Source organism: Sceloporus undulatus, chromosome 4 (assembly GCF_019175285.1).
Source record: "Sceloporus undulatus isolate JIND9_A2432 ecotype Alabama chromosome 4, SceUnd_v1.1, whole genome shotgun sequence".
Classification (NCBI taxonomy): Eukaryota; Metazoa; Chordata; class Lepidosauria; order Squamata; family Phrynosomatidae; genus Sceloporus; species Sceloporus undulatus.
The window spans coordinates 204,956,488-205,008,295 of NC_056525.1; the positions used below are offsets into that span (position 1 = coordinate 204,956,488).

Here is a 51,808-nt window from a genome sequence, read left to right on the forward strand (position 1 = left end):
CATGAACAGCTATAGGCTAGTCTCGTTGCTACCATTCTTGAGCAAAGTGATCAAGAGTGGTTGCTCTTCAACTCCAAGCTGTCCTGGAGGAAACCAATTATCTCTAAATCCATTTCAAACTGGCTTTAGGACAGGATATGGAGTTGAGACTACCATGGTTGCCTTGGCTGATGACCTTCATCTGGGCATTGACAGGGGTAGTGTGACCCTGTTGGTGTTACTGGACCTTTCAACAGCTTTTGACACAATAGATCATGACATCCTTTTGAATTGCCTGAGGCATGCATTGCTGTGGTTCCATTCCTTCCTCTCAGGCAGATTCCAGAGGGTGATGCTTGGGGACAGTCACTCTACAAGAAAAGAGTTTAATTGTGGCATCCCACAAGGCGCCATCCTGTCCCCGATGCTATTTCATATATACAGTGTGCCCGCGTTATATGCAGGCGCGCTTTACATGGCTTTCAGCATACGCTGAAAGCCACGTGATGAGGAGGGGGCAGCACGTACCATAGGGACAAATGGGGCATGCGCCTGTGGTGCATGTGCGCCATCACATGCATGACCCCATTCGTTTAAATGGGGCTCGAGCATAGGCGTTTTTTGTTTTACGTGGGGGAGTCCGGAACGGATCCCCCATGTAAAAAGGGCACACTGTACATGCAGCCACTGAGAGAGATCATCCAGAAACATGGGGCAGCATGTTAGCAGTACAGTGATGACACCCAGATATATTTCTCCATGTCTCGGTCTTCAGCTGTGACTTCAGATGGCATCTCTCCTTTCAATGATTCTCTTAAAGCAGTAATGGATTGCATGAGGAAAAACAGACTGAGACTGAATTCAGACAAAACGGAGGTACTCACAGTAGCTGTCCCGAACCCTGGTATCGGGATACATCAACCTTCAGTGCTAGATGGGGTCACACTCTCCCCTAAGAACTGTGTTCGAAGTCTGGGGGTGCTCCTAGATCCATCGCTCCAGATGACAAATCAGGTAAGCATGATTGTCAGGAGTGCCTGTTATCAGCTTCAGCTGATACGCCAGTTGCACCCTTTCCTGGAAATTCAGGACTTCGAAACTGTAGTGCATGTGCTGGTAACCTCCCGTCTCGATTTCTGCAATGCACTATACATGGGGCCACCCTCATACTTGGTCTGGAAAGTTCAACTAGTACAAAATATGGCAGCCAGGCTGGTCTCAGGAACAACAAAAAGAGATTACATAACACCAATCTTAAGATCACTTCACTGGCTGCCAATTAGTTTCCAGGCCCAGTACAAAGTGTTGGCTATTACCTTTAAAGCACTAAATGGCTTGGGTCCAACCTATCTTCAGAACTGCCTCCTTCCGTACAATCCATCCCACACACTCAGACCCTCTGGGAGGAATTTGCTGCAACCTATAAAAACTGGGTTGTCTGCAGCCGCCCAGAGGACCTTTTCAGCTACCGCTCCCAAATTATGGAATGGCCTGCTGGATGAGATCTGTCATATCACCACCCTAAACAGCTTTTAAAAAGTTGTTAAGACGGATCTCCTGCGTTAGGCCTTTTCCAAATAGATACCCAGCCACCAAAAGAAAGCCCAGCCTGTTTACCCTGATTCTGCTGCACTTACTGTTTGTTTGCTATTATTTAAGTGATGTTTTAAACTACCGTATAAACTGTTTAATTGTATTTTAGGGAGGGTTGTGGGATATGGAATGTATTTTTCCTGGAATGTATATTTTAAAGTTATAAGCCTCCCTGGTTGCATTGCGCAGAGGGGCAGGATAAAAATAAAAATTTATTATTATTATTATTATTATTATTATTATTATTATTATTATTACTTCTTTATATTTTTCGTCTCCATCCCATCCATACTGAGACAAATATTGTCATTCAAATATATATAATGCTTACAAGACTTCTCTAAAATGTTTTTATCAAAGTAAAACAAGCTAAATTACTTTGAGCTTGAAATTAATTGGGGCAAACAGGCAAAACCTAAGTAAAATTGACTTGAACCCATTGCCTTTAAATCCACAGCTTTCATCCAGTACTTCAGCTATGAAGCTCTATTACCAGCTGAATCATGCACATAAATATGTAATAGGTTACGAAATCATTCCGGAAATACTTAAAACATTTAATTTAAATTGGGAACAGAACACTCAATGTATGAAAATGAGATACTTTCATTTGAACAAATTGAAGACATGATGGTGGGCAAGTATCTACTTTTTCTTACACTGTATTCTGTTCAGCATAGCAATAAGGACTGATTATTTGTCATATTTTGAAAATACTTGGTATGTTAAATATATAAGAAAATGTTATGCTCTAGTTCAGTTCTCACTGTAAAAGAATACCATTTACTACTGGCATGGGAAACCAGTGATCTAGATGTTGATGGACTCATGTTCCCATCAGCCACAGCTGACATATCTTTGACACCTGGTCAAAGATAGTGAAAATAATTATCCAGCAACCTCTACAAGGCTATAGGTTTGTTACCCATAAAGGTGTGAGGCTTGGAGGGCCTCCACCACTTGTAGCGGTCTATCTTTAATATATTGGGAAATATTGGCTTGGTTTGTGAGGGAGGAGGGAAATCTTAGGACCAGAAGCACAAATTTATACCACTGCTAGTTGACAGAGACTCCTGGCATGGATTAACTAAAATAACTTTTATTTGGAAGAAATACATGAGAACACACATATGAAAGTAACACTCTAACATCTAGCATACAGAGCTGAACGAAATGGAAGGGTGGAAAGGGATAGCAGAATCTGAGGGCTGGATTGAAGTGTTATAGCTACTTGTCCTGAAGAAGTGTCCACAGAAAGCAAGAGCTACTCAAACTACGAGGTTTGACAGCACCAGTCTTGAGGAACAGGAATAGATGAAGTGCTGAGCATAAAGAGAGTGGAATAAAGACTCAAACTGAAGTCTGAGGGTGACAGCCACTGCACAAAGTGGGGGAAAGATGAGGGGGGCTATGGCAAAGAGGCAAAATTTTCCAGTCCTATATATACCTTGAAACTAGCCACAAGTCAGATTGATTCCATGACGAACAAAAGCTTAATAGCCCTTCAGAGGGACCTGACAGGGTTTCCCAAGTGGTGGATTTGTTTTAATATGCAGGAGACAAGAAGGGTTAATTTTGATTGATGGTATCTTCATTGACTTTACAATGTACTGACAAGATCTGGAGCAGCCCAGAATGAATGGACAGAAAGGGTATTTAGAAACACAGCAGGGGATGAAAGTACATCTTTAACTTTTGCTTTTAGTACAGGGACGTAGCTAGGATTTTAGGAAGGGGGGGGGGGCCCGACCAAAGGGCCCCCTTTTAAAGGGGGGTTTGGGGGGGGGGGCGCCGCCGCACACCCCTTTCATTTTTCTAATGGAAGGGGGGGTCCGGACCCCCAGATCCCCCCCCCCTTGGCTACATCCCTGATGCAGATGAGGGAGGGTGAGAAGACTGTATCCTTTTAGCAAGCCCTCTTTATCCATTATTTTATGCCATCTACATGTTTGGGGTCTACATGCCATATTCAATACATTACCTTTTGGGAGTTTCATATGTCATTGCAGCCTCTATAGCCCATGCTAGCATCTAGGAGTGAAATATTAGAATATATGTGGATTGAAATATATCATAGGGATATCAAGGTACTTACAGGTTACCTACCCTGTATCTACTATAATGAGTGAATTGTCACATTCAGGTCCTGATTGTTGAAGATCACAGAAATGCACCTCAGCACTCAAGATACATGTCTCTGCATAGAAAGACAACCTCAATTTTCCTACATGGTCCTTTGTCTGCTGAAAACCATTTTTTAACCTCTATGGTTCTTCAAACTGGCTTGTGAACTCACACAAATAGGTCCTGTGCTTGCACAGAACCACACACAGGAATCTCTTGAACTGAGTAGAGGTTTTGGCGGCATTTGCAAGTGATTTTATCTGCAAAATAGTTATTAAAAGTACCACAGTGAGTTAGTGAAGGTTCCTAGGTCTGGTTCAAGGGGGAGAGTGCCTGAGTTAGACCTCTCACCACACCACCCTGAACAGCTCAGATGGACATGAATTCACAGACACAATACATGCAGAAAAGATAGCTTTCTTTGCTGCCACTTTATAGGAGCAAAGATGTTCTCTTTAGCGTGTCTTCTCACACAGAAGTCGAGTTTTCTGCCATCTGTGCTCTAGTCGTCATCCTTCCCATTTTAGTTCCCTGGGGGTTTCTGTTTACAAAAATGATCTTGTTTACAAAAAGTTTGGGGAGGATGTTTGGGGATGACTGTGTCAATAGCCCTGATTAAGTATTGGTTCCATTTATCAACCAGAGCTACAACAGGGCTGTCAGTGATGCCAGACATATAACCCTACAAGGAGTCTTGGAATCCTAATGGACCCATTAGCCTTCAAGGGAGGATCATTTTAATAGGTCCTCCACCTCTACAGGGGCAGGTTGTAACTGTGATGCTAGCCCTGGCCAGAAAATGATCTGTCCATGACAACTTGGAGGTATTAGTCAACTCCACCCACAGATCTGTATATTCCAAGCTTAAAACCACATAAATGGTGTGACCTTGGGATAAGCCCATCTTTGTCACAGATACCATGAACTCCCAAGATGCACCTGACAGGCTGGTCTCCAGTGGTATGTTGAAGTTGCCCAGAAGCAAAAGTCTGGGGGACTCAAATATCTCCAAGACCAGTTCAGTGAGCTCAGCGAGGGACTCTGATAGAGAGCAGGGTTGATGGTACGCTAACAGAATCTCCAATCTATCCCTGGTTTTCAAGCTCATGGATACATATTCAGTGTGGCTTAGCTCCCTGATTGGTAAGACTATCTCCTAGGACTTCTGAATATCCACAATTTACTCCCATACCAATTTCCCTAATCAGCAAAGGCATAATAAGAATGTGCTGTTTTGCACAGCTTGAGTAAATTGGAGTGAAGGAAATGCAATCATCCAAATCATTCATTCTAGATGTTGCTCTCCTCCTCCTTCCCTCCTTATCCTTTCAAGTTCTTTCTTAAAGAATTTTTTCAGTGGCTTCCATCATCTTGTTTCTGCTGCCCAATGACTTTTTGGTGGTATTTATGTGGTGCCTGTTTTGAAAACAGAGTGAGACGCGTTACAGACCGCTGGATTGCGGCGGTCTGGCTCCGCCTCCTCTTTCAGCATCCAGGAGCCAAAACAGCCAAACTGTGCGGCTCCCGGATGCTCCGAGGAAGGAGCGCAGAAATCACGCTCCTTCCTGGGCCCTGGAAGAGATGCCATGAGGCGCTAGTTGCACACTCGCGGCGTCACTTCCAGGGCGCAACTTGCGGACGCACAGCGTCTGCTACATCAATATGGCGGTGGCCATGTGGAACGGCCGCCGCCATTTGTCATGGACTCTGTCCGTGATAGGGTTAGGGGCGTCTGGAAGAGACGCCCCTTTTTCAAACTGGGACGTCCTCAGGACGTCCCTAATGGCGGTCTGTAACCCGTCTAAGTAAAGGGAGAGCATTTTCTATCTCTACGAGAGTATTTGAACCTAGGACACTGTTAGGCCTGAATTTGAGGAGCTTAAACCTCACATCTAATTCCTACAAGCTTAAAATTTGATCACTGTCACCTAAACTGACTTCCCTTTGCATTGTGGCTCAGGGTTGGGAGACAAAAGTCTGCTATGGCTGCTGCACAGCCTAGTACTTTATAACAAGTATCCAACCGTCAACAGGAAAGCCTTATATAGGCCTTGTGATGTCAAGCTCTTGGGTTAAAGAATAGTGTTTAATTTAAAGATATGGCAATGTTGGGAATGAGGAGAAAATGGAATATTGGAGTGAATGCAAGTAATGGAATGTTTGAGATTTGCATAAGGCTGGTGACAAGTGGTGTTTTGGTATTAGCTAGAGTTGACTGACAATTAACAAATGATTGTCCTTGAAATGTAAATCATTGTTTTCTCCTGGCCATCACAAGAATTGAAATACCCAAGAACTGGAAGACGGGCAGCTTAACAATGGACAAATAGTGGCATAGGCTATGGGACAGTTTACCAATGGAAAAATTGTGCTTCTTTTGAGGAGAGATGGTGTCCTTTTTTGGAGTATATTAACAATCACTTGACTCAGCCAAAAACACCAGATCAGCATTTGAATTTCTGGAAGGGGACTTTTACAGAAGTCTAATGATGATGATGGCTTATAGTTGTTTGTTGGAGTCCCTTGTGCATCCCTCCTTAGTAGTATTTTGCCTGTGTCCAACCTCTGTCTGTTCTATTGTGATTTCTTGCAAATTATAATAAAGAATTTTTAAAAATTGGATTGCCCTGATGTATAACCTGTACTCAGGACAAGAGGCTATTGTTAGGACAAAATGCAGAGAAACAGAATGGTTTCTAATTGGCAAGCAGGTCAGGCAATGTTTCATCTTGTTAACCTGTTTACCTTGTATGCTGAACATATCAAACATAAAGCAGAATTAGACACAGAGGAAGGAAGCATGAAAATTGGAAGGAGGAACATCAACAATTTAAAACATGCAAATGGCACCATTCTACTAGCAGAAAATAACAAAGAATTGGAACAATTACAGAAGAAAGTCAAAGAAGTAAATGCAAAGACAGATTTACAGTCGAATATTAGGAAAACAAAAATAATGACCACAGATGATTAACATAACTTTAAAACAGGCGATGAAGACACTGAAATTGTTCAATACTTTCCATACCTTGGTTCAGTCATTAATCAGAATAAAGACTGTAGTCAAGAAATCAGAAGGTGACTATTTATTTATTAGTATTTATTATAATTTATAAACCGCTTTTCCAAATTTGATCAAAGCGGTGTACAACACAAAACAAAAATGTGAGACAATAAAACAAATCAATAACACATATCATCAATTAAAATTATATTAAAAAGTTTACAAATATTAAAACTCAGAATAACAAACTAGCTGGATCACCCAATTGCATATCAAGGGGAGAACAGAATGGAATCAAGACACATGGGGAAAGCTTGTCGAAAAAGAAAGGTCTTAAGATTCTTCTTAAACATGTCAAGGGAGGAGACAGAGCGGAGCTCGTCAGGAAGGGAGTTCCAGATCTGCGGGGCCAAGGTAGAAAATGCCCTATGTGAAGACGAGGAGTATCTTGTCTTCGGAACCCTCAGCAAATGCTTCCCGACCGATCTGAGAGTGCGGGGCGGATTATATGGGGAGAGGCGGTCCTCTAAGTACCCTGGGCCCAAGCCATTTAGGGCTTTATAGGTAATAACCAACACCTTGTATTGCGCCCGGAAGCGAATAGGCAGCCAATGTAGGTCTTGTAAAATAGGTGTTATATGGCTAGTCCTGGAGCATCCAGTAACCAACCTTGCTGCCATATTTTGTACTAACTGAAGCTTCCGGGTTTGGTACAAGGGTTGCCCCATGTAGAGCGTGTTACAGAAATCCAACCGAGAGGTTACCAGAGCATGTACAACCGTTTCAAGGTCCCTCTGGCCCAGGTAGGGTCGCAGCTGGCGTATTAGCCGAAGCTGGTAACAGGCACTTCTGACCGTCGAATCCACCTGAGATGTCAGGCGGAGCGACGAGTCCAGAAGCACCCCCAGACTGCTAACTGAGTCCTTCAGGGGAAGTGTGACCCCATTCAGGACAGGTGGACAAATATCCATCCCCGGGCCAGGGGAACCAATCACGAGTACTTCCGTTTTCTCTGGATTCAGACTGAGTCTGTTTTCCCTCACCCAGCCCATTACCGACTCCAGACAGGCATTTAGAGGAGAGATGCCATCCCTAGTCACTGCATCAGTCGGAGGCACAGAGAAACATATTTGGGTGTCATCAGCGTATTGATAACACCGCGCTCCGTGTCTCTGGATGATCTCGCCCAGCGGTTTCATGTAAATGTTAAATAGCATGGGAGACAAAATCACTCCTTGAGGGACACCAGATGTTAGTACCCTCTTATCGGAATGACAGTCCCCCAGCTGCACCATCTGGAATCTACCCAAGAGGTAGGAATGGAACCACTGAAGCGCAGTGCCCCCAATTCCCAACTCTCTCAGGCGTTTCAGAAGGATACCATGATCGATGGTATCGAAAGCCTAAAAGCACTAACAGGGACACGCTACCCCTGTCCATGCCCAGACGGAGATCATCGACTAAGGCAACCATGGCAGTCACAACTCTGTAGCCTGCCAGGAAGCCAGTTTGAAATGGGTCTAGAAAATCTGTTTCGTCCAAGATCGCTTGAAGGATTTGGAAGAGCAGCTGTGATGAAACTAGACAAGTTCCTGAAGTCTAAAGATATATCATTGAATATCAAAGTCATGCCATCATATTTCCAAGATGAAACCAAGATAATTACATTAAGACTGTCATACTTTGAACATATCATGAGAAGACATGACTCACTAGAAAAGATAATGCTTGGTAAGGTAGAAGGCAGCAGGAAAAACAGAAGCCTGCATTACAGATGGATGGACAATCAAAGATGCCACAGCCCTGAGTAAGCAAAAATTCAGCAGCTGTTGATGATAGGGCAACTCGGAGATGCTCATTCATAGGGTTGCCATACGTTGAAGGAAACTTGACAGCAGTTAACAACAACAAAGTAAATTGGGATTATTGAGGGGTATTGATGGTCTGGGTGAGGGAGTGTGGAAGATTAAGAATAAGTCAGGTTTAAGAATAAATTACAGGTTTTTGAGGGTCTGAGTTACTTAGAGGAGTGTAAGAGAGAATATGTGATGTTTATTTATTACATTTTTATTATTATATTACAAATTGTCCCACTTTATTATGTATTACATATGTAAATAAAGTTTTCTTTTGTTCTATACACTTTTGGCTTCTGGGAATGCTATCCATATGAAAGGATGGGTTTAGAAAAGGTGTTCATGGTAGCAGCATTTAGTATTCATTGGAGATAGACGTTGCATAAATCCTCATAAGGACTTTGAGGGTTTTTAGATGGTCCCCACAGTTTGGGTCCCACCAGGGGAGTAGGAGGAAGTCACTACATTGGGGCAATGGCGGGTATAAAGCACAACCCACACTCTTGCTGATTCCAGTAAGCATTGTGGCAGTCTTCACATTTGGTAGGTTAAAAGGCAGAAATCCCACATTTGGCCACATTGGTGGGATTTTGTGTGGGGAACCCCCATAGTTGGTGGCATAAAAGTTAGAAAACCCCACATTTGGTGGAAACTGTGGGATTGCCTCAAGGGAAAATCCCCAAGTCTCATCAGTCTGGTGTCAAATCTCACAAAATTTTACCAGGTCCCATGAGATTCCACCAACCTCCAGACGTTTTCTCCTACTCAAACATAGTCATACATATATCAGTACAAACACATGCACACACAAACCCTACCTGTATGTACATATACGTGCATGCATACACTATGTTGCAACTAGGAAAGGTAGGTTGCTTTTGTGCCTTGCTTAAGCTTTTAAGCTTAAGGGTAAAACCTTGAACTGGTGTAAGAGGAAACCTTGTTTTCACACAGGCAGGGAAGTTGGGGTAGAGGTGTGACACACATAAGGCGGGGTTAACCTTTTCCTCCCTGCATAGAGTGATTCCTTCCAAACAAAATCTCCCCAGACACATCAAAGTTCAAGGGGGACAACTGTTAGTGCCAGTGGGGTCTCTCCCCCCTCCCAGCTTAAGTGCCATGGAGCAGAAATTTGGGGTGGCGTATCACAGCACAGTGTGGCATTGTGGTTTGAGGGTTGAATCCCCCCCCACACACACACACACATACACACAACCACTGGATGATCTTGGGTAAGTCATTTTATCTCTGCCTTAAAGCAATGGGAAATCTGTATTGGATGCTTAGTAGGTGTCATAGTGAGAGTTGTGGACTTGGAAAGAGAGGAAAATAGAAAGGGTTAGCAAGATGGGGAGAATGGAAGAAAGACAAAAGTTTGGGAATGGGAAGCAAAGGTAGCAGGGAAATGATGCAAGGAGAGGGCAGCATGAAAAGAGGGAACTTGGAAAGAGAAAAAGAAGAAAAGGTGATGGGATGAATGGACTTCTTTCTTTTCTGTTCTGCAGTCCCTGAGGTCTTTCACTCTACCTTTCAAGCAAGCGCCCACAGAAGAAAGCAAGCAGAAGCAGAACATATGAGGAAGCTTCCCTTTAGTGCCTCACTCCAGGCACAAAGATAAAAAGGAGCCAGCCAAAAGCCCACACTTAAACATACACTTGGATAGTTTGAGAAGGACATCCTATCCAGATTCATAACTCTTTAAGAGGGGAATCAATAGATTTTGTTGGTTGGGGCCCACTGAACCCAATGAGATTTACTCCTGAGTAAACTCCTGAGTTCGGCCCATGCCGAACTATAGGATATGTTGTTGTTTGCCTTCAATTCATTTCTAACTTATGGCGAACCTAAAGCAAACATATCATGTTCTTGGCAAAATATGTTTAAAGTGGGTTCTTTGCCTTTCCCTGAGTCTGGAAGTGTGACTTGCCCAAGGTGACTCAGTGGGTTTCCACAGCTGAGTAAGTATTGAAACTGTGGTTTCCAGAGTCATAGTCCAACATTCAATCCACTCCACCACACTGGTTCCCATACTGCAGGATATACGTGGCCTACTGCAAATACAATGTGGTCCTAGCCCCAAAGGGCTGAACATTACACACTGCATGGCATTACTATATCCCTGGAATTTAACGACAATCCTGCCTCTTGTGTTGATCTTAACAGATTATTTAAAACCTCATTCCCTCTACATAACAAACCAGTTTTCAGACCTATCAGAACTGGTTTAAATGGCCCTTGTTCGCACTTACATCAAATTTCTGACATGTTTTGCCAAGGGGGGGCATAGTGCTAAACCCACTTAAACCAGTTCTTCCAGATCTGTGGCATTCTCCGCTTCTTTTGAAACGAATCAGTTCAGCGCAAGTGTGAATGTGCTGTCCGTTTGATTCAGTTCCTGTGGCGCAGTCACCTGTGAGGCGACTCCATGGTGAATCGATTCACTGCTGAATGTGAACACAAAGTAGATTAAATTGAAACAGGTATGTTCGATCACGGCTCGAATAGTGTGAATGTCTTTTTGGTGCTAAATTGCTTCATCGATTCAACACAAAAAATGGTTTATTTTGTAGTGGGAATGAGTCCTTAAATTCAGTTGAATTCTAGTTGAAAACAGACACATGAAGCAAGACAAAAATAAGATCTCAAAGCACAGTACCATCTTGTGGTAATTAAAGAGTATTGTTCCAAAAACAGTCTGGAAATACCTAGAACTTTTATTGAGAACTGATTTTAAAATGGACTAGCCTGCAACTATAAAACATATGTTATTTTTTGTACATACTCTATGCAGGGCATACTAAATGAATATTTTCAGTGTATTAAAAAATTGTTTCAAATCACATTTTCAAAAGAGAAACTATGGATGAGTTTTCTGAGATGACTGTGGCAGAGGATCTCTCAAAAACAACAGGTAGTCAGGCAAAGCTGTATTTTATCACCCCATCTGTTTAACTTGTGCATTAAACATATCATACATAAAGCAGGATTAGACTAGGAAGGAGGTATTTAAGATACACAGATGACAGCATACTGTTAGTAGAAAATAGCAAAGACTTGGAATGATTACTGAAAAAAGCCAAGGGAGAACGTGCAAAGGCAGGTTTACAGTTATCTTGAACTATTTCAATGTCTTCATTGTAAACTTTAAAGTTACGTAAATCATATGTAGTCTTTATTTCTTTCTTTGGTGGAAATGAAAACATACTGCAGAAATATTCCAGTTTGAGACAGCTTTAACTACCCTGACTCAGTGCTAGGGAACCCTGGGAATCGTAGTTCATTGTGGCAACAGAGCCCTCTGACAGAAAAGGCTAAATGTTTCATAAAACTACAGTTCCCAGAATTTCCTAGCATTGAGCCAGGACAGTCTGTTTTGCACCAAAAACAAACAAAAATAATAACCACATATGATTTACATAACTTTAAAGTACACAATGAAGACACTGAAATAGTTCAAGACCTTCCGTATCTTGGCTCAGTCATTAATCAAAATGGAACCTATAGTCAAGAAATCAGATGAAGACTAGGACTTGGAAGGGCAGCTATGAAGTAGCTAATCAAGATCTTGAAATGTCAAGATATATCACTGAATGCTAAAATTAAGATGATCCATGCCATCATATTTCCAATTTCTATGTATGGTTGTGAAAGGTGACAGGAAGAACATCATCTCATTTGAGATGTGGTGCTTGGGAAGAGTTCTACAAATACCCTGGATTGCTAAACAACAGATAACTGGGTCCTAGAGAGGTAGCATGGTGTAGTGGCTTGAATGTTGGACTAGTACTCTGGAGATCTGGGTTCGGTTCTCTGTTCAGCCATGGAAACCCACTGGGTTACCTTGGACCAGTGACACACACTCAGCTCCACAGGTTCACCTTAGGGTTGTCAAGGATTGCCTTGAAGGCACAGAACAACAGCAGAACAAGTCAAAGCTAGAAGCCAAGATGACTAAACTGAGACTGCCATACTCTAGAAGCATCATGAGAAGCCATGACTGACTAGAAAGGGTAAAAATGTTAGTTAAGAAGGGAGCAGGAAAAGAGGAAGACCATATTCCAGATGGATAGACTCAGTCAAGAAAGCGACAGGCCTGACTCTGCAAGACTGTGGGAGCCAAGCCTGAGGCTCTTGTACTTTGGCCATGACAAAAATGAATAGACTTGTCCCTCCATATTCGCTAAGATTAGGGGCACAAGACCCCCGTGAAGATGGGAAAACCGCAAATAACAAAAACCCCACGATTTCACCTGAGAGACACCTCTAGGAATCTCTAGGTCCTCCGGCGCAACTCTGTGGTCAACATCCAACAGACACTGGAGGAGCTACAGATATTTAGTGTTGTGTTCTCTCTAGGAATCTCTAGGTGCGAATTTTAGTTAAAGTTGACCATAGAGTTGCGCTGGAGGACCAAGATACTCCTAGAGAGGACATATTAATAAAAAATCCATGAATAATCAAAGCCGCAAATGTCAAAGCCGCAAATATGGAGGGATGAGTGTAATTAAAAATGGCAATGATCCTAGGAAAGGAGGAAGGCAGCAAAAGGAGAGGGAAGATGCAGATCTTGGAGACGCCTCATGCGCAGCGAATGCAACAGCCAAGGCCAGGAAGGCAGTTAACAACAATCCGCCCCGCCCATCCAGGATGACGTCACGCCTCAGCCGGCGACCGTATGCCAACGCAGCCTGAGGAGAGCGCGGTGCATGCTGGGAAACGTAGTTTCTACTGAGAACCCCCTTCTCTTTGTGGAAGGAAAGAGCGAAGTGGATGACATCACTCCTCGGCCCGTCGACGCTCCGCGGACGCAGCCTAAGGAGAGGAGAGCGGTGCATGCTGGGAAACGTAGTTTCTACTCCCCTTTCTCTCTATGGTAAGAAAGACTGCTGAACAGCCGCATCCGGAAGTTCTATACTTCTGCGCCGGAAGTATATATCTGTTTGCGCCGGAAGCAGTGAGGCGCAGTGTCCCGCACGTGTGCTAACATGGCGGCGGCCGTGCCGGTGGAGGAGCTCCTGGCCCGGGCCGAGGCGGCGGAGGCGGCGGGGGCCCTCCCTCGCAGCGTTTCGGTGCAGAAGGAGCTGGAGCTGGAGTTCGACGAGGGCAACCTGCTGGCGGTGGATAGGAACCCTGCTCCGCGAGGCCTGGCTCGAGAAGGAGCCCTGAAGGAGGAGAGGGAGAAGGAGAGGGAGTCGCTCCTCCGCTCCTTGGCCCGCGACAACGCGCAGCTGCTGGTGGCCCAGCTGTGGGCGCTTCCCTCGGAGCGGGCCGAGGCCGGGGCGGGCCCAGTGGTGGCTCGGTTGCCGGAGCCTTCGACCAAGCTGCCCAGGGAGAAGCCCCTGCCCAAGCCCCGGCCGCCCACCCGCTGGGAGCAGTTCGCCCGCCTCAAGGGCATCCGCCCCACCAGGAAGAAGCGCGGGGGCTCCCTGGTGTGGGACGAGGGGGCCAAGGAGTGGCGCAGGCGATGGGGGTACAAGAGGGCCGGAGGCGACAACGACCCCAAGCGGCCCCAGTGGCTCCTCGAGGTCCCCGCCTCGGCCGACCCGATGCAGGACCAGTTTGCCCGCAGGAAGGAGGAGAAGCGGGAGCGCGTGGCCCGCAACGAGTTCAACAGGCTCCGCAACCTGGCGCGCGCCCAGAGGGGCCTCGGCGGCAGCAGCGCCAACAGCTCCGGAAAGGGTCCTAGCAGTCGTAACGGTCGCGTCGCACGGCCGGGAGCGGAGCTTCACCCGACGGGACACCAAGACCGGGCAGAGCTGGGCCACGTCACCTCCCTGGCCCGCCTCTCCACCGCCTCCAGGGGACGCTTCCAGCCCCGCTTGCCCAAGGAGCCCCCCATCAGCACCGTCAGGGAAAAGAAGCAGAAGCGGCGCTTCGCTCCCCTGGTGGGAGACCTCGAAGGGGAGAAGAGGCGGCAGCTGGAGCTGGCCCGGAGCCTAGGGAGCAAGAAGCCGCCCCTGGACCTCACCCGCGCCGTCAACAAACAGCTCCGGGAGGAAGAGGCCGAGGCTGGAGCAAGGGCCAAAGGGAAGAAGCGCGGCCAGAGAGGGAAGAGGGGCCGACGGCAGCAGCAGAGGCCCGGAGGAGCCAAAGGGAGGAAAGGAGGAGCAGCGTCCCGAAAAGGAGGCCAAGGGAGGCCTGGAAACACCGGTGGAGGTGGCAAGAGGAGGACGAAATGAGCCCCCTTCCCGCCACCCTAGGAGTGCAAAGGCCGAGGGGGAAATGGCAGCACCTCTCCCCATCTTTTCCCTATGCATGCTGCATCCACACTGGAGGAATAACCCAGTTTGGGACTGTTTTTCAGCATCCTCGCTCAAGGCTATGGAATTCTGGGAGTTGGAGTTTGTTGTGGGCCCCATAACAGAGCTCCGCTGTACTCTGGGCCCCACAACAAACTCCAACTCCCAGAATTCCATAGCCTTGAACCAGAAAAGAGTTAAAGCAGTGCCAACCTAGGTTATTTCTCCAGTGTGGATGTAGCCGCAGGGAGCTTCTCATTGTTATTGTTGCTTGGGAAGAGTAAATTAAGAGTTGTTGTTATTAACTGCACTTGAGTTGACGCCGACCCTGCAGATGAGGCATCTCCAAGATGCTCCCCTTCCCCTCCCCCCCCCCCCCCCCGCCCTCAACTGCTCTGCAAATTTATGCCCATGCAATTGAGTCAAGCCATCTGAGATGCGTGTGGCCTTCCTCTCTTTCTTCTACCATCCACCTTTTCCAGCATTATTGTCATTTCTAATCAGGCATGCCTCCTCACAGTGTGGCCAAAGTACGACAGCCTCAGTTTGATCATCTTGGCTTCAAGGGGTGTTTCAGGCTTGATCCGGAGGAGAGGCCAAGGGAGGCCTGGAAGCAGCACCAGCAAGAGGAGGAAGAAATGAGGTGGAATGATTTGTTGTTAGCTGTGGACCTCAACACATGGCTTCCCTGTAGATGAGAGATCTCGAAGACTCCCTGTCCTCCCTTGCTCTGACCAGGTCCTGCAAATTCATGCCCATGATATCCCTGATTGAGTCCAGCCATCTGGCATGCAGTCTTCATCTCTTGCCTCTGCCCACAGCCTTTCCCTTACTATCCCTTAGGGTGGGTAATTGCTTTTGTTACAACAGTGAGGAAATGTGACCTTGGTTTTGTGGTAACTCTTCTTCTGAGTTTGATAATGGCCTTGTGCCTGTAGGGAATGTGCCTGAGGAAGAAGAACAAGAACATAAGCCGTCTAAAACCCAGTACTGCAGTAACAACTTGGTGATGGTGGTGTTAACTGCCCTCCAATCAGCCCTGACTCATTTTTTATTCCAGTCTTAATAAGGTTGTTGGGTGGGTGGCATGGGTGGAGCAATATTTGTGTAAATCTTTGAGGAAGATTTGTGATGAAAAAGATCTGATGGTGCTTATCGTTTTAGAAAGTTACGAAGTTCTGGTTGTTTGCATTCACCTTTTTCTGTAAGCTTAATTGAAAGTGCAAAACAATCTTAATGGGGCTGTTCAGTGCTGAGCTGTTTAGAGGGTTGTACTTTGTAAAGAAAAAATAAATAAAATCCTTCTAATTTTTGCTTGTTTTTTAATGAGATTTGAAATCACAGCCATCCTTCACAAGTCAAAATGTGTTTTTCATGGTAAAAGGTTAATACTGTAACACAGATACAGAAATAATAGGAGAAGTCAAGTTATCTGAGACTTTATGCATAATAGGACCAGGCTAAACTGAAGACTTGATAACTGCATGAATCTTAAATCTGGTGACATGTTAATTATGAAGTTTGACTAATATCAGAGATAGTAGCTACCTTTTGTATTTTATCAGTTTAAGTGAATATTATATATTTATATTGTCTTTGAGAGTACTGTTAAGTAAATGCTAGGGCCCAGTGGCACAGTATTCATGGATTTGAGTTTTTCCTGTGGCCAAATTTTTTGGTGGAATAAATAGAAAGAGTAGCTATGTTAACCATAAAATACAATCCATACTGTGTGGTTACCTTTATAAGGCCAGACACAAGATGCAAAGCACCCTCATTTTTTTAAAGTTTTAGGCATCTTCATGAGGCAAAGAGAACAAATACTTAAGGAGATGGAAAGTGCCTGGAAAATTCTCAGAGGCAGAGACAGTTTGGTGTGAGTATGCACTCTGTATCTTCAGGTGGAGAAGCAAAACTTTTTTCCTGTTTTTGTCCCCAGTCAGCTCATAACCAGTGTGTTGATGGTGGTTCCTAACTTTTTGTTTACAGACCCTTACTCAACAACATCTCAAAAATGTAAATACTGTATCAGAAGTTTACACCATCACTTTCCTTCTGCATGCTTTTAAAATCATAGTTGCCTGATGAAGAAAACGGAACTTGAGCAACTAGCATGGTTGACCTAATAAAGGTATCACCACATCGTAGACTTCCCTTGTGAAAAATATACTTTCTGTTCCCCCTGAGAGATTGAAAAAACATGTACTGAATCAGGCATAGCTAAGATGCCCATGAAATGTTATATAATTACATTTTAGGTTAAATCCAAATGCATCTGAGGAAATAGATTTAAGTCTACAAAAGCTCACACTGTCAACTGCTTTCTTTCAGTTAGTTTCAAAAGTGCAACAAGATCTCTATATAGATTAAATCCAGTTTTAGCCTAAACGAGAGTAGACCCATTGAAATAAATAGGATTTATATAAATGCTGACTAACAAGACCCATTCATTTCAGTCAGTCTGCTTAAGTTGGCACTAACATGTCACTTAGCCCTTTAGCTTTAAAGTGCTATAGTGATTGTGTTTTATAGCATCCAGTTAATGCAGGAAGTGGTCACTGAGATATCTGAATCTTTCATGGTCTAAGTTGATCTGTAAGGCCAAAGTAACTAAACTTGTTTTCAGATATATCAGATTACACTAGGAGAACATATACTGGTATATTTAGTAGTAAGGGGATGACATGAAGGGGATACCATTTTGGTTGTATATCTGCCACCAAAAATGCACTAGTAAATAAACATTCTACATATTTCTGTCCCTTTTGAGATTATAAGGTTCTAGACATTCAGAAATGTTTTGGAGAGATCTGAGTGAAAACTGTTTAGTTGTGAGGCTAAATAAATCCTCACACATGCTGTCCTAAGAATGAAAACATTTACTTTTGAGTTAAGTCTAAAAGAACTGATAATGGATACTCTGGCTGTTCTTTCTGCACTAAGTTTGTTGTTCTTCAAGGCTTAAGAGGAAAACATGTTTTTTGTGAAATTGTCGTTTGTCTTTTATTAGCCAAAAAGTAGAGGAGACAAACACCATGGGATAGGCTTCCAACCTACCATCAGTGACTCTGAAACCTTTTTCTTTCCCCAAGAAAGTAAGAGATATTCCTGGCGTCTCCAGTCATAGGGAATTATTGTGCAAAGGGAGCCCTGCTTTCGTGTTTGGACATAGCAGGAACTCAGTCCATTTGTCAACTGGCACTTGGCAGGGGCCAACTGAGTCTCAATTCAGAACCCAGCCATCCTGTAGAAGAACCAACTAAGAGCAAATTGCTCTCCTTCTCTGCAGTGGAAAGTAGAAGATGTTTGATACCATTGCTGATCATCCAGAATCCAAGGAGGTCCCCAGGACTACCATCTTAAGAGGATTTCACTTTTCCCTTTTTGTATAGGAAGGAAGATACAGTAGTGGAATGAAGCTTGACTCCAAGAAGTGCCAGATGAAAAGGCTTCACTTGGTGCTTCTGCTTGAAAGGCCTCATGATTTGGGTATCATCACATTCTCTGACATCTTCCTACCTATTGGGGTTATTGCTTTTTAAAAAACAAATAGATGGAGAGATGAATATCCTAATATAAAAGTTTTTTAAAAAACAAATTTAATCAAACTTATTTTGTAGGAAGTCAGCCTTAAAATGTAAGATTCTAAATAGTAGAATCTTTGCTAGAAAAGCTGAAATCACTGCAACTACTTATTTGCAAGATACTGAAGGCTCTCTTGAGATAATAGAAGACTAAGCAAGTGGCACTTTGTGTTTCATCATCCCCAGGGGTTTGTGCCTGGCCTCTACTATAGTGTCAGATGCAGTCATTCCCTTATGTACCCCAACCACTCTCCTGTATGAGTCAAGGAACAGACATTAAACTCTATGCCTCCCAGAAATACCATCTGCAATGAACTTCAAATGCTTATTCAAAATAAACACCTTTCAATTGTTTGGGCTTCTACCAAGTCAACAGGAGAGGTTTGTAATTCTGGTCACTTCATCCTTTTGCTCGAGTGATTTGGCCTTTTAGCCCATCTATATGTGAATCAATGGGCAGAGATAATTAAGCTGGCACTTGACCAGTTAGTGATCAACTCATTCTGGCTCCTATTAAAAATAGTTGATTGATCAGAGTATAAAAGATTATCATGGCCATGACAGTTTTCTGCTTACTAAAAGGCTTGAAATAGTTTCAGATGTCTATTCAGGAAATAAGAGCAACATAGGTCCAAAACACACAGCAGAAATTATCCACTTTAACTGCCCTGGCTCAATGCTAGGGGATTCTGTGAACTGTGGTTTTGTGAGACATTTAGCTTTCTCCGTCAAAGAGTTCTGCTGCCTCAACAATCTACAGTTCCCAGGATTCCCTAGCACTGAGACAGGGCAGTTAAAGGAGTGTCAAATGATTATTTCAGCAGTGTGTTTTGGACCAATGCCTCCTTTCCCTGTCAGACAACTAAATGAGAGATTGGCTGCATCTGCACTTCAGAAATTATCTGGTTTGACACCACTTGAACTACCATAGTTCAATGCTATGGAATTTTGGGAATGCCATAGGTGCCCCAACAAACTACCATTCCCTGAATTCCACAGCATTAAACCATGGCAGTTAAAGTGTCAAACTGGATTATTTCTGCAGCGTGGATGCAACCATTCCTAGAAATGAAGTAATCTTTTAAATCCTGTATGTAGAGAGATCTTGTAGCGCCTTTGAGACTAACTGAAAGAAAGTTGACAGCATGAGCTTTCGTAGACTTCAGTCTACTTCCTCAGGTGCATATACGACTATATGCATCTGAGAAAGTAGACTGAAGTCTACAAAAGCTCATGATGCCAACTTTCCTTCAGTTAGCCTCAAAGGTGCTACAAGATCTCTCTACGTACTGATTCCAACACAGCTATATCTTTGAATTCTACCACTTTTAAAACCTGATGCAGTTGAAGTGACTGAATCATGCCCAATAGGATGGCTGCATCTTAGAAAAAAGATAATTGTGCTTGAAAATTTCAGAACTATTTTGTTGATCATCTGATACTAAAAAATGAGCTGTTGCAATGAAGAACAGCTGATCTCCCCTGCTCTGTTTACACAGCCTTTCCAGACTGCTTACCCATCATGCCTTGCTGACCCAAGTAAAGGCTGCAGAAGAAGCCATGGCAGGAGGACGGGAGAGGGTAACTCATTTGTTGAAGCAACTGCATCGGGCATCGTGAGTGTTTCTACCTTCTCTGCTTCTCATATTTATGAGTAATAAACTCTAATAAAGCTGACTGCCTTTCTACAAAACCTGTCCCCTTTGCAACATTAAAAACACCAACACTGTGCATTTTATTTTATATTTCCACAATGCTTGAGAAATCTACAAGTCTTTAAGTCAAAAGAAACTGCTTTATTTTCAAAAATGTGTCCCCTTCAGAAGTAAACTTTATCTGTCAAGTTCCATTTGCCTTCTTGCTGCTGAAAAAAATGGAAGGATCAGGCTTGTTTCAAAAGAGCCTTCTTACCAGAGGAATGGACTTTGGTATTTACTGAAAGTATGTACCAGGTTACAGGTTGTTTTTTTAAATATAGCCACTGCCTTCTTCAAAGGCTTGTCCAAGCCTGACCTGGGATTCAGACCCTACACCACACTGGGTCTTTGGTGTATATTATAAGGGTATGTCTTTATTCCACTTCTTTCTAGGTCATAATGTTTCTCTTGAGAGATAATTATTAAAATGCAATAATTAAAATGCAAAAAGGAATAAAGTAACTTTTCCAGATGGGGAAAAGTGAAAACATTTAGAAGTAGTTTAATATTTTAAAAAAAGAGTTTTTCCAACTGGACTTTATCATATATCAAAACACAAAATCAGTTGCGTCTGTAACATTATTTTTGGAACTGACCCAAACATTTTTTGCATGGATTCCAAGAGATTACTTTAAGCAAATAAAATGTGTGGAGAAGTTGGTTTCCTATAATCTCATAATCTTCCTCTCTGATAATTCATAGAATCATCTATGAAATTGGCTGCCAATAGATTCAGGACAAATCAGAAAAAGGTGCTATATGCTTTTTACTACTTTTTGCTTTTCATTATTTTCTGGTGAGCAACAAGAGGAAGGTGCTTTAGCCCCTCCTGTCCTCTTTGTGGTCTTTCCAGAGGAATCTGCTTAGCCACTATGGCTTCCTGTGGGAAGCAGGATGCTAGAGCTACAGAAGTGTTGTTTTTGTTTCTCATTCAGCAGTGAACTCTTCTTTTGTTCATATCCCTTCTGGAGTATGCATCCTTATGATAATAAAAAGGCTGCCAAGTGTAAGTTACAGTACATATATATGCTCATGTGTTATATATGGGTTGCACAGGTTTCTTGAGATAACAAAAGACTGCTAATACTATAAGACATCTACTCAAACAAATTCCTCTTGCAGCATATAGACTTGTTTCAGAAAAAGTGCATTGTTAATTTGTTCTAGCCATAGTGTTTGTTCCTAATGTTATACCATGTGGCCTCATTTTTCAAGGTTTCTTCCTTGAATCATTTATCATTTGGAGTAATAAAAAAATACAGCTTTTGGTTGATGCCTCTTTCTCAATACTACCTTCTTTCCAGTTACTTTGTAGGTGTAGCTTGAAATGTCCTTGTAATTTCGGCTCCTGCATGCTGTCTGTCATGCTTTTGTTTGAAGACTGAACCTACAGACTCCAGCTAACTGCTTGGACCAGAGATGAAGGACTTGTGTCCTTCCAGATGTAGTTGTGTTGCAATTCTCATTAGTCTTAGCCAGCACAGCCAATGATGGGGAATGGAATTGTAATCCAGTTTACCTTTAAAGGACCCTGGTTTAGTGATCCTAAACACATACGGAGGGAAGGCAATGTTATTTAAGTGATTAGACATGTTTCCATATAATCATTGTTCCTTATGCAAAATAAAAAGCATCTAAATCTTGTTCTTAAGTAGCTATGTATGTAAGCACATAATTGTGGGCTGCAAATTTTATAGATTTTAATAAGTCTTGGAAATGTTCACTTTTTGAGGATTGCATGCAACCCACAAATCTGTTATAGTATCAAACCATGTTCAAATATATATTTAAGACTAACACTCTAATTTACAGTGCATAGCACAAAGAAACATTATTCTCATCTGTTTGAACAAAAAGCATGAGCCCAACATTTAAGTTCCCTTTTAAGATTTTGTTTTCATCAGTTGGGTTGGATTCAGACCACTATTAGTTCTAATCCCAGTTTAAATCCCACAAATTTTAGTAGGTATTTTTGGGACTATCTGCTTGTCACACTATTGTCACCACTTGTGATAATCCTCTTCTGCTCAACCTTACCTGATCAATATTTAATTTTGGCATTGTAACTCCGAAAGAGATGTGGGTATAAACAAAATAATTTATTTAAAAGAAGTTAATGAAACTGTTCACAGTTCTCCAGTAAACATGACTTCAGTCTGGATACAATCTGGTGTGTCTGCAAATCCATACTGTTTGTAACCATCAGCATCCAAAAACTAGGGATCAATCAAGATTTTTTAAAAGGTTTTTTTTTACATTTATGTAGTATCATATGGTGCATCTGTACTGAAGAAATAATGCAGTTTGACACCACTTTAAGGGCTATAGCTCCAACCTATGAAATCCTGGGATTTGTAGTTTTACAAGGTCTGGCCTTCTCTGCCAAAGTGTGCTGGTGAGTCACAAAATTACAAATCCTAGGGTTCTTAGAATGGAGCCATGGCAGTTAAGGTGATGCCAAACTACATTCTTTCTACAGTGTAGAAGCACCCTAAGACTATTCAGGTGGATTCAGATTAGACTGGAACATTGTTGGAAAATTGTAACACAGTTGTGTGGACTGAGCATTTTCGTAAGTTAAGGCTATTACCACTTTCAGACGCTAGGTGGCAAGGTGCATTTGTGAAATAAGATTTTAATTATTTTACTATACAGTATTGATACTTTTTGATTGCTCTGTGCATTGTTACACAAACTGTTTCCCCTTTCCCCCCTTTCCATTAGATGTGTATGCCCTGCTCATTCTCACACCTATTCCCAAGGTAAGAGTAGCATTCTTTTGAGTCTATGCATCTGTTCTCCTTGATTTTAAGCCTTTCCAATGTCAAGTTTCTGTTTAGCATATATTATGCCACAAACAGGCCAATGCGCTTGTCAAAAGCTAGATATAATAATAATAATAATAATAATAATAATAATAATAATAATAACAATAATAATAATAGTTTTTATTAGTGGTGTGTTAGCAGCATGTTGATGTATCTGTAACATTTTCAAATTTTGCAAGTGGTTTTCTTGTGGACACTACCTATCTTATTCCAGTATGGTGGAGTCTCCCTCCCTTCCACATGCTGGTTTATACATGTTAAAAATGGTGCGCAACAGTAAGTTGAGGGGGCCCCTGCAAGCCCAATGGGCGTGCACACAGAGAGGGCTCTATTTGTTAGTTCTGGCACGTGTGCCCTGAGTTCACTATGGCTGTTATATAGTATTTTTAAAAAAATAACCATAGTAATGAGATTGTAAATGACTGACTTTATTGCAACTTCTGTCCAAGAAGTATTCTGTTTAATGAGTATCCATATTGCAGGTGAAACAATATAATTTTCCAAGCTCAATAAAGTCTTTGACAAATGCTTAGGTCTGCAAAATAATACAGCAGCAGGACATCTATCATACCATCCAAAGGAGATAGTGTAAGTGGGCTGGACGAGTCTTTGGGATGTCAAATTAATTACAGAAACTACAACAGGCTCAGACACTAGGGGAAGTCAACCATGAAGAGGGCTGGGAAGAGACAGTGGGAAAGGTAGCCAAGGGTAGCAGACAAACAGGATTCTTAAAATATATTTATGTGTTGAATTATTTGGGTCACTACTCCAGTGCACCTCAAAGTAGTTGTAGACTCAGTGGCTATGAATTCAAAGACTAAATAATTAATTCAGATGCCAGATGGAAGAAGTGGTTTGCTTTTTGACTGGATTAAGAAAAGCATGATTTGACTTTCTAGGGTGAAGAGTTGCTCATTTATCTTGTGTGTTCCACTCTGTAGAATGAGAACTGTGGGTTAGTTAGATCAGATGCATTGAATCAGTGCCCATGACTTTACATGGCCCACTCTAAATATGGCTAATGTCCAAAACACACTGCAGAAATAATCCTGTTTGAGACCTCTTTAACAGCCCTGGCTCAGTGATAGGAAATCCTGGGAATTGTAGTTGATTGTCACACCAAAGCTCTTTAATAGAGAAGGCTAAATGTCTCACAAAATTACAGTTCCCAGAATTTCCTAGCATTGAAGCAGGGCAGTTAAAGTGATCTCAAACTGGATTATTTTTGCAATATGTTTTGGACCTAGGTCTGGATCCAATCCTATGGCACTTTCCTCTGCCAGATCTGAAAGAAGAGCTCCAAACAGAATGGTAACAACCCAGAAGTCTGAAACATCAATGCTAATGACATATCATAGTCAGACAAAATGATAAGTGAGAATTCTGATGTATTGTTCATGAACAGCATGTTCATGTATGCTGCAAAATCATTCCTGCATGACTCTTGCTAGCAATAGTAAAACAAAAAGCACAGAATTCATTGAATCATAATGGACTGCAAGGGCCATCCAGTCCAACCCCCTACGGTGCATGTTTTGTTCTAATCATATTCTTGTAATTTGAACCCAGTGGTTCATATGATGAGCCACATTCACGGTATATTCTACTTCAGCTGCCATGACAATATCCTATGAATATTGGGATTTGTAATTTAGTGATGGACTAGCATTCTTTGGCTGAGAATATCCTCTCTGCAAACACCAGCATTAACACATTTAGTTCTAAAGGGGAAGCATGTGTTTTTAAAAACGATGAATAGAGATGCTTTGGGAAGGAGCTGCATTTACCAGCTTACAAATCATTTTGTCTTGCTCAAGTCTCTTTATTACACAGTCTCCCAATGGCAAAGTACCTTATATTGCTCTTTTTTCAGTTCCAGGTTTTAAATAAATTATGACAGATGGATAGATACTGCCTATAGTGTTTAGGCAAAAGGTTTTGTTTTCTGGAGTATAATTCCCAGAATCCCCTAACTAGTGCCATGCCAGCTTGCGGTGGGGACAGGTTCTGAGTATTACAGTCCAGTTCCCAAGTTCTGAGTTCAGGAATAAAGCTTTCAACTGTGAGGATCAAGCAAAAGATTGTTTTTTCATAGTGACTTAGTACCTGGTATTTCTTCCTTTTAAAAACTAAAATAAAGAATTGTCAATGAGCTTTCAACTGAAATTATTTATGCATGACCAGTTCCATGATAGCTGGCCCCATGTAACCTTATAGTAGCACATAGTTTGAACCTGTTTTCATATGGAGGTTCCATTTATGTGAACAGGTGGCACTGTGGAGATGCTGTACAGGTATGTGAATGTGTTATCTATGACAACAATGGAAAAAGTAAGTAAATCTCAGTGGAAATATGCTAACAAGGACACCAAGAAGTATTGTGTTAACCCTTGAGATTTATACCTCAAAGCAAAAGATTCAATGAACAGGTGTTTCCTGGAAACATTTTTTAAAATGTATTTTGATCAGCCAGCAGCTTGCTAAATTTGATATATAATTTCTGTTACAGGTATTGAACATGCTATATCAGGGAAAACAGACTATGCTTTTGAGGTAAACTTCATGAATAAATCTATTTGAAAACAAAGTAACAACACTGTGTTCATGTTAAACCTCCAGCTTGCTGAAGGTGTAATGCACATGTCAAATATATTCTTGAAATCCAATATTAGTCCTATGTGGAACAGACCCCGTGAACTGAATTGTGTCTGTTAGCTATAACTAACCTACAGTAAGTCCTGTTTTTAAATAAATATGTTTTAGGTAGCTCCATTTAGAACTTTTTTTTAAATGTGCACTTTCTTAACTTTTCTAGATGGCTGTTTCCAATATCCGATATGGAAAGGGAGTTACTAAAGAAGTGGGCATGGTAACGTATCATTGGTATTGTTCCATGAAAATTGCTACTACCTTAATTTTTTTAAAGAATCTATAGTATTAACAATTTTCATGAATGGTATTTGAGGGCAGGGAACAGTCTAATTAAAAATAATAATTGTAAACCATTCTGATAGCCTTTAGGGCTGAAGAGCAGGGTATAAATACCTAATAATAATAATAATAATAATAATAATAATAATAACAACAACAACAACAACAACAACTTCCTAATCAGTAAATCAGATCTTCCTAATCAGAAATGTGGCAAGTAATTATGTTACCTGTAATGCATTGCTTAGTACGATAATGAGGAGCCAATTACATTTTCCCCATGTTTCCCTTCATATTTTATGTTAACATGGCCATTTTTCTATTACTTAAAGCTTTTTTAAAAATCAAAATATTAAAAAATGATGTGTTTGCTAATACAGTACCAAAAGAAAGGCAAGGTGTAAATAAAATTAAATAAATAATAAGATAATGAAGACATTTTTAAAAGTAACAACTAATGAATAGCCCAAATTCTGTTTTGGCATCATTGCAACAAAGATGTTAACCATTGGAGCCACACATACACAAACACACGAAAATCAGAAACACCCAAAGGCATATAGTGACATATAGGGGGTTGGACTGGATGGCCCTAGTGGTCTCTTCCAACTCTATGATTCTATGATTCCAGTGAGCCAGCAAAGTAGTGGAGGAATGTGGGGGTACAGCTTCCCTGCCCTCATGCCATTCTTGAGGCAGACCTTATATAGTCCTGTGTTATGTTCCACGCACCTCAATTGCCTGGGCCTCAGAATAACAGGTACCAGTCAAACATGCAACAGATGCACACCTGAAGTAACTAGTTTGCAATTTGAGGCCATTTTGCTGTGCACCAAATGCTGATGGATTTGCCCGTTGAGTGTGACTGGTGCCCACTTTTCCTACTCATACCAGATTTTTAAAAATGTGGGATTTGAGGGCATCTTATATTGCCTCCATATGGAGCTGGAGTTTTAGCCCCCAAATATGCATTGTCCAGTACAGAATAGGACTCCTCAGAACACTAATTCCTCAGAACCCTACAGCAATCAGCACACGAATCTGAGTTTCCACAAATAAAGCAGACTTATCAAAAAGTAAGGGATGGAGTGTAGAAAGCCAGAGTGGACAGCTGGCTAACAACTTGGCTATTTAGCGTTTTGTGCAAAGGTTTTCTCTTTTCCTTTCTCTTCTCTTTATCCTTTTGTTTTCCTGCTCTAGGATCTGCAGAACATGGGTGCCAGAAAGGTTTGTGTGATGACAGATAAAAACCTTTCTCAGCTCCCTCCTGTAAAAGCAGTACTGGATTCTCTGATCACGAATGGTATAAACTTCCAAATTTATGACAGTGTAAGGGTGGAGCCAACAGATGAGAGGTACTTAATTCTTTTTCACATCATTCAACCGGCTGTTTACTACTTGACTTCTAAGTTTCTGTAAAGAAAAGCTTTCGATGAGAGATACCAGTTATTCAGCTTTTATGGTTTAGCATTCAGGATATTAAATTTCATCAACAGATTATTACACTCCCCTTAGACCTAGTAGCTTTACCTACTTTTATTTCATGGGTAAATTTACTACACTTCATAGCTATGTAATAAATTGCATTGAAACAGATTAGATTATTTATTATCCCAGCTCAGAGGTGGGAACTCTCTTGCCCTGGACTCCCAGGCCACAAAATGTTTTGAAAGAGTTCAGCTTTTTTCAAGCAAAATTGTCCTCTAGAAGGTGTGGCTTGCCCAGTAAATGCTGAGCATTTAATGATATAAAATGTCCCTCTAACCCTGAAAAATCATCATCCACACATCTACCCCAATCTAGCCCAGTGTTGTGTAACCCGACTGATAAAGATAGCTGTTCAGAATTTCAGACGAAAGGTCTTTTCCATCATTTGCTACCTTATGTCAGGATCTGAACATGACATGTTCTGTATGCAAAGTGTGTGCTCCACAACAGTACACCAGCACTTTAGGGCAGCTTCCCTCCATATGGTTTCTGCCATATATGTTGGAATGCATTTTTCCAAACCAGCACAACCACTACTTTCAGGCCTGTATTGTTTTTCTGTAGCCTTTCTAGCACAATCCCTGTTTAAGGTCTTAGCAGCTCAGGTCCATCATAGTTAAGAGGTCTCCTCCACTATTTCTTTTCATATCCCACACAAACTATTAAGATTGGCTACTGTATTCTACTGTACTACATGGACATAAAATCAGAGCAATATGGTTGTACTGCATGGTGATTGGAAAGGTTGCTTTTGATGCTACAACTTCATAATCCCCCATCCACCATGTCCTGTGTATTTGCTAGCTTGAGGATTCTGGAAGTTGTATCCCTCAAAAGTTACTTTTTCAAAATCTAGATACAAATCTGATCTGCAAGCACTGAAAGATAAAGGCCATGTTTTAGTAAACAGAAATAAGTTCAGATTGACATGGAAGGAAAATTATTTTAACCACATTGTTCCTTGTAATTTTATTCTGATCTAGGTGTTGAATTCTCTAATGTAGAGATAATTTCTGGAGATGATTTCAATATTATATCTCTCAGGACAACATAAGGACATTTGATTTCAGCATGTTTACCAGTATGCTTTCATGTGAACCGTCTAGTTCATTTGTATTGCAGATTTCTAAAACCAAAATCAGTTTGTAAAAGAGGCATTATAAAACTATACACATTGGTTTGGAGCTAGACTAAGGCCCAATACAGATGGGCAGCAGGGAGCAACTTCCGGCTGCTCCAGGGACATGGCATTTACATGATGCACACCCTCAGAACTCTCTGAAGCTGCTCCGAGGCTGTTTAAGGTGGCCCAAAACTGGACCCAGAAGGAACACTCTTATTTGGGACTGCAGAAGGAGGTGCCCTTGGGGCTGTGGTGTATGTTCACCATTACCCTGGGGCAATCAGACTCGGAGCGGCCCGTAGCCACTGCTTCCTGCCCATCTACTTTGCCCCTATGACTACATCTGCATGGCAGAAATAATCTGGTTTGGCAGCACTTTAACTGCCATGACTCAATGCTATGGAATTCTGGGAATGGTGATTTGTTGGGTACCCCAGTTGTATGCTATGCTCTCATGCCACAACAAACTACAGTTCCCAGAATTCCATAGCATTGTACCATGGCAGTTAAAGTGGTGTCAAACAGGATTATTTCTGCCATGCAGATCAGCGTGTTAATTCCCATTAGGTTTGTCATAACTAAATTTTCACATTGACTTCATTTGGAGTTAAATTCAGCTTCAATTGTATCTTAACTACATAGTTCAAGCAGTTACATACGAGTATGTTTGCATCCTACAGAACTCAGGGATTTGGCTGATATGCCAGATGCATTGTTTCCTGGAAGTTAGAGACCTAGAAACTGTGGTGCATGTGCTGGTAACCTCTCGTCTCGATTTCTGTAATGCACTCTACATAGGGCTACCCTTGTGCTTCGTTCGGAAACTCCAATTAGTGCAGAACATGGCAGCCAGGCTGGTCTCAGGTAAATCTAGAAGAGACAATATAACACCGATTTTGAGATCACTCCACTGGCTGCCTGTTAGTTTCTGGGCACAGTACAAGGTATTGGTTATCACCTTTAAAGCCCTAAATAGCTTGGGTCCAACCTATCTTCGGGACCGTCTCCTTCGTATAATCCACCCCACGCACTCAGGTCCTCTGGGAGGAATTTGTTGCAACCTATGAAAATTAGACTGTCTGCCACCTCCCAGAGGAATTTTTTGGCAACCACTCCCAAATTATGGAATGGCCTGCCAGAAGAGATCCGTCTTAACAGCTTTTTAAAAGCTGCTTAAGTTGGTGACGTGACGGATCTCTTCTGGCAGGCCTTTCCTGAATAGATACCGGACACTATAACCTGAACTTGTTATCCCTGAACTCTGCTATAACCACTGCCTGATTTGAATGCTTATTTTAAAGTATGTTTTAATTCTGTATTGTTTAATCGTTATTTTAGTGGGGTGGGAGATTGGGATATGGGTTTGTACAGTTTTAACTTGTAAGCCACCCCGGTTGTATTGCACAGAGAGGTGTGATATAAATAATTTTATTATTGTTATTATTATTTGAAGTTTGGGGAGGTACTTTGAATTACCATCTGGAGAGCTCTTGTATTACATTCCAAGGGAATACACTAGAGCTCACTCGCTCTATTACAGAGCTACAAGTCCTAGGATTCCAACAGATGGAGCTGTGAAGTGTTATCAAACTACTATAGCAATTCTGTGTAAATAAATCAAAGGATCTTTTCTTTCGCAGCTTCCGAGATGCCATTGAGTTTGCTAAAAAGGGAGAATTTGACTCTTATGTCGCTGTTGGTGGAGGTTCAGTCATAGACACTTGTAAAACTGCCAATCTCTATGCATCCAGTCCAGAGTCAGATTTCTTGGATCATGTTAATGCTCCAATTGGAAAAGGCAAGCCTGTTAGAGCCACCCTCAAACCACTGATTGCAGGTAAAATAAAGAGGTTGATTGGGTTTGCTTTTGCATATATGTGTGAGTGATTATGAAATGTGTGTGTGTATGTGTGTGTGTGTGTGGTGCTTTCATATTATTAGTTCAGATATCTTAAGTAAGCCTGGCCCTGTAAATAGTTGGATTAGGTGGCTGTCTGATAATGTTTTGACCCTTTGGGGGGAACAATGAAAGTAAAAACATGATAAGTGAATCATACTGATTTAAAAATGCACACAGCTTGTCTTCTAGGTTGGAGAACCTGGTGGTGTTCACAGTGTCTCACCATCATTTCTACTGGTGCTTGATATCTAGCCAGCCTTAGTAATAGACAAAGTAAAGAGGCTACCTTAGGCAGATGATGCCAGGTGGCATAGAACTGGGGTAAACATTGGAGGTTACAAAGCAGGTGGTTTTTATAGTGGATCCATTCTGGGTTTTAGTTTAAAGTAGCCATCCAAGATGCTGAACACTGTCTCCAAAACAGTTTCAGTACATTATGGAGCTCCTTTACAGAACAAACCAAAAGTACCCACAATCAGTTCACTGCTTCATTGATATGGGAGCCACCAGCAAGGTCACAGCTGTATATGCTACAGAGCTCACTTTGTATCTATATGAGCTTTATATCCTCAGATGAAGTGGAAGAAGGTTTTCTTTTGGCAGCATTTGTTCAACTGCCACTTTCTGAACATAGAGTAGGAGCCATCTTGTAATCTGCCACAGGCAGTGAAATGTCTTGGCAAAATTCTACTTTGACATTTTGTGATAGAGGGTGAAAAACAGTAACTAAACCTTCTCCACAACTTCTGCCCAACATGCTGCCATTTGTGTTGCAGTGATAGTGCTCTTCCTAGCTGCCACTAATTTTTGCACAGAATCTCTCTGTTTGAAGATGATAAAGTGTTGTTCTAAGAAGATTTGTGCAGAAAAATGGCAATTGGCAAACAGAGGCTGCTAGGAAGAGGTGCCTCCATCCAGTTTTGCCCCTTTCTTGAAAATGAGTGACATAGGCCTAACTCCAATTGCTGATTATAACTAGATTAGACTACTGAATCAGTAGAACTTGCACAAGTGCTGACTTATTATTCAAAAGTTAATTCATTTGGTCTACTCCATGTGAGATAATTGCATTTTGTTGCGTGCAGATTTACTTTTTGGATTGCTTTACAATAGTGTTTGTGTACTAAACCTCTCCCCTCCCACAGTTCCTACGACTGCTGGAACTGGAAGTGAAACTACTGGAGTTGCAATTTTTGATTATAAAGAACTAAAAGTAAAAACTGGTAAGAATTTTATCAATAGGCCTCTTTTGTGAATTGCATTATTGCTTCTTCTCCCCCCCCCCCCCCCACCTGAAGTTTCTCTGTCTCCCATTTTATAGAATTCAGTGTCAAATGCTGAGAAATATTCTTGGTTGCATGCAACAATGACATGGTGCATTAAGCTGCCAGTGAAAAAGGAAACTCATTTGAAGGAACTTTTAAGTGTTCTACTGTCTTTTTTTGTATGGTCAGGGGAAGGAAGAAAATGATGGTTGGGCTTAGCAGATGATAACTTTCTTTCACGGAAATGTGTAAGGATGCAATTAATATTTGTTGTTGTTAACTGTCCTCAAGTCGACCTCGACTCATGGCAACCCTGTGGATGAGACATCTCTAAGATTCCCTACACAATCTTTTTAGCTGACGGATCACCAAACTAGTAACTGCAGAAGCACAACTGTACACCTCCAGAGCTTCACAGGACCCCCAAATCAGCTGGTATTGCCTTTTGGACAGTGGAGTGTGCCCATTCAAGAACTGGAGTGTGTTTCCCTACAGAGCCAAGCTACGTGCTGCATTAAACTCTTAAAAACATAGCATTCAGTTGAAAATCACTTTTTTTTTTAACTTTAGAAGTGTGTGGCCTTGATCCCAATCAAGATCAGGTGAAGGAGTTTAAACCTGTCTATCATCTGACTTTTAAAAATTAGATTACAGTCTGTTAGTGGTGATTAAAGAGGGGATAAAAACTCCTCCATTAGTACCATTTCCCCCCTTTTTAATCCATGTGCAGAGGGCTATTTTTAAATAGCAACCAGATCAAATGGGAAGCTACAATCTTCAATACATGTGCATGCTAGTACTTTTCTAGACTAGGTCCTGACAGATTTTTAAAATGGGTATCTTAGGCTGCACATTTCATGCTTAACATGGTGGACTCCTCAAAGCACCAACAAAGCATCAGAGCAGCTGGACTCCTCAGAGCCTCATAAGGCACTGTGCCAACCACCTTGATTACTTTTACTGAACAAACATCATTGTTTTCTGATTAATACTAAATACATTTAACTCTTGTTTGGTTTTATTAGAAGCATAATAAGATGTTTAAAACTTGCCCTTCTTTCCATGACAATCCCTTAAAGCTCCAGTAGTGTGTATGATCACTGTTTTTATGCTACATTTATATTATTGTAAAATCTTTTTAGAAAACTCCTTTCTCGTAGATTGATAAATATATAATTTCAATGTTTAGGCATTGCCTCTAGAACTATTAAGCCCTCTTTGGGTGTAATTGATCCTCTACATACTCTCTGTATGCCTGAGCGCGTGACAGCTAATAGTGGCTTTGATGTCCTTTGGTAAGTATTTTAAAGGCACTTTGACATTTCTTGTGTGTGTGTGTGTGTTGATGGTTATTTTTAATTAAATATTTTAGAATTGAGTACTATATAACATTTCAATTTTCAGCTGATTTACTGGTTTGTTTGCTTTTCCAATCTTCCCCCCTTCCCCTCTCTCCTTTCCTTATTCCATTTTTTCTCTGGGTATATTCCTACTACAAACTTAAACTGAACTAACAGTCCTTTCCAGTTCCCATGGAATACTTAACCCTAAAAGATCAATAATACTTTATATTTTGTAATAACATAGATTATTGTCTAAAGACTTTTTCTGCTTCCACCATTATCCTCACATGCATGTGAGAGTCAAACGAAGGGGGGAATTCCATTAACACCAATGGATACTTTGTTTTGTTTTTTATTCCTGTGCAGTGAGGGAGATAAATGTACCTAACTGCACCTAAATGGGAAAGGGGCAATATGGATTAACATGCAACACATGGTACCTACCATGGGCCTGATCCAAGCTTGAAATTCTGTCTGGCTTTTAGCATGTTTGTCAATGTTTGTGCACTGTTCTGGCTGAAGAAAAATTATCACGGATGGTTTGCCAGTATGTAGATTGGCTTTTTTACTTATTTATTTATTTAATGTGCTGCCTTTTTCTCAGTGTGGAAACCAAAGTAGCTTACAAATGTTGAAAACAAGATAAAATAAAACCTGATAATAAAAAACTTAAAACATGGAAAGTATAAACTCATTTTAAAAACCATAGCAATAAAGCTAAAAAATACAGTGTGCACACGCACATACCCTTCAAAATGCTCTGTGCAACTAGTTAATAATTAAAAGCTTGTTTCATTAAGATCTTTGTAAATCAAATGAAAGAGAGCATAGAGGAGACCAGCTGAGCCTCCAATTGAAGAGAATTCCACAGTCTGGGAGCAGCCATTGAGAAGTCTCCCTCCCATCCTCATCAGATGGGCCTGTGATGGTGGTGAGACCCAGAGAAAGCCCTCTCCCCAAGGATCTTAAGACTCAAAGGTTTTTCTAGGGAGATAAGATCTTTTAGATAAACTGGACTGAAGCCATAGTACGATTGTCAGGAAACAGCAACAAAATAGCAGCTATTGTACCCCCTTAGTAATGAATACAACTCTAGTCAGGGCTCTCTCTGGTTTGAATATTTGTGCCTCTGCCAACTTAATGTAGTATTGTTATTCTCACCCCAGTTCTGTGAGCAAGGAGACTGGGAGACTGTTTTTCAGCTGTATTGATTTTCAAATTCTTATGAATAAATTCAAGTTCTTAAGTATTTTCCTCCACTTCCTTCCCCACCCACCCACCTGCCAGCCATGCCCTCGAATCCTATACTGCCCTTCCCTACCATCAGCGCAGTCCCTGTCCTTCAAATCCAATGAACCGACCAGCTTATCAAGGAAGTAATCCTATCAGTGATGTCTGGGCCATTCACGCATTACGGATCGTTTCTAAATATTTAAAAAGGTAATACTTTTCTAGGAACCTTCATTTCTTTCATTAAAAATAGAAATACTCCCTCATGCTATGCAGATGAACCTCTAACCTTGAATGAAAGGGTCTTCTTATAATGTGGTCCAACTTGGGACATTATCACATGAAATCGAAATTTTTGAAATGTAAATAATTGAGCAAGGTTTTTAAGACTGAAGTTCATAATTCATGAACTCTTGAAAGTGTGACTTTCCTTTCATTATGTATCAAAGCAAAGTTGGAACCTACAAAGCTGGTTTATATAAGTCACAGTATATCTAAATTTGTCCCAGTAGTGTCTACTCTGACTGGCACCAGCTCTTTGAGTCTCAAGGATCTTTCCCATCATCTTATTGTTTAACCAGAGATGCAAGGACTGAACCAGGGCTTCTGCACATAAAGCATGCACATCAAACATACTGCCTTTCCCAAGTAGTTTGCTGCCTATGAAAGCTGGTGCCACAAAAGATCTCATATGCATTTTTCTGTACACCCATTTGTTTCTTTGAATAAAATGTTGGTATTTGTGGACAGAGCCATCAGGGACCCCGAAGATCAAGAAGCAAGGGCTAACATGCATCTAGCAAGTGCTTTTGCTGGCATTGGCTTTGGAAATGCTGGTGTACACCTTTGGTGAGTTGAGCATTTTGTCTTTGGGGGCTGAAAATCATCCAGAATGCATCAAAACATCCTGCAAATGCAGCTATTCACCTCCTATCCACCACCACAACCACCAGATCTCTAAAAATAGCTGCATATCAGCCCAAACAGGAATAAGATGTGATAGGATGTCACTTCCTGCGCACTGCTGGGCAAGCTGGGGGCGCTCCATAATTTTGGCATGTGAGCAAAAATTGGGCCTCACTCCCTCCACCATTGCCCACCCCTGATTTATAGAAGCAGGATAAATCATTGCTAGCAGATTATTTTCTGCCTTTCTTACTATTCACATGGAGAATTAGTCATATGCAGAAATAAACCCTTGCTGTATGAGAACTCTTAATCAAGGACCCCAGGTTTTATTTTTGTGCTATTTGAGTTGTATTATTATTAAAGAATACCAGTTTACACCTTGATACAACTGAAACACAAGCAAGCATAGACCGAGAAGAACAGATCAATTATGCAAATATAAAAGTGTCTTTTTTTCTAGTTGATCATGAGATTGATTTATTTTAATATTGATTTATTTTAATACTGTTTTAATATTGCTTTTTCCCTCTCTAGTCATGGCATGTCTTATCCCATTTCTGGTTTGGTGAAGAAATATAAAGCAAAGGATTACAACGTGGATCATTCTTTAGTGGTAACAACTTAATATGACTGTAAAGTCATTTGTCTGTGACTACATAATATTGTTGCTTTTGGATTCAGTCCTCTTTCAGTACAGATTGTCAGATTAATGTGAACTATGTTTGCTTTCCTTCAGCCACATGGCCTTTCCGTTGTCCTCACATCCCCAGCAGTGTTTACTTTCACAGCACCAATGTGTCCTGAGCGTCATTTGGAAGCTGCCCAGATAATGGGTATGGTTCTCTTCATACAACTGGAATGTTTAAGTAAAATGCTTTTGAGATGCTCTTGGCTCTTCCAGAACCTATGTCCATAGAAAATGCATTTTTAAAGCAAAATTTGTTCACTCTGGAGGGTTCTCAAACTGACATAAGGAAGCTTTGTATATTTTTTAAAACGTGCCCCATTTCCCTCCAAATGTGGCACATTTCTTCCACAGGATGGGCATAAGCTGCTTGAAAGCTGAAGAAATATGTGATCAAAGAGCAGAAAAGCAAAAGCCATAAGAGCAGAGTACAATTCCACTTGCTTCCAAGGCATCAGTCAGCATGTCAGGGAGTGCAAGGGAATGGGGGGCTTGGGGCCCAGCAAGGACAAATTTATTTTGATGTTAACTGTAATTTGATTAATTTAACTGTGTTTAGTTAAGGTAAGGGGATGAATTTTTAGTTGTTTATGTGTTATGTAATTGTTTATTATTATTAACCTTTATTTATGAAGCGCTGTAAATTTACACAGCGCTGTACATGCAATCCTTTAGTTAGACGGTTCCCTGCCCTCAGGCTTACAATCTAAAAAGACATAACACAGAAGGAGAAGGGAGTGGTGACGGGAAAGGGTAAGAGGTCCAGCAGTTCCTCTCAACCTCCGAGGCCTGGACCAAGGCAGATGGACTGAAGGGAGGGCATGGCTTCATTATGCATTTTGTAAACCACTTTGATCTGTTGGAAAGGTGGTATATAAATACTATTATTATTATTATTATTATTATTATTATTATTATTATTACTGACAAGAAATACACACCATTTTTTTTTAAATTTGGTAACTTATTTGTTGATTTATCCCTTTTAGTAAGTATATAAGCAAGAGTGTTGTATTAGGGTTGCCAGATTGAATACAAACAAAGATTTCTTTACCTGTAATAGTTAACAGATTCTGTAAAGTTCAACCAGGTGGAATTATGCAACATTTCCTCCCCCACACCTAACCCACAATTTAGCTGCTGCATCCCACTCCCAACACAAACATTTACTAACTAGTAGAGAGTGTGAGTGGTAACAGAAAAGTTCAGTTCTGTGCTTCCAGCTCTTGCTTTCCAACAAAGCCAGTAAATGGCTTTGTTGAGAGGGGGATGCAGTGGCTAAAAAGTGGGTGTGGGGGAGGATGAGGGAGGAGACATTGTGTAATTCCACCTGGTGGAACTTTACATCTTTTTTTTAAGAATCTGTAAGCTATTAAAGATGCAGGAGGCTCCCATATTCATCCTGGAAACATCTGTGTGTGTTTGTGTATGTAAGTGACCAGTCATTGATTCAGGATGCATCTGCATTGCAGAAATAATGCAGTTTGACACTACTTTGGCTCAAAGCTATAGAATCCTGGGATTTATAATTTGTTGTGGCACTAGAGCTGCCTGACACAGAAGGCTAAATATCTCACCAAACCTTTGTTGGTGTCCATATTAGTTCTAGCTGTACAAAACACTATCTTGTTGTGTTTCTAAACTAACATATAAATATAATTTGATATTATTGCTGTGGGTATGTAGCCATGCAATTTTATTTTTATTTATTTTTATGTTGTATTTCAAACTATTTGAGAAGTGATGCAATAAACAAGAGGATGTTTCTTTTTTACTTGCTTCAAGTTTTTTTCATTTTAGGAGCTGACATCAGCAGTGCCAAAATCAAAGATGCTGGGCTTATTTTGGCAGACACTCTCAGGAAATTCTTGTTTGAGCTTAATGTTGATGATGGGTTAGCTGCTCTCGGTTATTCTACAGCTGATATCCCTGCCTTAGTTAAAGGCACACTGCCTCAGGTAGGACAAACAGCAATGGTCATTTCTCTTAAAATAAAATAAAAAATCCTTCAGCTTTTTCCCCTTTCTTGCATTTATTTGTCTTTTGGCAGGCAATAATCAGGAATGATTGAACTACTGTGTGAAATCAGCTATCAGTTCTTCTGCTTTGTAGAAGGTTCTTAGTAGGAGATGGAGAGTTTTGTGACTTTTTCCATCCCTGTATTCCCAGAGAAGGAATATCAGGTGACAAACAGAGAACAACTGTCACTCTGCAGCTCATATATCCTCAAATATATTTTTTGTTTATGTTTGTGTCTGATTAGCTTGGAAATGTGAAGAAAAAGACAAAGGGATATGTCTGTATTGGGCTGGGATATTTGTGCCTCTTCAGGTATTATTAGATGATGATTCCGATCACCCATGACCACTTGCTTTGCATGATGTGGATAACAGGAGCTATAATCAGACATCTGGAAGCCACATGTATGCCATCTGTTTGCTGTACTGTTTCACTGGAAATCTGCTCTTTCCATACCAGCCAGTTTTGATCATCAGCTTGATAGATCAGTCCAGTGGGCCAGAATTAAAGTGTGGGCAGGCAGGTGCCAAGCAGCAAGAGGACCATTTTTTATACATCCTGACTATCAGCAAGTCATACCAATGTAGTTGGTGATGACTGGAAGGTCAAGATCCTGCATCTGGAGACATAGCTATGGAGATGAAGCTACATCCCTGTGGCTATATCCCCTGACCCTACTGTCCAAACCCTACCTTTCAATCAATGCACACACACCCTACCACAAACCTAGCTATTTCCATGTTTCCAGAGAATGGAGGGATGGATGTAGAGACATCCTGCAATAGGAATACACATCTCTCTGATCTCAAGCAACACAAAAATGGCTCTGTTTGGGGAAGAGGGATGCACTACTTAAAATGTAGATTGCAGGGGACTTTTTATCCTTGTGTAGTTCAAAAGAGAATTCTGACCTCCACATGGACCATAGTATTTTAATTAGTTACAACATAATTCATTAATAGGAGTGTATCCAGTCACAGGAATTTGGTTTTGGTCACTTTTAAACTGCATTTTTTGCTGTCTTGTGATGTCTGGACCTAAAACATGTGTTGTAGGTCAAAATGCCACACAGTTTTTCTTTCTCATTTAAAAAGATCTCTCAGGTTATAGCCAGCATTTTATTTTTCTTGTTATGGATAGCAAACACACCTGTGGAATATCACAGGCTGCTCTTGAAACTTCCTGCAATTCCAAAAATGTTTCTATGGTCAACAAATGCAAGTCTGTGACTATATAGATTAGTTGCACATTTCTTTGTATTCATGTTGTCCCCTCAAGCTGTCAACAGTCATGGCCTAGCACATTTTGCATTATACTTCTTATTAAGGATTAGCAGAAGTTTTTCGAGTAGCTTTGTTTTTCACTTTGAATGTGAACTTCTATCTATGAAGATGGTATTATTGCATATATTTTCTCTACAGGAAGTTATTATTATTCATTTGATATATTCTATATTCCTGGATCTGAAATATCTGAAATTGTTAATATCAATGTAAATATTTCTGTTTACACAATATTACACAAAGAGATTATTTCACCTCTGGGTGACTAAAGAGTGAACAAAGGTCATATCCACTTGAGACAGGCTCTTGCATTTTCCGGAGTTTCAGTTCTTTGCTAAGAACAATGTTAGTAGGCAGTATTTGGTACTAGGATATCAGGCATAGTATACCTCACACCTGTGTATATCGCTTTTCATCACTGCACAGATTGGTATTCTTTTCTACTCTCTACAGTGACCAGATTTAACACACACACACGAATGTCTCAGTGGATGATATAACCACTTTATGTCTAGCTGTGAGAACACAGATGCTTCTCTTCCTCTCTACCAGCCACAGAATGGCCAGCGAGAGGGGCATGATAACACCACAGTATACATAGAAGTTCTGCAGATCTTTGGCAGATGTTAACCATAATGTTGCACTGGGGGACTTAGAGATTCCTAGAGAGGCTATCTAGCAGATAAAAAAGTAGTGTTGTTTTTTTTTATTTGTGGCTTTTCCACTTTCATGGGGGTCCTGTGCCCCTAAATCCAGCAAATGTGGAGGGCCTACTATACCTACAAATCTGACTGAAAGCATACTGATTAGTATTATTCAGGTTTGCATATACTGTATGTATGTATAGCCTTAAGGTATGAAATAGGACTATTTCATCTTTTCATATTTTGCCCTTTTGCCTCTAACCCAAGTAGATGTGGAAAGAATATTTAAAAATATTCAAAAAATAATTGAAATCAAGAAAATCCGAGGAGAAGAATCCTGTACTGACTAGAATTTTCACAGTTTAGAATTTATTCTGCACAAAATCCACACAGGGTTGTTTTGCACAGAAGAACCATGTGCCAATGTGGATGGGTAACTGCTGAATTACAAATAGGTTTTGAAAACTGTGGTGGGTTACACACCGCCATTTAGTACGTATTCTATACGTACTAGGGTTAGGAAGGGGCAGTGCTTCCGCACCCCCCTAACCCTAGTACGTATAGAATACGTACAAGATGGCGGCACCCTGTTCATACGGGCGCCGCCATCTTTACGTATCAGACGCTGTGCGTCCAGACGTCGTGCGGCGTCTATGACAACGCGAGTCCGCCCCAGGCGCCTCGCGACGTCATAGAGGCGCCGCAAAATGGAGATTCTTTTTTGCTCCGCGCGGGAACCACGCGGTGTGGCTGCTGCGGCTCCCTCACGGAGCAAATGGCGCCAGCAGGAGACCGCTGCAAAGCGGCGGTCTGTAACCCACCAGTGTTTTTTTGAAGTCTGTTTTACAGCAGTAAGAACGTGGCTGAAATTACTTGTTGCTTCCTTCGAGAAAAAAATTAGCAATGAACTACATTCCTAGCCCCAAGCCTGCATGCTGAGAATGGATACCTTGAAAAGGATGGCCATGCACATTTTAAGTAGTCACATGCCACATTTAGCATGCAAACAATCAGAAACAGGACCTGCCTGGACAGGATATAAGAGCAGAGGCAGAATGGATAATACCTCTGTGCCTGCCAAGTATGAGCCTGACTTGTGAACAACTTGAACTATAACTATATATATATATAACTATAGCTGGATGTATAGTTCTGTTCACAAAAGATTATACCACGAAGGAAAAAGTATGATGGGGCAATATTTGAAGCTTATTATAAAAGTACAAGGAGAAAAAGAACAATTGCTCACCATCTCCAAACACAGGAAGTACAGCCCAGTGCACACTTACTCCAGTGAGTTCAGTAGGGGTTACTTTAAAGGAGGTATGTGTAAGATTTAATATCCTTAATACTGCAACCCTTGGAAGAATGTACTACACAGAAACCAAATTTCACTGGGGTTACTTTAAAAGGCATCTGCTTCACTCAGTTATTAATTTATACAAGATCTTTCACTTCTAAATAAGCATGTATATTCAACCTGATATTTGTCTCAACCTTTACATAATTCTGTTACTTTTCTTTTTTTTAAGGAAAGAGTGACTAAATTATCTCCACGTCCCCAAACTGAAGAAGAATTATCTGCCCTGTTTGAATCTTCCATGAAACTATATTAGCTTTGCAATAGAACCAATCAGTGGCAGTTTTACCTTCTGAAAACAGTAATTTTTAAAGCATTTTATCAATGTTGATATACAAGCCAACATGCACATTTTAATGGAAGTTTACAAATAGGTTGTATCATACAGAAAAAAATATATGAATGTTATTCCAATAATGTATAAATAAAAGACCACTTTTATGCAAATGTGTTGCCTTGTCTACATTCTCAAATTCTAATTAAAATTGTCCATTTGATCATAAAAGCAATATTCTATACCTTATATGTCCATTCAACCTTTGTTACAGATGGGTTTTTCTGGTTACTAACAATGCACATTAATGCATCTGTTAATAAGTATACAATCAATTCTATATCTTTACCTATAACAAAACATGACCAAAAGCAGGTGGGCAGAGTTTAAGTTTCTGCCAGCATACGAATGTTAGTCATCCAATGCAGAGACTGTTTCTTCAAGTCCAGCTGCCCTTGCACACCTGAGAAATGGAGTAGCCTCTGCCCCTGCTGTAAAGAAGCTACTGCTTCTTCCATGGGTGCTCCAGAGCAACCAAAATGAGCCCAGGTATATTCCTACAATTGATAAGTGGCTGGGTGGATGATGTTCATCCAGGGCAAGGGCTTTGCATAAGAAGTGCAGGATACCTCTTTCCACAATGCATCAAAAGGTGCGTAGGTTATGGCAGCATGTATCACAGGATTTCAGCCAATATTATTAGTGGATCCAGTGACAAAATATAACCTGTCATATTTTTAGTGTCTTCCAAAGCAGCCAAAATTCTTTTACCAATAAGCATATCCAAAATATATGCTATATCTGCATCTATTGCTTCAGATCTCCTACAACTGATTCTTCCTGATCAATTTAAAATCTTTACTATCTTAAAGAATATTTTTAATTTTTATAAAGAGACCATCTTAGTCAGACAGTCTTCTTCAGATGAAACCTTTGGTGATATAACATGGCCTATCAGTATCTTTTTATATTTAGAAATCCACCCACCAGCTACACTAGTAAACTTGTTTTGATGAAGTGTTTTAACGCTAAATTTTGATTCCCTCCCTTCTAACTTAAAATTCAGATTTTTGTTTTTGTAATTTCAAAAGTAATTATTTTTCACTTAGAGTAGGAGACTGAAAAATATGGGGTAACATATTCATTTTTATATTTGGTATGTATGAAAAGTCTTTAAATCACTTTTATGGTTATAGTTCATCAGATTATAGGTTATCCAAATCCCTCCAAATTTTATTTAGAATGTCCCTCCTAGGAACTGCAAAAATACCTTGCAATTTTATTTTATCACTGATATTCAGATTAAATTCCATCCATTCTCATAACATTGGCCTTGCAACCTGAAACCTGGCTGAACTGTTTCAATAAGTTCAGGACTTTTCAAGTTATCTTTTTTATGCTTAAGAATCAACATTTATATCATCTGGAAGTAACTAATTTTCCAGCTTAACAATTCATTATCTCCATATCAAATGGATCAAGCATTATTGAGAAAAAGAAAAACTTTACAAGTTTGGAGGACGTTGTGCCCTAGAGCATTTCTCATTCAAGACTCCATTTCAAAGAAAAGGACATTGTGCTTTTTATGACTGCCTTGACCTCTTGCCTCAATAAGGTTGCTACCCACCCATTGTGTATTAGAAACTTTTTTTGGCACTATGCTGGATGTGGGTCTGTAAGTCAATTTATTGCTTGTAAAAGGGGCTGGCAGGAAGCGGCATGGTGGCATTGGGTGCTTTCAGAATGATGCATAAAAACAAATATGCAGTACTATACCAATACAGTATGTTATGTGTTTTTTTGTTTTGTTTTTTGACTTAATACTTTTCCACAAAATTATTTTTATCACGTATTCAAAGCATTTCTGCATTGCCCCCCAACCCACAAGGGCTCCCAAAGTCACAAACAAATAAAAAACAATTTAAAAATACCAAGATAAAACATATTTTAAACATATTTTAAAACTCTTTAAAAAGCCATAAAAGCTGTCTCAAAACAATCATAGAATCCAGTTTTAAAATAGTTATAACTCATTTAAAACACAGCATGTGATGTGGAACAGCACTGTTTTGGCTGCCCACTGGAAGTTAAAAAAAGTTGGGCCAGCCTAACCTCCTTGGGTAGGGAGTTCCACAGTCAAGGAGGTGCTGCTACAGAGAAAGCCCTGTTACGTGTATACGTGTACCCATTAACCTAACTACACAAAGTGTTGGGACACAAAACAGGGCCTTCTCTGAAAATCTCAAATGTCTGGCAGTCAGTCACATATCCTGGCCCCAAGTCATTTAGACCATCACCAGCATTTTGTTCTTAACTCAGAAGGAAATTGCAATATGTTCTTACAAGACCATTGATTGTTACATGATCTCTTAAATGCACACCTGACACCAGTCTGGCTGCTGCATTTTGCACTAGCTGCATCTTCCAAACACTTTTCCAATTTTTACATCACAGCAAAACAAGATACAGAAATAAGTAACTGCATGCTTCAATTGCTGAATTTTAATAAATGCATGCATACAAAATCCTAAAAGCTTCAAAAACAGTAAATTGGGCAACAACTCAAACAGGTATGATATGAGTCCACAACAAATTGGTTTGTCACAAGTTCCTATTTTAAGAATTTTAATTATGATGCAAGATGGAATCTCTAACACCATATTCTGATCTTCATAAATCAGTAGTACCCAGGGCTTTGAGGGAGAAACTGTGAAAGATATACTATTTGATGATAGTTTGAACCTAGTTGTTACCATGATTCAATCAAGAAAGCCATGGCAGTGCCTTTGCAAGACCTGAGCAATACATAGACCAGGGCTCTTAGAAGTCTCTCATTCACAGGGTTGATGTAAGCCAAAATCAACCTGACAGCAAGTAACAACTATCAATAGTCTTTTTCCGTGCTGTGAGTCAGGAATTCATGTGGGAGTGTACTAGTCTTTAAAAAATACTGAGATGCTGAGGGCCTCTTCACATGTTACATCAACAAGCTAGATTTTCTGTTGACCAATCTTTCATCAGAAAGATACAATTGGAAAGTCCAGTCCTTTGACAAGAACACCAAAATAGACACCTATACACAGCTTTCTACAAATGTATTCACCTTGTTCACATTACTGTACATTTTTACAGGTACATCTTTAAAATTTTATGCATGCAGAAGAGTGTTGAGTCCAGTACTATAATGGCTTCTACCAGAAAGGCTTGTGTACAAACCAACTATGCCTGTTCTTCTGTGAAAGGTGTCTGTCATGCATCTGAAGAAGTGAATTATAATCCACAAAACTCATGTTAAAATAAAACTGGTGGTCTTAAAGATGTGGCTAGAATCCTCCCACTTTTTTTGCTTAAATGTCTCAGCCACATATCAGAGTGAATGCCTCTGTTAGTCACCTTGGTGACTCCTGAACTGAATGTGGCACTTTTAATGAGATACACAAATGTGAATGTTGGTCCCAAAGGGCTTGAGTTCACTGCTTGGCATTCACACACTTATTTACAGCTGCAACTAAAATGGATAACACATCTTAAAGATGGATTGACTGTCAGAGACTCCAGTGTGCTGCTTTCCCCCTTTCCATTGTGTCACTTGCTTCTCGGCACTTGAAGGGCACCAGCCATTGTCGGACATTGTTGGTGTTGCTGTGGACACAGCCATAGCATTTTATTCCTGTGCAGATCTTCTTTCTTCTCCCAAAGTCCTCATATTGTGGAAAACCGAAATAGGAAAATATGGCTGCATTTTTTCTCCTCCTTCACTCATTTCCTTTTCTACACACACATGATTCTGACACAAACAAAATTATGAATTTAGTTAAGGCAAACATGCTGGGGAAACAAAACTCCTTCATCTCTAAATTACTAAATCTGATACTCCATAACCTATGGCAAAGTTGAGCCAGTCCAATTCTTTATAGACTAGTTGCTATCATAACAAGCCATAGCAGCTTTTCTTGCTGCTACTTACCTCAGCAAATAGTCCAGAGATAGATTTATCACAATGCTCTGGGCCATCTATCACATATTTTTAGCAAAATAATTCAGTTATGTGAGTCAGTGTGCCAAAACAAGGATGGGTATACTTCTTTTGTTCTGAGACTAAATAAAATCAATTAACAACAACAAAAGTATATAGTTGATAGGTTTATCAAGTTGGTAGATTATAAATTGATTCCCAAAATGCATAGACAGAGGATCTTAAATAGACAGAGCTTGGGGGAAGTTACTTTTTATGGCTCCCATAATCACAATATAGATTTGGGAGTTCTGGGAGATCACTTCTCAAAAAAACAAAAACAAAAAAACCCACTAATGCACACAAATAATTCATTCTCTTGAGACAAGTGTGCAACTGCCACATTCCTTCCCCCCCCCTACCTTTTTTTGCCGCAAGAGACTAACACAGCTTCTTCTTTGGAAACGTCTCCAAAAAAAGTTGTGTATATACTCATGTATAAGTCTAGAAATTTTAGTCAAAACATTGGCCCCCAAAACAGCCGACTTATCCATGGGTCAATGTAAGTATTCTGCTTTAATTCTTATATTAAAAAAAAGAACCATCCTCTGTGAAAGGCAAGAATATAATCTGTCCTGGAAGCATTAACCCCACTCTATTCTCTCATCCATCCCATCTTTAGTATGAACAAAACCAGTTATGCCTGATGGAATTTTGTAAGTTTTTTGGCATCATTTTCCTTTGCTTCATCCTTTAAATCCTTTATTTCATGCACCTAAATTTTACTCTCAACTTATCCATGGGTTGTATCAAAATCCCTAATTTTGGCCCCTAAACCTGCCCTTGACTTATACATTATCGAGGACATACGGTAAGTCTGCCAAGTCCTAGCAATAGGTGTTCTCATACAGTCCCCCTGCATCTCTCTGACACCTAGCAATACAAAGAATATTTGATGAACGATGAGCAGTCTTCTTCCCAGCTGTTTCAAGCCAAAATCATTCTACCAGACTCCCACGCATTGCCTTCCACTATATCCAGGATGGGAAGCCTCCAGTTCCTGGTCTTAATGAAGCACCCAGACATTTTCTGTACATCTCACACCCTCCCATCCATTGGCCCCTACCCTTTCCTCCACATCACAGACAAGAGTCCCTTTCCTCACCCCTTTCTTGCTATTTTCTTCTCTTTGCTTCTTCTATGGTGAAAGCAAAGGTGAGACCTTGTGGGGCAGAGGATGTGGGGGCCAAGCCCTATCATTAACATTGGGCAATGTCTGTATTTAGGTTGTTCTCTGAGACCTCTTCCTCCCCCTTCCCTCCAAATGCTGCCTCAACTTGGGGCTTTTTTGTTGTTGCATGTGCAACAACAGATGGCTAAGTCCCTTCCATAGGTTCTAGCTGGAGGACTGACATTATCAGTCATCTGCTGAGGCCTCTGTTTCAGCTCACTGCCAACCCATGTATTATTTGCTCAGATTGTAACAACAAACTGTATACGCACTTGAAATTTAAAAAGCTGGATCAGCTGATGAATGGAGAATGCCCTCTCCTTGCTAGAGGGGAGGAAAACTAGCATCAGGAATTGAGACAGGAGAGGTTGTCCTGTATATCAGTTCCCAAGGATGGAAATCCTCCTCACTATGTATTTGTAGCATTCATAGATCTTGTAATCTGAGCTGATTTACTTTAATCAGATTCACAGAATCAAGCCATGTACTTAGTGGTTCAGCACTCTTAATAGCTATAGCAGTAGAATGACTCTGGACTGAATCAGTGGGCAGAAAGAAGTGCTACTTTGTCAATAAGAATTTCCTTACAGACAGATATTATATGCCATTAGTAAAATGAATATGCCTAAACTGATAGAAAAACTATGTCAATTTTGCATTGAAGCAATCTCTAAATTCCAGACTAACATTACTATGTCTTTGAATTCTATCCCTAAATTCAGTTTATTTATGTTAGGCGTAACTGAGGTTTTGAGGGATTTAGCTTTAGATAGGACAGTAATTCTAACCATAGCTAATAATGGCAGTTTACAGACCACCCAAAAAGGGTGGTCTGCTGCCGCCACCGTTTCCACCACCGGGAAGCCTCAACCTCCAAACAGGGAGGGTTCCTGGCGGCAGAAAAAGAAGCCGCAAAAAGCAGCTTCTTTTTGCGGTGCGGTAATGACGCCACAAGGTGCCAATGCTGCACTTGCAGCATCATTTCCGGGCCACAACGGAAATGACACACTTGCGGCGTCATTTCTGGGCTGTGACATGCAGATGCTAAGTGTCTGCTACATCAAAATGGCAGCGCCCATGTAGAAAGAGCACCGCCATTTTGTACGTGCTCGGCACGTACTAGGGTTAGGGCGTCCGGAAAGGACGGCATTTTGTAACCCTAGTACATGCCGAGCACGTACTATTGGCACGTCTGGAACGTGCCAATGTTTAGGATTATAAAAGGTAGGCGTTTCTGAATACAGATTAACATTGCTTGCAATTTGGGAGCCAAAACTGAATTTGGATGGCAGCTCTTTTGAGTGGGGTTGGGACCTAAACAATTATATTGCATTTAGACTGCTAATACAGTCGGTCCTTCTTTCACTGATTTTGTATACATGGATTCCAGCATCCCAGTTTGAAAGTGTTCAAAAAAAGTATACATTTCAAATATCAAACTTGATTTTCCATTTTTTATAGGGACACCATTTGCTATGTCATTATATTTAGGGACTTGAGCATCCACGGATTTTGTTATCCACGGGGGGATCTTGGAACCAAACCCCAGCATATAACCAGGGTCCACTATAGTCACGTGTCCTTGTTTTAGTGCAGTGCAAGGCTTCCTCACTTTTTGATGGGGGGTTTTTTCCACCATGTTTTAAAACAATGCTATGTATTGTTATTTTGTTGAGTAAAGACTAGAAACTCAAATGCATTGTGTTGAACAAGCTTCACAAAGGCCCTTGGTTTGGCTGCAGCTGATCGTCTCCCTAGCCATCTGAAGAATTAAGTACAATGAGGTGTGTATCTACTAAAATTGTTAATTTGTTGACAATATTAATAATTCTGTTGTTACACAAGAGATACTTTTGGGCCTTGTTTGCTCTTTTTTTTTTGCAATTCATACCTCAGATTCAGCAGATTATGATAAGCTTCTCCCATACATTTAATATTCATGTTAATTTTTTCAGTGCAGATCTTGCCACTAATGGTCAGCCACCTTCCTCTCATTTCATCAAATGTCCAACACCAAGCATGTGCTCAGTGGTGTGTCTTAAGTCCATAGGGTTACTTTGTGCCACTTTTCAGTGGTTATTGTGAACATTTCGTTCACAGTCCGTCCAAAAATACTTGAGGTTTATCCTCACCATACTGACAAGTTAATAGAAAGAGGAGGCTCAGGAGATCAGTGAGGATCAGATTTACTGTTATGCACCAGAATTAGGATCCCAATGAGAACTATACCATGATAGACTTTGATTTGGTACGACCCTGAGAAGGATAATGAGGCCAAGGCCTCCCACTTTAGTGTCACTGTTTGCTTCATATCAGAGTTGAGCTACAACATTGTAGACTTGTTTCAAATAAAACTTGCACTGAAATTTCTGTGTGTTGCTTTGGCTGTACCCAACTTATCATTGGATTGCCAACACATGATATCTCTCTTATTGGGCTGACCATAAGTGATTTTTTGACCCTTGCAACAGCACGGAGGCTCATTTGTAGGGTTCACATGCACCGAGGGTAACCAAACCTTGGCTTTTCCACTTGTTCCAACATGGCGCAGCGATGCCAGTGGGGCCTACAAAAATTCTGTAGAGGGGATGAGGACATAGAATCAATTGTGACTTTGTACAGAATCCTGAAAGCCCTAAGCTTTTCCTTCCACGCGCCCTGTCTATAGCAAAACAGAATTATTACAAATCATTGATCTCCACCAATGAGAGGCGCCTGCAGTGTTGTTCTCCACTTCAACTCTTGCTTAACAAACTCCCTCTCCTCCTGTCTCTTCATCATTCTCTCCTAATGATTTGCAATATTTCATCTCTAAGATTACCACTATTCGCTCTGAGATAGTCCCTCCCGATTCTTCTTCTGCTCTTAATCTTCATCTCGCCTCGCCTAAAAAATTTTCTGTGTTTCCTCCTGCCTCTTTGGATGAACTCTCTACACTTCTGAACTCTTCCAACCTGCAACCTGTCTCTCTTGATCCATTCCTGACTCCTCTTCTAATCTCTATAGCTCCCTCCTTTTGCCCTCACTTCTCCATATCTTCCAATCTCTCTCTCTCTACAGGCTCCTTCCCGTCGGACTTCAAACAGGCTCTCATTTCCCCAATTCTGAAAAAACCTTCTCTTGACCCCTCCTCTTTGTTAGCTATCGTCCGATTTCTTTCCCCTTCTTTCTAAGGTTTTGAAACGGGTGTTTATTACGCTGTCTTGAGTTTCTTGAAACCACTCCCATCCTTGATCCCTTTCAGTTTGGTTTCCGCCCAAGGCATTCCACAGAGACAGCTCTCACTAAGATCTCGAATGACCTTTTACAGGCCAAGGCTAATGGCTAACTCTGTTCTCTCCTTCTCGATTTGTCTGCAGCTTTGACCACTGTTGTCACTGTCTTCTAGTGGATATACTTTCTGACCTTGGGTTCTCAGACTCTGTTCTCGACTGGTTTAGATCTTACTGTCTGGCAGATCTTTTGCAGTAGTTGCAGGGGGTCAGACTTCTTCTTCTGTTCCTTCTCGTTGGGAGTTCCCAGGGCTCTGTTCTGAGTCCCCTTCTGTTTTCTCTCTACACACTGTTTTTAGGAAAACTCATTAGCTCTTTTGGTTCTTCCTACCATCTCTGCCGATGACACCCAGCTGTATCTTTCTGCCCCTGACCAATGCTTCAACAGCAAGTCTCGTCCTGCCTCACAGCTGTCTCGCAGTGGATGCGCCATCGGCGTTTGAAGCTCAACATGTCCAGACGGAGCTTCTTGTCTTTCCCCCTAAGCCCCCCTTCAACACTCTTTTCTGTCTCTGTGGACACATTTCTATTCAACCAGTCCAGCAAGCCCCCACAGTCTTGGTTTTATCTTTGACTCTTCTCTGTCATGTATCCCTCAGATCCAGACCACAGCCAAGGCTTGTAGATTTTTTGTACAATATTGCCAAAATCCGACCTATCTCTCGCCTCTACTGCCAAGATCCTGGTCCATGCCCTAGTGATCTCACGACTTGATTACTGTAACGTCTCCTGGCTGGGCTTCCTCTTTCTCACCTCTGTCCTTTAATCTCTGTCCCAGCATTCAGCTGCACGCATTATCACTTCCACCACCGCTCTGACCACCATCTCTCCTGTGTTTGCATCCCTTCATGGCTCCCTCTCCCCTTCCGCATCATATAAGCTCCTGCTGTCGACATTAAAGCCTTCCATGGACTGGCCCCTCTTTACTTATCGACCTTCTTTCTCCTCACCTTCCCACCAGGGCCCTCCGTTCTGGTAGTCAAGGGCTCTGTCTCAGCCAGGATTTCCTCTGCCCCACCGGATTCGCCCCTTTTCACTTGCTTCCCCTACTCTGGAATTCTTCCCCCACAAGCAAGAGCCATCACTTCTTTAACTAGCTTCAAAATGGAGTTGAAAACCATCCTGTTCAGAGAAGCTTCCCAGGCATTGCATAATTGTCGCTTACCATGATGTTCTTTTAGTGCCTTTTATCAAACCCATTTCCTGATGCTATGTATTTTATGTATTATCCTACTTGAGAGTTGTATTTCCCTGGATGAAGATTAACCTTCCATTTGAGCCAGCCCTCCCTCCAGTCCATCTGCCTTGTGTACAGGCCTTGGGGTGAGAGGAAAGCTCTGGACCTCTTCCCTTTCCCGCCACCACTCCCTTCTCCTTCTGTGTCATGTCTTTTTAGATTGTAAGCCCTGAGGCAGGGGAACCGTCTAACTAAAAAGATTGCATGTACGGCGCTGTGTAATTTACAGCGCTTCATAATAAAGGTTAATAATAATAATAATAATAATAATAATAATAATAATATAATACTTAATAGCACAGGCAGGCCTTCAGTGTAGGTCAGGCAAGAAGCTTCTAAGATTATGTCAGGTTGGGTGTAATTGGGCATTGCAGCCAATTTGCCATCATTTAGGCTGTGCAGACTGTGGTGGGAGCAATCACATGGGTATACTGAGTCTCTGGGTGCTCATCCTAATGTCCTGTATCACCGCCAATTGGTGTCAGCATTTAAGGTACATATACTAAGCATCAGAAATTATGGAGGTACACAGCTATTCCTTCCCCCCACCCACCCAAGTGTATGTCGTTGTTGTGCCTCAAATGCTATGGCTAGGGAAAAGAGAATATTCTGTTGTTAGTAGAAAATCTGCGACATAAAAGGCTGATCAGACCACTGTCGCGTTTTAAATAGCAATACAGCTACTCAGAATAGCAGGTGATAACGAATAAGTCTCGAAAATGACAAAAAAATAAACCACACCAAAATAAATG

At 41.1% G+C, this 51,808-nt stretch overlaps 2 protein-coding genes across 4 annotated transcripts; both read left to right on the forward strand.

Moving 5' to 3' along the window:
• The first annotated feature begins 13,495 nt into the window (after positions 1-13,495).
• On the forward strand, positions 13,496-14,937 carry RRS1 (ribosome biogenesis regulator 1 homolog). The gene has a single exon (XM_042461230.1). It carries the CDS (start codon positions 13,542-13,544, stop codon positions 14,733-14,735), a length of 1,194 nt encoding a protein of 397 aa, XP_042317164.1. The 5' UTR covers positions 13,496-13,541; the 3' UTR covers positions 14,736-14,937.
• A 4,941-nt stretch (positions 14,938-19,878) lies between these two features.
• ADHFE1 (alcohol dehydrogenase iron containing 1) lies at positions 19,879-41,534 on the forward strand. 3 transcript variants are annotated; one of them, XM_042463413.1, is made up of 14 exons: positions 19,879-19,995; positions 22,801-22,838; positions 25,417-25,460; positions 25,723-25,776; positions 27,039-27,193; positions 30,090-30,286; positions 31,495-31,572; positions 32,804-32,909; positions 34,245-34,397; positions 34,938-35,036; positions 35,631-35,709; positions 35,833-35,929; positions 37,567-37,739; positions 41,260-41,534. In XM_042463413.1, the coding sequence occupies exons 1-14, from the start codon at positions 19,940-19,942 to the stop codon at positions 41,341-41,343; spliced, it is 1,413 nt and encodes a 470-aa protein (XP_042319347.1). In that variant the 5' UTR covers positions 19,879-19,939; the 3' UTR covers positions 41,344-41,534. The 3 variants fall into 3 exon arrangements, with proteins under 3 accessions (XP_042319347.1, XP_042319349.1, XP_042319350.1); XM_042463415.1 differs by having other exon boundaries at positions 37,582-37,739; XM_042463416.1 differs by lacking the exon at positions 25,417-25,460 and having other exon boundaries at positions 19,939-19,995.
• Positions 41,535-51,808: the final 10,274 nt, after the last annotated feature.

Bases quoted from the DNA above. Each gene is read 5' to 3' on its own strand.
- RRS1 (XM_042461230.1), top strand. From the start codon at position 13,542: ATGGCGGCGGCCGTGCCGGTGGAGGAGCTCCTGGCCCGGGCCGAGGCG.
- ADHFE1 (XM_042463413.1), top strand. From the start codon at position 19,940: ATGGCAGGAGGACGGGAGAGGGTAACTCATTTGTTGAAGCAACTGCAT. The intron at 25,461-25,722 runs GTAAACTTCATG...TAACTTTTCTAG, and splicing joins AAACAGACTATGCTTTTGAG to ATGGCTGTTTCCAATATCCG. The intron at 35,037-35,630 runs GTGAGTTGAGCA...TTCCCTCTCTAG, and splicing joins AATGCTGGTGTACACCTTTG to TCATGGCATGTCTTATCCCA.